The sequence below is a fragment of the Rattus rattus genome, chromosome 15 (assembly GCF_011064425.1).
Source record: "Rattus rattus isolate New Zealand chromosome 15, Rrattus_CSIRO_v1, whole genome shotgun sequence".
Lineage (NCBI taxonomy): Eukaryota > Metazoa > Chordata > Mammalia > Rodentia > Muridae > Rattus > Rattus rattus.
The window spans coordinates 10,860,420-10,932,508 of record NC_046168.1 but is presented as its reverse complement, the minus strand read 5'-3'; the positions used below and the strand labels follow the sequence as shown (position 1 = coordinate 10,932,508).

Genomic DNA, 72,089 nt, shown 5'->3' with positions numbered 1-72,089 from the left:
ACTCTCTGGAACAAAAGAATGGCACTGGCGTAGGCAGCAAGCACTCCAACGAATAGATTCTCTTTAAAAATCATTTTTAATTTTTATTCGTTCTCTGAGAATTTCACGTTATGCGTTTTGATCCTATTTACTCCTTCCCTCAATGCCTCCCTGATCTCCACTCGGCTTTCTGCCCCCTTTGTTCTGATTCACCAAGTCCGATTGGTGCTGCCCATGTATCATACGTTCATGGACGAGTGATCACTTTGGAGTATGGCCAGCTTTCCAGGGGCAATGGTTTTTAAGAAGGTGACACCCCTTCTCGCAGCAGCTGTCAATTACTCATAGCTCATTAGCCAGGGGTGGGACCTCATGTCTACCTCCCATTTCATATCCATGCTGAGCTTCGGTCTGGCTTGAACATGGTTCATGGCTTTGTGCATGGTTTGTATGTACTGTCTTCATCACTGCAAGTTCTCCGTGTGCAGCTGCCTTGTTGGGTCTGGAGGGCATATTCTCTATATTTATCCGTTGCCTCCGGCTTTTACGAGTCTTTCTACCCCCTCGTCTTCAATAACCACTAGACCTTAGGACGGGGGATGTGTTTATAGATATCCTATTTAGGGTTAAGCTCTCTGTAGTCTCATTCTCTGCACCTTGGACAGTTGTGGGTCTCTGTGTGAGTTACCACTTACTATACACAAAAGCTTCTACAACACGGATTGAGGTGTAAAATGATCTGTGGGTGTGATAGTAAGTCCTTAAGAGTAGTTTTATTATTTTTCTATTTCTGACAAGTTTCTATTATTTTCATACAATCAATTTTGATTAAATTCTTTCTCCTTCAAGATCTTCTGCTCCCCCCCCCCATTTATCCAACTTCCTTCCTTTCTCTTAAAACAAAACCCAAACCAAGCAACAGAACCTTGTCTTGTGGAATGTATCCCTGACCTGTCCAGGGGTGGTAAGGAAATGAACTAAGGCCAGACACTCATACAGTGAAGCTTGGATCAAGTGGGGCTTTCTAATGATAGTGCCACAGCCTAAAACGCACATGTGCTTACTTGGTACAGCACTCAGGAAGGAGTTACCCACATAGAACGGGTCTATCAACAGCAGTTTCAGACTATGAACATCTAGGAGAAGAAAACTGGTCTTTGTAGACATTGATTCAGTGTCCATAAACACGCATACTGGGACTCCCAAGGAAACTTTGGCCTATCCTCCTGATTCTGGGTCACAGGAGAAATAGCCTTGCCAATTACCCACGGAGTCCATGATAAGCCATGTATATGTCAAAATATATATATTTGCTCAGGAATTAAGTTACTCTGGACTTTATCTACTCCCTACAAAAGTCAACCCACAAAAACAAAAATGGAGTCAGGTTTTTGGTAGCTAACTGCTACCGAGAGTGAAGCCTGCTGTAGAGTATGATGTCATCATTTCAAAACCCATTAAAGACATGTGTTCCTGCAGTAGATAGTGATCAACACAGACACCTACAAGTGGAAAATGGGCAAAAGGAAGAAGACCTTGGAGCCCTTAGCTCTAAATGAGATGCCTTTGTCAAACACCTCTCCTCAAGAATCAGGGATCCATGCAGAAGAGGCGAAAAGATTTTAAGAGCCAAAGAATCTCTCCGAGGAAACAGTGTCTTCCAGAGATTTATTGACCAGCCTACCTCTATCTTGGCCTTGAAAGCCATCTTATAGTAAAGTCAAACAAAATCCACTACTGCTATGATTAAACCTCCATTTCTCAAGGATTGGGATATGCCCCACCTGTAACCTTAACTACACGTGGGTCTGTAGTGCCTATTCCAGGAAGTGGTATCAATCTCTTTCAGAGTTTTTATACATTATCTTATGTTATACAACACAAGATAAGATGCAGAGCAAAAATAATGACAGGGACATTGACAACAACAATTGGGCTCATTCAGAGATTTACAAGTTTGACTAAAGAAGTTTGTTTGTTTGTTTTATTTTGTTTTTTACAAAGTAGGAGGCTTTTTTCACCGCCTCCCTGCACAATCCAGTGTAGGGAACTTACTAGAGTCTTCCCAAGCGTCAGGTTCTCCCTGGTTCATTAGGCTGGGTTCATTGATTTCTAGCTCAGCTCCCAATGACGCTTGATGTCATGCAGTAGGCCTACCCCATAACATGAGATTACACAGTTAACAGTGTTATTATGACCAACATGGTATGCTACTGTTCCGCTTCTGTAACCCCATCTATTTGCTTTCCACATCCCTCTACTCCTGAACTATAAAAAATCTTTATCTTATGCATGTCCAATGCTGATTTCTTAAACCCTGGCTTTCGGGAGAGACAGTCTGTGTAGCAAGAACTTTTAAAAAGCTTTCCTTAATTAATTGCTTGCTTTAATTAATTTGATCATAATGATTTGGCTTGGTGGTCTCTCTCCTTACATCCATGGGAATAACTCATGGGAGGCCCCAGCGAGATCAAGACCCTAACACAACTTCAGAAGCCAGACCCTTCCCTCCAGTTCTCCAGGACTGAAGAGCTGTTCCCTAGGCATACATGTCTTAGAGACATTCCGCAGCTCTGGGGTACGCCTTCAGTTTTAAGGACTGCCTAAGCGAATACTACATCAAAAGAAACTAGCAAACACCCATTTGCAGAGACCTTGATAAGTCATAGATACTTTCTGTAACATCTGCTTCTGGAAGATCTTGATCTGGCGGCATGGGATAGGTATTTGATGAAATCCAGTCTCTCCCTTCTCCCCAGGATAACAAGTGAGATATCAAATAGCCCATATGGTTACTTAGGGGTTCGGTCGGGGAAACCAGTTCCTTTACTAACCTTTACTAACCAGTTCCTTTACTATGCTGGGACCTTGGGGATTTCCTGGTAAGACTGGGAACTGACATCTGAGAGGCTTGGCATCTGAATGCTCACTGGAAGGATTTCAATGTCTAGAGTATACTACAGAGGAACCATAGGGATAGCCCATGATACCTGGAGCTAAGAGATTGGATAGGCCTACTGCAGGACAGCAAGCATTACCAGGAGCTGAGCCAGAAACCAGAATGACCTAGCCTAACTGAACCAGAGAAAACCTGACACTTAGGAAGACTCTGGTAAGTTCTTTGGACCTGGGTTGTGCGGGGAAGCAGTTGAGGAAAAGACTCCTTATTTTGTTAAACAAACAAACAAATAAGATAAAACTTCTTTAGTCAGACTTGTAAGTCTCTGAATGACCCCAGTGGTTGTTGTCCCTGTCCCTGTTATTGTTTTTGCTGTGTCTTATGGTTTGCCTGTATCTGTGTGTTTCAATTCAGAGAGACTGAAACAGATGAACAGCATGAGTAGTAAGACTGGTAAGCTAGACAGTCTCTGTCCTATGTTCTGTGCTTGGTTTCGTTTTAGCGATCTCTGTCTGTGTTCTGTGCTTCTGGGCCCCCATTAATCTTCTCCCGTTATAGACAGACTTGGGAGCTGGATCAAGCTGTAGCTGACCCCACTCCTGTGCTGCCAGGCTGGGTGGAGGCACACTCCTCCTAACTCCAGCAAGCTACCTCGGTGGCTTTGTGAATACTCCCACTGCCACTTGGTAGCCAGGGGGCAAACTTTCTTTCCAGTCTCTGGATTCGGTTTAATGGGGATTCAAATAATGTTTAGAAGGGATAATGTTGAAATGTTGTTTTATGCTGATCTGTATTGAAAAGGTGGCTCTGGGGTTGGAAGGTTTCTGTCCCATGTCAGGGGATTCACCTGATTTGTGGCAGAAAAAAAGAATAAGGCCGGGTTTATTTTTTTAAAATTAGATTATCAGTTTTATCTAGCTGCCTAAAACTGTTACTAAGATATAAAACATCTCAAGATTCCTACAACTATTACATAAACTTTCTGTACCTCAGGATTTATAAGTTTGATGAATATGAAAAACTGTAAAATCTATAACAAAAAAATGACTTTAAACTTACGACATAGGGTCAAAATTAGAAATGTATACATAGGTATTTTCACCATTCAGGCTGTAAAAGTCAGCAGATACGCAGCACCACCACCCAAAAAGCAAAGACCTACACCATCAGAGTCCATAGTTCTGAGAAAGTCTACAGATATGCTAGCCCTGTTTGTTAACCCCTGTAGTTCGCTTCAGACTAAGTGATCTTGTTAATTGAAATATGTCAACCCAAAACATGCTTTTTATGCTTAAAGGCTCGCCCTGAGAAAGTCTTAAGGCTACACCAGAAACCCAATATAATCACTTGCTGACTAAGTTAGGACCACCAATTTCTAAACACCAGGCCCTGGGGTATTCCTGTCTTATGGTGCAGCAAGACAAAGACTAAGCAGACCTCTGATTTGTTGACAGCCAACTGGAGCTTTATCAGGTTAGCAGCCTGGTCTGCATTTTCTATGTGAAAGCCAGGCCTGACCATAGACTCCTAATTTCACCAGGAAGTAATTCTATAAGAGAATACATCATCCCTCATCCTCAATAAAAGGCTAACATATTAGATCAAAAGGAAACTCCCTGGCAAGAGGGACAAAATGGCTACAGTACCTGTTGACATGCCAAGATTGTATGACCTTAATGTTTTTTGTCCTCTTTGTGGTAACCAAACACATATATGATTGGGCTGTGCATTTCTAGATACATTAAAAGTTTTGATTTCCCCCCAGATAACGAATACTAAGACACTATCAAGTATTTGACAGGGACACATAATAGAGTGAGGCAATGAATGAATGAGTGAACCATCCTGCTTCCTTCCTAGATTTGAAAGCCATCATATAGCAAAGTCAAACTAGATCCATTTCTGTGTATAATTAAATCTCTGTTTCTTGGAGATTGGGCTATGTCCCACCTGCAACCTTGACTACAAAGGGTCTGTATTACCTGATGGCATCAATCTCTGTGTTTTAAGGGTTATCATGACCACCTTGTTATGACCATGTTGCTATGACTACCTTGTAGATGAATTTTAATCCAGCATCATGGCTGCTTTGGCTGGAATATAGACATGCCTTTAGCACACACCTTTAATCCCAAACACTAACATTTAATTGAGGGTGAGACAAAGTGACGAATGAGAAAGATTTGAATCAGAGATAGGGTATGCCTGGCTGTCATGAGAACAAACTGGAAAGAGAGGAAAGAGAGGCTACTTAGACAGGAGTAAGGGAGACAGAATGAGTTCAGAGGGAGAGTGCAGTTGGAGTTCAGTTCAGTTCAATTCAGTTTAGTTCAGTGTGTTAAGTTTGGGGCAGTTCAGTGCAGTTCAGTTGAGTTCATCTGATCTCAGTTCAGAGCAGAACAGTTGAGTTTGGTGCAGTTTATTTCGTGGAGTTCAGAGACAGTCTTTCCAAACAGAGCAATTCAGTTGGAAGCCAAGAGAAGTCAATTTGAATCAGTCAGCTTAGAGTGGAGCTTGAGGCAGAACAGCTGAGTTGAACCGGTCAGTCAGAGTTCAGAAAGAGATAGAAAAAGTGACTTTATCCAATAGAATAAAGTCTCAGAAGCTGAAACATTCTAGGCCTAGGTTAGCAGATGAAGGTTGGAAGCTAAAGCATTCAAAGTCTGGGCTTCCAGAAGATCAGATTTTATGGAGCCTAGAAGCTTTCAGGACTAGGCTTAGGGATAGTTAGAACAAAAACAGAAAGACTCTGAGCTCAGCACATGCCATGTATTCTCACAGCTTGGGTACAGCTCTCATTTTATCCCTTCATCTGAGAAAACAAAAGTAGCATTTACATTTACCCTCCCTATTGTTATGAGTGCCTTGCTATGCCACTTTGTTGTGACGACCTTGTGCTCATGCTCTGCTCATTCAACCCTGCCTATTTGCCTGCCAAATCCTCCATTTGAACCCCCTACCCCTGAACTAGAAAAACCTTTATCTTACCCATGTCCAATGTTCCTCTCTTGAACTCCACCTTTAGGGAGAGACAGCCTACATAAACAAGTTAACAAAATGCTTGCTTTTATTATATGCTTTTCTTGATTAATTTGTTTGTGATGATTTTGGTCAATGCTATCTCTCCCCTCACCTGTGGGGTTAACAAACAATAGAAATGATGTTCTTATGAATGCACAGAGACTGTGACATAATGCACTATATCTACACAGGTTCAAATTAGACAAAATACCAGCATAGAAAAAGGGATGTAGGCAAGAACTCCCACCTATAACCAAGAAGCTATGTGCAATTAATATCTTCTAGAAGAGGGAAGATCAGTTTTCACTTGGCAGAATCATAGTCGTAGGTTCAAGTTATACCGCAGAGCTCTAGTAATAAAACCAGAGTGATTCTGGTATAAAAATATCTTTCGATCAATGAATTTGAGTTGAAGACCCACACATAAGTCTATATTATAGCCACTGATTTCACAGTGAAGTGATTCCCAACATTAATACTAAGCGAGTTCTGGACTTTTACGTCAAAACCACTATCTATTTAGCAAGTAAAAGACAGTGACCATGTATTAGAAATTTTACTTGACATAGATGTATTCGTTTAATGTGATAATTTCCCAATATTAACCACTAAGATTGATAATGAACATTTTTCCCTTGAGCTATTTCCCAAACTTCATTTCTTATACAGCAACATTCCCCATCATCGCCTGGTTGCTCCACGGTCTCCTTAACAGAAGAGGACTCCTGTGGAATTTGGTTCATCAATAGGCAGGACCACAAGACTTCGGCTAAGAGACTGGGGAGGGGAGTCGTTCAGTAAAGTGCTTATTGTACAAACGCGTGAACCTGAGTTTGATTCCCTAGCATTCAGGTTGAGACTGGGCAAAGCAGTTCATGTTTGAAACGCTATTATTACTCAGGATTCAGAGAAAACAGGGTCCCTGCAGCTCTCTAGAGAGTCAGCCTAGCTGGCTCTGAGAGATCCATGTTCATGGAGAGACCCTGTCTAAAAAAAAAAAAAAAAAGATGAAGATACTGATTGAAAAGACACAGCATTAACCTCTAGCTCTGTATTCCACGGCCATATACACAAAAGTGAGCATGTGCACACACATGCCTGTGCACGCACATGTGCATACACTCGCGTGCGCACACACACACACACACACACACACACACACACAAATAAAAAAAAAACAAGAGTGATAGGAAGACAACCACAGAAAGAAAAAGGATAATTTCATTAAATCTAGGAAGGTTCAAAGCAAAACTGCCTTGGGAAAGATTCGTGAGGATGGGAAGGAAGGGTCTGTTGTTGTTGTTGTTGTTGTTGTTGTTATTGTTGTTGTTGTTTTGTGACCCATCTGAAGAAAGCTTTTCCTGTACCAAAATCCATCTCCCACCGGAGCTTCAACTTGATTTAACTCTAAGTCCTACCCAATTCCCTGTCTCATCCCCAGTGTGTCAACATTTTCTAAGAAAATACACAAACCGAGCTCTCAGCAGTAACCTTGAGTCACCCTTGAAATATTTATATCCAGGGTTAGTCATGACCACATTTGAAGAGCACTTAGTCTATGGCTAGCACAAAAATTTCTGCTTGACATTTATTAGTAGAGGTCATAAATGGAGATGTCTGGGGTGATTCCTGGGCAGATTTTGTTTCTGTCATTTCAGTTATGTTTGAGGCCCAATTACTTTTCTATTCATGTGTGGGAAATTTAAGTGACTGCTAAATTTCTTTGTTATTTATCATTTCACTGTGTGTCTACGTGGGTGCCCTGACACATTTTGCTGTATGCCTCTCTTTCTATGATCTCGGCTTCTTTTTTCTTTCTGTTTCTAAGTCTTCAGCAAAACCTACATCCTAAAACACCCTTTTGCCACCTGGCTACCTAGCACTGGCATCAGCTAATGCTGGCTCTGGCCTCTCAGCTGGTCTGTGGATGTCTGCTTGCTTATCTGCTATTTGCCAAGAAACTAAAGCCTGTGGTCACGGAAGGATGAGTGACTGGGGAAAGAATTGGGCCTGTAAGACCCAGCCAGTGTGAAAATGTTTCCAGAATGCCCCAGAACTATATTCCCATCACTTAAAAAAAAAAGAGCCTTATCTCAGTAAGGGAAGAGACTGAGAAACATAGACGGTTTATTCAAGCTCATGTCCCTCAATTCAGGAAAGTGTGTAAGGTGGGCCCCTGGCTTCCAGGCAGCCTTGTGTTATGTCATACTCTGCTGATCTCAGTGCTGTTCTGATGTTCACATAGCCCATAGTGCTACCCACCTCAAAACCTTACAAGTCAGCTTTATGCAAACCAATAACAATTATGGGCCCATGTAAATGGGCTTATACACTCAACAAAGGTAATCCATCTTCTCTATGTCAAAAATGATTTTACTCCTCTGCTAGCCCCTGAAGCAGGTAAACAGCAGTCTACAGAGGGACACATTAAACTGCCTTACTGGTCTCTATGAACTCCTCCTGTTTGCTCTGGAAGTTCAGCACTGTCCCTCAGTACTGCTTTCATTGCTGACACCCTGATCGTTCTCCATTGTGCACTCCTTTGCTCTCGGACAGCACTCCCTCCCCTCTCTGCTTCACTCAGCTCTGGTTGAATCAGTTGGAGCAAAGCCTGTTCCTTGGCTTTGCTGGTCGGTGATCTCCTTGGCTTTCACTCTGAAGCCATCTCTAGTCGGTGTGTGGTTAAGGTCGGGTTTTGGACTTTATGCCTCTGCTTTCTGGGATGGTCCTTTTCTAAAGGCTGCCGTGCTTTCTAAACTGCTGCACCATGTCTCTCCTTCATCTATGCTTTAGTTCTCGCTTCGCTGTTGCCTGCAAGCCCATTGTGCGTGTCTACCTATGGAATCCTGCAAATGTGTCAAGCAAAGCTCGCCTAAAATCCATTCCATAAAGTGTTTCTAGTACTCTTTATTTGGTTGCTGCTATAAGAAATCGTTTGGTAATCGTATAATGGTTTAAAAAGCTATTTCTTAGCCTATAATTGTGGAAGAAAATGTTCACAAAAATATCATTGCCAGTCACATATGTGACAGAGGAGTAATATCTAGGACCCACGAAGAACTCAAAAAACTAATTAACAAGGAATCAAACACCCAATAAACAAATAGATTTAAGCATACAGGTCTCCAAATGTACAGTATAGTAAGTAAAAATATTTTTTAATAAAAATCATAGACCTTCTTAGCGATCACAGAAAAGCAGATTAAAAACTATATTGATGCAGGCTGGTGAACATCTTTAATCTCAACACTCGGGAAGCAGAGGCTGGCTGGTTTATTGAGTCTGAGGGTATCCTGTTATACGGAAGGAGTTCCCGGGCAGCCAGGGCTACACAGAGAAACCCTGTCTTGAGAAACCAAAAGAATCAAGCAAACAAACAAAAAAACCCAAAACGATAGCAAGATTCCACATCATTCATATCAGAACAGCAACAAGGAAACGAATAACAAGAGATGCTGGTGGGGAATGAATACAAAAAGAGAACTGTACACATTGCTGGTGAGGATGCAAATAAATCCAGCCACTGTGGAGGTTAGAATGGATTACCTCAAAGTAGATGGACCATATGGCCCACCCATACCACTTCTTAGCACCTATTCCCAAAGGCTCCAAGCCAACATCTCTCACAGATTCTTGCACATTGGTGTGTATTATACCAATATTCACTACGGCTACAGTATGGGATCAACCTAGGTGTCTATTCACAGAAGACTGGATGAGGACAACTTCATACACTATGAGGATATTTCCAGCCAGAAAGGAGGGTGAAGATATGTCATCAGGTGCAGGAAAATGGATGTAATTGTTAAGTCTATCCCGGGAAGGCAACTACTGTGTGTTTCCTTCTCTGCGGGCCCTCGACGTTATAGATACAGAGTGATGCATATGGCTTGATAACGTGCAAGCAGAAATAAAGCTGTAGAGGGGATGAGAGTTGTGAAGGGAAAATGTGGCAAAGTATGGGGAGAATATGCTCCAGGCTCATAGGAATACATAACCTGAATAACAGAAATAAAAATACGAAATGGCCCTTAGTGGTTTAACACCAAAGTGCCAGCATATCCGTGTCTCTTCTGAAGGTTTTCTCGTCTCCATTCTTTGCCTGATGTCACCCTTTCCAACTTCAAACTTAGCAGGATCGTGTCTTTAAATGTGATTCTTTCCATTGTCTGTCCTTCTCCATTCTTCCTATTTCCCTAGTTCAAGGACTGTGGCCATCACACTGGACCCCGTCAGACAGTCCAAGGACTCTCCCTCTTTCAAAATCTTTAATGACACCTAAACGTCTCTTTTACATTTAAATGACATGACCACAGGCTCCAGGGGTGAGACCACAAACATTTTAGGGGATCGTATTCTATCACATCACATAGTTGAGAATTTATCTTTTTTTTCAGCTTTATTTGCTCATGGCATCGTTCCCGCATCTGTAGTTCAGGGGTCACCAGGGAGTGCCTTGGGCCTGTCTGCTTCCCTGCAGCAGGACAAGCTCTGTGAGGGCGGAAACTGACCTCTTTGTCTTTCTTTTCACACAACAGTCCGGACAGTTCAGACATGGCAGGTTCCTATGTTGAACAACTAGCAGTAGTTTCTCTGCTTCGTGGCGTCTGTCTTCAGAGATGACCACTGGAGAGAAAACGTTCTTAGTGTCTATGGAAAGGAGGCGAAGGGAGGAGAGAATGATGCTGTACAATTCACACGATTGACTGCCGTTCAAAATGAGCTTTAAAAGTCAGTTTAACGCACCGGTTCACCTCTCTCACTTTCTTAGCACAGTGTCTGGCACATAACAGCCTAGTGAATGCTGGATGTGTGTGAATAGTGAAGGAGGCCATTTGTGTGTGTGCCTCAGAGAATTTGGAATGTGGGAATTAACTGTTACATAACCCAGGGAGGCTCAGGAACCAACGAAACAATGCACAGACCTTCAGTTTCCGGTTTGCGTGTAGATAACACCACACTCCACCATGCCCTCCTCCGTCTGAGAAATATCGTCCTCCTGAGATGCCACGTTTGGTAACTCACCACTAATGTCAACTAGGCCCAAAGACTCTGAGCCAAAGCCCAGGGTTAGCCAATGAAGTACCGTGACTGAAGTACCCTTTCCTGCTATCTGGCTTATTGCCGTGATGGAATAATGGCAGAACGCATTGAGGAGAGGAGAGACTGTTTGGTTCCGTCTAAGAGGATACAGTCCCCAGTGATGGCGAAGGCACAGTAGCAATAGTGTAAGCAGTGTAAGACTGCTCACCCCCATCTGAGTAGATCAAGAAGCCGAGAGAGCTCAATGCTGCCATTTGAATGCCCCCCACCCCATTTTGCACTGTCTAGAGCACCCACATTCATGGCGGGTCTGCTGTCTTTCGTTAAACCTCTCTGGAAATGCCCTTGAAGACACACCCAGAGCTATGTTAGTGATCCAAAATCTGGTCCAGTTAGCAATGAAGATTAACCATCACAATATCATGGGCCTCTGTTGACTTGAAAGCCTTATCAGAGAAATATTTTTCACCTCCTTCCCCCATGCCCCTTTTAGCTGACTGCCCTGCGTTCAGCTGGTATGCATATGGGGCCTAGTAGCTCTGTGAGCAAAGGTTTAACTTCAAGTGTCACACTGTATGGATTCTATACCATCAGAGCTGCAACAGCCCATCAAGTCACATGTGAGATGCACAAGAAAATGCACCCAGGCTCCGTGCTCGCCGGTGCAAGGATATATACTTTTCAGTCTTCCTGGGAGACAGTTCGATGAAAGACTTGAAAATTTTGACTTTGTCCTTTTCTAAATCATTTCATTTTTACAAACACTCTAACCTTCCTCCCGTCACATCGCAAGGAACGTTTACACAAATATGTCCATTATAAAATTATTCATAATACTTAGTGATTAGAAATAATGTAGAGGTCTATCAATGAGGTACTAAAAGTCAGATTGTGGCATAGTAAAAAATCAGAATGCTGAACATGAAAGGGATTTATAACCTCCCGTGAGGAAATGCTCTCGATGGGTTGCAAACTTAAAAACAACAACAAAATCAAGCTGCATTTCAGACATCTGAGGTGAGCCAGTTTTTCAAAATTAAGCCCATGAGATAAAATGTGCCATCAAGGAGGTTTGCAAGCTAAAGAGATCGTCCTTCCTTTGGCTGTGTGATTTGGGGGACATTTTCTTCTTCTTCTTTGAACGTTCAAAATTTTTTTTCAGTCGCATCTTATTTTTCTAGCTGGAAAAAGAAAGAGGAAAACCCTACTTTTAAAAAAATATAGCAACAGTTGCTACGTGGATTCTGGAAACGAGGAAGGTCGGTGGGAGCATCTGGCAGGAGACCAGAAGGCAAAGCATTTTTCTCTTAGAGGAAATTGCAAGCGGAGAAGGAGGCAGCCACCCTTGATGATTCACTGAAGTTAACTCCTTCATGTTACATGCGCACAAAGTAAGAGCAGTCACAGAAAAATCAGTGACCTTGACGTCCTCAATGCCAAGATTCTCCCAATGCTTGCATCTGACTGCTCTTGGCTGCCTCTCCAGACTTTCTATTGTAGCAATGAAGACAGGAGTATGATTATCGAACAAAAGGAAGGCTCACAAATGGATTTTACTAGTCTGCTTAGCGTGAACACTTCTTCTCAAAGGGTCCCCACCATGAACGTAGCAAGGTTTGATAAAGGCTTCTCCATTTTCCTTTAGTCCGTATACCACCCACAACATGTGTTTCTGTACTAATCAACTGAGAACTCTACAAACACCAATTCTTTGAATTGAGTTTGGCCTCCCACTTAGTAGGAGGCAAGCAAATTTATTTTTGGATAGATGACTCCATATGTTTAAAAGTCAACATGCAAATATATGTAAAAATTTTAGACATTTTTCTTTCAAATGATTAAAATTATCCCCGTGAACTTAAAACCGTTGGGTGATTCCAGGTGTTACTAAGGGAGGGAGCTCATGTGGCTGCCTGGGGGACAGATGGCAGACACAAGCCTCATTCTTTCTCGGCTGCTAAAAGTCAAGTACTCCAGGAGACCAACAGAGTGCAGCGAGGATGCATTCTCAATGAGCTTCGTGTTGACAATGAACTCCGTAGATGATCAGCCAGCCGCTCTAGTTCAGTCTACGTTGGCCAACGACACTCCCACTGTTACCACTGGCTTGGCAACCCCAAAAATTACGGCTCGAGACGTTATCCTGCAGCGCAATGTCTCTACTGCCGGATAGTAAAGCCTGGTTATCTGTTTAGTCAGAAATGTAACATTCAGAAATATTGATGAATTTGTTCCAAGTCTCATTTCATCACATGGCAATCGTCTCTGCATAGGGCATCTTCAGCAATGGTAAGATTAGGACTTTAAAACCTGGAAACTGTGTTTGGTTCTAGAATAAAAGAAAATGTACGAAAATCCTGGTGTTACCGTAGAACTCTTACCCGTGCACTATGCAAATTCTCCAAGTTGGAGGGAGAAAGGATTTGGGGGGTTGGACAATCAAAGAGTTTTTATAGGAGATGTTTGGAATGGTCCATTTCCTAGACCCAGCCTCCCACAGGGCATACCCTGTCTCCTCATATCCTTCCCTCACATGCTGTGCCTCCTCGACTCCTCCTGATGCACCCTTTAACTGTCTCTGCATCTGTGTGTGATGTGAGCTGATCGTGTATGCGAGAGGGTAAGAATTAACTGCCTAGGCGGCAAAAGTCTCAGTTCGTTCTTCACTTACCGACACATTCTAAAATCTAAAGCAAACGCTCCCAGGAGGAACTCGATGATTTCTTGTTCATCTTGGGCAGTGGGTGGAATGGTTGTTTTAATGGGGACCAAGAACTCACGTTAGGGAAGCAGAGCCAGGGCTTCTGAGGCTGAATATTTGGATCCATGTTAACAGTCTCTTAGTGATTGGTCGTTCAAGTCTATTCCCAAGGGAATTTACAAAACAAAACCCAAAACCCTGAGCTTCTGATGCATCCTATGTTGGAGAGGCCTGCAAAGGCTGGGAAGAAGATGATGGGGAAAGGTGGGGGGGTGACATGAGACCCCCAAGGGAGAGGACAAGAATGCTCTACTAGGAGCCATCAAAGGGACACCAACTGAGTGACTGAGTGACCAGGAAAGTGCCATTGCTTTTTATAGTTGTTTGTCTTTGCAGTTGTGTGTGTGTGTGTGTGTGTGTGTGTGTGTGTGTGTGTGTGTGTGTGTGTGTGTGTGTGTGTGTGTGTCTGTGTGGTGTGGTGTGTGTGTGTGTCTGTGTGGTGTGTGGTGTGTGTGTTTATGTGGTGTGTGTGTGTGTCTGTGTGGTGTGTGTGTGTCGTTGTTGTGTGTGGTGTGTGTGTGTAGTTGGGTGTGTGTGTGTGTGTGTGTGTGTGTGTGTGTGTGGGTGTGTTTGTGTTTGTTTTTTTTGTGTGTGCGTGCATGTGTGTGTGTGTGTGTATGTGTGTGGTGTGGTGTGTGTGTGTGTGGTATGTGGGGTGTGTGTGTATGTATGTGTGTGTATGTGTATGTGCATGTGCGTGCATGTGTGTGTGTGTGTGTGTGCATGCACAAGTGAACTTTGAATATACACCATTGAGGTGCCAGTTAACACACCTCAATTAGTAATCTAATTAAAAACTCATAAGACCAATAGTCCCTAACGTCCTTGTCTAAACACACACCCGAGCTTTTAGTTAGTATAAGGTATATTAATGTTTTCTCCCTCTGCTGGAATTGGAGGTTTGGGAGCTAAGCAGCCGAGCAGGGTGATTTAGACAGATACCCTTGTCCTGCAGGCTTTAGGTGAGGTGGGTCTGGTAGCACAGCCTGCTTGCAGATGGAACCTTTGATGGAGAATGTTACCTGATCCTGTGTCCTTGGACACTTAAATGAATGCACCATCATGGCTCTCTCCAGAGTTAGTGGCTAGGAGCATGTGTTGCACTTGCTTCAGCACAACCCAATCCCATAAAGTTTGTGTTAAATGGCAGAAAAAAAATAATTTTCTTTTCGGCAAGTTTACAGAATAACTATTTTTGGTAGTTCTTTGCTTATAAGAAGTTTGGTGACACTGAGTCTGAGACTATAGTCCACATAATACATGCTTATACTTTTAATTTATTACCAATTGCTAATAAACCGAGAGGGCTTTCAGATAAAGGCATTGAACACTGGGAAAGGCCAGATTGGCGTGCATAAGTTTTCAAGGTGGGGCAGTAGCTGAAGAGTGGAGAAGCAACATTAAAGCAGAACCCTTGTTTGCCAACTACAAAGCCAATGTTAGTGGGACCCCTTTTAAAAACGGAGTTTGAATTGAATTAGAATTGTGTAACTTTCTCTCTCCCTTTCCTACCTCCACCCCTCCCAGCTATTCTCCCTCCAACCTCTCCCATATCCCTACCTCAGGCCTCTTTGAGTATTATTGTTACACACACTCTCTATTGTTATATACACACTCACAGATACCCACAGTGTGTTGTGAAAGAGAGCCTGTGTAAACAGACACACAAATAAAGCCTGCTGAGTCCGTTTGGTTGGTAGCATGTATGTGGTCTCAGGGATGACCAGTCTCTATTGGACAACCAAAACTGTGCTCACCCTGAGGAGAGGTTAATTCTCCTTTTCCCAGTAGTCGGTTGTTGTCTTTAGTTCTTTGTCTAGGTGGAAGATCCTGCTATAATTTCCTCCCACAACATCAGCATGTCCACTGATACCGTCATTGTTTCAATCTCGTTAATGTAGCCATTTCTAGGAGATACAATGTCTGGCCAAATCCTGGTTTCCTGGCCCTTACGTTCTTTATACTCCCTCTTCCTAGATGTTCCCTGAGCCACAGCTGCAGGAGTTGGGTCAGCAGTTGGGGCTTATCTCCAGCCCCCAAGGCTAAACTAATAGTCTATATTATCTTGGGAGTGCCTGGAACTATTGCGACCAACCGTTTAAAGGAGGCTTCTTGGACCTGGAGCTGGGTTTTTGTTCGTCTATGATTCTTATGGGGGCCATTATCAACTCAAGTGTCATAGCATATCCTTTATATATCTCTCTTATATTTGTGTATATATACTGTGTGAAGTTAAGTTTTAGGAACATGTAAAATAACACTATCGTCAAAGTGATTTTGAACAACCTTGGTATTATTTGTCCCACCTTACATTGCCAGTGTGCACTGGGCAAACACAGGCCAAGGCACATGGACGTCCCAACTGAGTCTGAGGAAAGCTATAGGACTCCTCCCTATTCTTCTCTCTACTGGCCCTGAGTGCCCAGATGGAAAAGGCCTGGGATGTTCACAGCCTCTTCCCTCTTCTGTTCTTCCTGCTATAACAAAAAGCTTAGGAGCCTGAAAACTGCAGACTGTGTCTCTTATAGATCTAAAGGTAGGGGAATCGAGATCCAGGTTCTGGTAGATTCTATATCGGTCCTTCATGGAGGACACCATCCTGCCCCTCTTTCACATAGCAGGAGGGTGGAGGGGATGAATGCTCTGTCTTTATACAGAGGGATTGACAAAGCAGCTCCCTGATAGCCCCGTTACAAGGGTGGCACCCCCATTGCTTGGGCCGGCGCTGCCTGGAAGGCCTCAATTTAAAGGCCTCAGTTTGAACATAGAATTTGGGGCACAGCAGCAGGCAAACCTTAGCCATGCCCAACCGATTTGCATTAAACACTTACAGCTTGTGGGTGCTTAATGAAGCTTCAGAAGGAAGTCCTCTCTCTCCTCCAGGTCCACATCTAAGAAGGGACCATAAAGCCAAGCATCTGAGAGTGGTCAGTTACGGATGACTGCTCAGTTAAGTGGGGATTTAGAAAAAGTATTCACATGAGAGGTAAAGTCCCAGGGCCAATATTTTCTCAGAGGTAAAGCGCATTCTTGCAATGGATTAGAGCAGTCGGAAGGGGAGGGGGGCAAGTCAGCAGCGTTGAAGGAGAAACCGAGGTGAGCCAGGTCTGCAGGAACACTGGGCAATCAGCTACAGGAAGCACAGCAGAAGCTGTGTGACCGGTAGCCACAAGTGAGAAATGGTCTCATCAAGCTGCTGCCCAGATAAGATTAGGCCGGGTACTCGGCAAGTGCCCAAGACAAAAAGAGCAATTAATAAACTGTGTCTGTATATTTTTAAACAGATTCTATTTTGTATGCTTGTTTGTCTGTTTCGTTTTGAGTTTGGGGTGAGGGGTTGTTTTATAAGAAAATGTTCCTATTTTTTCAGGCGTGGGAAACATACATTCTTTGTGGCGTAAATGATTTACAACTGAAAATAACTTGTTTGATTCCCAACAAATAATTGCTAAACACCAGCCGTTCTGGTGAGGCTAAAGAGTCAACTGTGGAGAAGGGGCATGAATAGAAGGAAATGACCTAAAACTTTTAGAGGAGGAAATAGGAAGGCACTGGACAACACAGGAGAATCTAAGTCAATCTCCAGGGAGTTCCCTGAGCTCAGGAGACGACAGGAGATGGTCTCTCGGGGTCCACCTGCTTTACAAGGAGAAGTCTTGCCTTTGAGGCAAGACACAGTGTAGGCCCAGAGCCTAAAGACCTAGTCAATTAGGACCTTGTAAGACACTTGACACTCTAGCTCTGTCCTTCCAGATGAGACAAAAATAGAAACAGCTGTTGTAGAAGCCGAATTCCAGTGGAGGAGCCTCTGTGGGCCAGGGATCCTGTGGCTGAACTTGAGGTTTCACGGTAAAGTGCAGAGGTCAAACCCTGGAAAATGCCCCCACCTCAAGCTGATTTACATACCAAAGAGAAACTGTGGAGAGACTCCCCAGAATGCCCTGTAGGGTCCTATTCCAGTCAAGACTTCTTTCACTACCTTGAATCAAGAGAAGGCTAGCACTGAACGTGGAGGAAGAGAATAAAGTTAACACTCAAATGGTCTGATAAGCCATCTAACCACAAAATGATCAGAGTAGGTTTAGACAGAGTAGGTTTAGACATGCGCGGCCATGCATGCACATGCACACGCACACAAGCACACACAGACACACACACAGGAGAGAGAGAGAGAGAGAGAGAGAGAGAGAGAGACAGAGACAGACAGAGACAGAGAGACAGAGAGAGAGAGAGACAGAGAGAGACAGAGACAGAGAGACAGAGAGAGAGAGACAGAGAGAGACAGAGAGAGAGAGAGAGAGACAGAGAGAGACAGAGACAGAGAGAGAGACAGAGAGAGAGGAAGAAGAGGAGGAGGAGGAGAAGAGAAAGGAAGAGGAAGAGGAAGAAGAAGAAGAGAAGAGAGAGGAAGAGGAAGAGGAAGAAGAGAAATTTTTTCATCACCAACTTTGGCTTTGAGACATCCACAGTTTATTCTAATATCTGTAGAGAAGCTCAACAGGCTACTTAGATGCAGTGCATAAAAGTCATTCACAGTCAAGTCTGAAGGTGGGCAGTGTGACATTCCCATGTCTTGAGAGGCAAAGAACTAAACAGCCATCTTCTTGGCAAGAATGAGGGCGTTGTCTATTTCCGTGCATACACTTAAATGAGAGATGATGGGTATGATTTAATGCCCACATGCAGGCAGGTGGCAATGCTTTCCTTGTATTACAGAGAGAATAAGGTGGCTACAGACCCTCAGGTAAGATATTTGGCCACATAACTATAATTATAGTTCAATGTCAATTTAAAACATCTAATCAAGTAATTAATTTATATTTAGAGTTTACAATGCAATTTTTATTAACTTTATAACACTCCAAGAACATAGGGATCCAAACATTTATATGTTTTATTTGTTAGATTTATGTGAATTACTTTAGAAGGTTTGCCAGTCAAGCAATCAGATTACTCTAGAGGGAAATAAAATACATTAAAATTGAAAGGGCATTTCAAGATCTGTGAAAGTGTTGAATTCACTGGACTTTGAAAAGAGTCAAATATGATTCTGGTTTAGACCGTTCCTAAGTAACCCGTTAAGCTTCACACCTTTGGTCTCTGTATGGTCTCCGACTCTCACACAAGCCACTGAGAATGCTTTGTAAGAGCGAGAGATTCACAAAGGACGTGAGCTCAAGCTGAATGAGCTTATGAAGAACTGATGAGATGGGTAAATCACAGCAACTTTTAAGAATGAAAGAAATGTCCAAAGAGTCTCTTCCATATACGAAAGCCATCTTTGTATGAAATAACACCTCACAGCACTTTGCCCAGAAAGCAGCTGGACCTGCAGAAGGTGTGAAAATGGCTGGGTGGTGGTTACAGAAGGTAGAGCCTTCTATAGACACTGACACCCCTATGTTCCCCTGAAGAGGAAGCTGATGCCCTCTCCCTTCTGAACTGATCTGTCGCTTGGCTAATTACACTCCTTCCTGCAAGCATATCTTAAGGCCATTACTGTTAGCTGCCCTGAGCTAGTGTTCCTCCCTCTCTCTCCCTTGCCCTTCCTCTCTTTCTTCCTCCCTCTCTTCCTTTCTCCCTTTATTTATTTCTTTTCGTGGATAATGGTAGAACATAGCTAGTAGTGGGCTGGTGTTTCTCTCTTTCCCTGCAAAGTCTCTCCTGAGTTATAACAAAATCAGCTCTTTCCATTCTGCCGATGTTGAATAAGCAAAAATTATTATCTCTAGATTCCTACCAGATGTCTTCAAGGCAATTTCCATCAATAATCCGACTCTAAAACACTTTATGTGCTCTGAACCCCAGTTCTCTGTCTTAGAAAGTGAAATGACCCTGCTCTCAAGAAGACGTCTCTAGTGGCAGGTGTGACTGTGTTTTAGCGGCAGAAATCTATAACTCTGACAGAACAGTTTGCTTCCAAAACTAAGAGAACTCTCAAAAGGACAGCAGCTTAGATGAGTAAGGTGGATTAGCAGAATCTTGCAAAATGCAAAGGAAAACAAGAAAAAGAAAAAAAGCCCGAGAAAGGATAGAGAGTCTGGAGTTGCCCACTGGCTTGGAGAAGTCGTTACACAATCCCTATGGCCTTTCACGTCCGAAGGCCAGGGTAATAAAAGCTACCTACTGAGAGGGCTGTAGTGAGAGTGGAAGTCAAGGAAATGATGAAACGCGTTCAGTGCCACAGAGCAAAGCACAGTAACTGCTGTTTGTGTGGTTCTAAAGGAGAGGGATGAGGATCAGGGCTAGGAGAAGGCGCGTTCAGAGACAACGCAAGAACTCCCAGGTCCTTGGAACATTCCAGAGGAGATGGGAAATGTCCCTTTGTGCCACCAGACTCTTGTGCAGTCTTTTCATGTTTCCCTCTTTCCAGCTCAATTCCTTCTAGCAGGAGGGCCATGCCCTGCTCAGTACTTTCCAGGTCGCACCATTGTGGGTCCTCATCTTGACGGGGACCTGCTCTGGATCAGAGAGTCTCCCTATCTCTACCTCCAGCACTCCATGACACCTGTGGAAATTGCCCTGTGCCTTCTGCCTCCATCTCTGTATGAATTTATAGGAAATGATAGATGCAGCCAAACCTTCCCTCTCTGCATGCCCTCCTCTCATCTCCCCAGGGTCCCACTCCAGGACACATACAATATAGATCGAGGCCTTTTTATTATTTATACACACACACACACACACACACACACACACACACACACACACCTATCTTACAGAAGATGCGAGTTTCACTGTTAAAGCATTTCTTCACAATATACAAGGTAGATATGAGTCTTTTCACACAACAAATGACAAAAGCTAAGCCATCTGGTTAAGGGCAGGAATGGGGTCCGAAAGCAAGATGTAATTTGATTTGCACCTGAGTCATGAGGGCAGAAAGAGGGAAAACCGTTTCTTCTTGCTAATCATGTCTGTGCTCTTATAATAACTCCTGTCTTATGTAATCAAATATGTCTTACTTGACCTTCAGCTGTGGCCCACTTGTCATTAGGACGCTTTCTAACATCTGTGATCACCTGGACAGAGCAGAACTAGTTGTTCTCAGGATGGCTTGGAGAAGTGTAGAGAGACAAAATACCTAGGCTCTGCCCGGAGAAAGAAGGAGGAGTTACCTTCTTCTGGGGGTGAAGTGCGCCACAGAAGTTCTCTCAAGTTTTCCCAAGCAACCCTGATATGCAGCCAAGGTGGGAAGTTACTAGATGACAATCATTCTTAATGCCACACTTAGCCCCATATTTCTTAAGTCTGGGCCACAAACCAAGCTCTGGACTCACCCTGAGTACCTTGAACCTGTCAAAGCTGTGTGATCATTTCCTGGTTTTGAATCCTAGGGTTAGATCAAGTTTACAAAGGTGGGTAAGATTCAAGATGGGATACAAACAGCTCATGAGAAGCACCCAGAGCACAGGCGCTCACCCGCAAGCATGATGCAGGCTGACTAGGAAGGCTGTAGCCCCAGATAAGAGTGCTGGGGATGGAGTCAGCTGTGAGGTCGGATAACAGCATCTCCATCACCCCTGGCATTCTGGGTAATAGTTATGGGATGTCGCCAAACAAGATTGTTTCCAGCATCTCCATCCTCCTGAAAGTAAAACGTTTGGTAAAATCCACTATCAGTTTTAATTTTTAGATCAATCAGGCCATAGCAGTGCATCTATGTGTTCCTAGTAGGAGTCCCTAACCAGAGGAGGTTCTTCTGTCTACCACACGGCTCTCTGTGGAATAGAAAGAGAAGAAGGGGGCAGCTACCCAGATAGCCAGGCCAGCTGAGTCTGGCCTGGGGATCAGCATTCTGACAGATGTCTCAAACAGATGGTGTGCCCCAGAAACATGGAATCCAGGGTAAAAATGCAAAATATTTCTGTGCTAGGCTCCTGTCCAAATAGGATGACACGATGTCAGTCTGCTGAAAGCCAGGTTTATAGGAAAGGGTCTTTACCAGGGATGGGTAAAAGGCCACTCGATCTCCCTCACCTCCCATTTCTGTTTTCTGACATCTGTCCATGAGCACACCATGCTTTCATGGAAGAATTTCTACTACGTTAAGAGGCACAGACCCTCGTGAAAACCAGGGCAACTACTTGAGTCATTTTATTTTCTCTTTGAGAATTTCTCACCTGCATATAATGTACTTTGATTACATATATGCCCCCATTTCATGCTTCCAACTCCTCCTGGACTTCCATAATTCCCTCCCAATCCTAAATCCTCTTATTTATCTCATTTTCTTTTTGTTTTTAACCTACTGAGTCCAACTGGTACCACCCACATGAGCATGGACGCTGGACCATCCACTGGAATATAGGCAACATACAAGAGGCCATATCCCTAAAGAAAGCTGACCTTCCATCTCCTAGTAGCCACCATCTGCCAAGAGCTCCTCAGCTAGGGGTGTGGCCTCATGCACCCCTCGTCCATTGGTGTTGGACTATTGGCTCACTTGATTTTGTGCAGGTAACTACAACCACTTTGAGTTCCGGACAGCAGTAACTCTGTTCTGTACAGAAAACAGTTTCCTGGCAGTGTGACCTAACCTCTGGCTATTACCCTCTCTCTGTCCCCTCTTCCATAGGTTTCCTGAACCTCAGAGGAGGGAGGCAGTGGTGAGATATACATCCCTATGGTTGAGTATTCCATGGTCACCCGTTTTCTGTCATCTGATTAAGTGAAAAGTACTTCAGACCTTGTGAGAGCATGTTTCAAACAAGTAAAATATGGCGTACGATTTTAATTTGTCAGCTTGACTGGTTTATGGCATGCTTGGGTGGCTGACTAAATGCTGTTATGTGCCTTCCTGGAAGATCTTAGCATTTGAATTGGTGAACAAAATCAAGCAAGTGGACCTTCCCATACAAGGGTCTTCCCAACCACCGAAGGCCTGGATATAATGGAAAAGCAAAGGAAGCCGAATTTGCCTTTTCTCAGCCCAACTCCTGTCACTAGAAGATTAACCCGTCCTAAGTTGGATGTGGTGGCACATGCTTACACTCCCACCTCTCAGGAGGTTGAGGCAGGAGAATTACTTTGAGTTCATGACCAGCTTGGACAACACAGTAAAATTCTCTATCAAATAAAACAATTAACATTTTGGCCTTGACATTTCTGGTTCTCAGGAGTGCAGATGAGAATCTCAGGCTTTTGGGTCAGGTCTCTAGGTTGGCAGTGACAACGGGATGTTTCATGAGTCCCAAGCTTACAATATACACCTTCAAAACCAGATATGAATATTACCTTCTCTGGGGACAACCCCCAGTGTTTCTTCTTAATTCATACGGGAAATGAGAAAGACCATGAATTTAGAGGAAGTTATGAATAGCAGCCTTAGGTTTCTATGATGCCACCGTGGAGGAGGTAAAGAGTAGCCCTGTGAAGTAGCACAGACACCTCACAGAGTGACTTATCCCTCAGCTGACACACTGCTGCTGACTTCATGGTGTTGCGGAGGGGCCATATGCACAATGCTATCAGTGACAATGTCCCACACACTCAATGAGCAAGTGGCTATTTTCCACACTCTTCCCGCCACCACACTTTTTTTTTAAAAGTCCCTCTGAGCTAATCTTCCTCCAGAACTCACATGCAATGCCCCCTCATTATCACACGTGACAAAGCAGATCGCAGCTGTCAGTGACAAGTAGGAGCTCCCATTACCCTTGTCCTAGAAGGCAGTGCCCCTGAGCTCTCCCGGGAATATCTGCTTTTCAGAAATGAGTCATGTGATTGTCAGGAACGAGCCAGGGAGACAGACCTCCCAGAGGAAGCTTGGGGACACCTCTGCCTTGTTTCTCCTCTCCCAAAAATCCAGCAGCTTTTCAACAAAACTCAAGGAAGGAGACCATCAGAAGGATTTTGGACCCTTCATGCAGGGCAGTGACTGTCTCACCTTATAGGGTGTCATGAGGAGAGCAGGGCACTTGCCCAAGGCATAAGATTGAGAAGAGCACGTGAAGGCCAGGTCTATAGAAGATGCTTAGGGCACAGACACCCATCCCTCCTTCCACTTCACTGTACCACAGAACACTCTGATGGCCCCGCCATTGATTCCTTCCAGACCTCGGCCATCATTTAAAAAAAGAATCTGGGTTGGCCTCAGACAAAGGTTCCTATAAGAGGTTGAAAAGGCTGTTAAAAGTCCCCGGGTGGGGGTGGGGGTGCGGACAGGTACAGAAAGACTGGTTAAAGGATCTGAGGCTTTTCATTCCTGAAGAGGAAAAAAAAAGAAAAGCAAGGGGAACAAGACGGGAAAGGTGGAGGCATGGGAGGGAGACAGCTCTGTCTGCAAATCCTCCGAGCTCATCTAGGGCCAAAGTGTTGAAGAGAATTAATAGGAGCCTTGGGCTCAGAGAGACCCCAACTAATTATTAAAGCTGCTCAACTTGAAGGACTCAGCAAATTAAAGCATTCTTAAAATTCTCTTTCTGCAAGGCTTTCACACAGAGCCACGTGGGCCTGACCGAAACAGCTAAGCACAGGCAACCTTCTCTAGAGCTTTGATCATTTTCTCCCCGGATACCGTCGTGCTTTCTTATAACATCTTCATTACATCTCTAGTGAAGTCCAAGGGTCTGGAGGTGTGATCATCCTCTTGGAAGGAGGAAAAGACAAGGGGAGAAAGGAGACAAGCATTAGTTACGTTCCAGTCTTCATTCCTGAGACCCTGGCACTCCTAAGGAAAAGCCAGTGGGGAAAGCAACTCATGAATCTGGGCTCGAAAGGAGGGCTAGCTTTCCCTTTATTATATATGTCTAGTAGACTCGAGTCAGAACAGTAGGTTTATAACCGAAGATAATGCACCCCACTGAGATCTACCCCCACCACTCCTTGCGGCTTACTGCCCCATCCAGTAAGCATTAACAAGTATTCTGGATAACATTTTTCTTTCTTCGTCAAAAGAGCACTGGTCCCAGGTCCCCTTGGTGTCTTTCCCTCTCCACCGCTGCAGATAGTGCCACGGAAACAGACAAGGCTTAATTTAAAAGGGGGTGGGGCGGGGTATGCTCAAGCTTCGTGACTAGCTACCAAGTATTTCTGACCAAGAATACATTCCTCCAGGCACTAGGCTGGGTGTGGTGGTGCATGCCACCCCTTCCAGCACCCAGAAGGCACAAGTAGGCGAATCTCTGCTTGAGGCCAGCCTGGTCTACATGATAACTTCTAGGCCAGTCAGTGCTACACGGTGAGACAGACATCGAGATGCTGTCTGAAAAAAAAAACAACAAATAAAACAGTAAATAAAATAACACAGAGCTTAGATTGTCGTATAGCCAAAAGTTTTCAAAAGACGTTGCTCTTTTTACATGTATACATACATGTACAGTATGCATATACATGTGAGGGCACGGGGGAAGGGCACGTATGTATCATGGAATGCAGGGGGAGGTCAGGAAACAACTCGGAGTGTCAGACTGCATCTTCCACCTTGTCTGAGGGCCTTCGTTTGCTCACAGCTCTGTACGTCAGGCTAGCTGGCTCCCAAGACTTTGGGCTCTCCTGATCTGCCATCTTGGAGCTCACAGACCTGCACAATGGCTGGAATCACTTGGGTGCTGTGGACCTGGACTTCATTCCTCGCACCGGCACAGCAAGGGCTTGAAGATCCACCGAGCTCTCTCACCCAGCCCCAAATATCCTTGTTAGAGAAATCTGAAGAAAGCACGTGCTTTTGTGCAATTTTTCATCGCACGGTTAAGTTTACATATTTTCAAATGCTGTAGTTTAAAGAACATTATAAGTGCTTCTATTTTTAAATGAATGTTATAATTCCTTGCACAAATGTATAGAATGGAATCAAAACGTCACGCTACTTATCAGGTAAGGTACTATCATTCTGTTTGCAGAAGCAAATACTTCTCTACCCTTCAGAAGTCGAATGTTTTCCCCCTCTTGAACCAATTTATTTTTTTTAACTTTTACCCAATATCTTTATCTTAATGTCATGTTATTTTGGTCAAAAATACTTTATCACTTTATTGCACCCACCTGGTATTAAAATGCGCCTAAACTTCTACTTTTATTTCCTTTGACCAGAAATACTTAAGTATTAAAAGAAATCTTTGCAAAGTGAATAATTTTCGAAAGCAGTGCACTGCAAATGAAAACACGCACACATCCCACTCAGTAAGAGGAAATGCAAAACCACACCCCAGTGCAAGAATTAATGAGATGGCGAATCTTAGTCACTAATTCATGTGTCCGCCAATGAGAACAGGTCAAATAAATTCTATTTCTTTTGTATGTGTGTGTGTATATACATATACATACACACATACATACATACACAAAAACACACATATATATATGCCATATACATTGAAAATGTTTTTACTGCTGCACCAAAATCCAGTTCCTTGAATTTCTGGTGCTATGTAGTAAAATTCATGTAATGATCTGTAATCGAAAATACTTTTGCTTTTCTGTCGCCTGACAACTTGGTAACGTTCTGCATTTTTAAAGTAATGCCCTGGAAAGTCTGAGTAGCAGAGCCTTCCTCTCCAGTTATTTTGAATAATTTACTTCCCCGGTTTCTGGGAAGCACACCAAAACAGATTCACTCTGACTTCTCAAATGATTCTTAATTATGCTGTAACACATGCATTTAGGGCCACCTTTAAAAAAAAAAACTATCTCTTTAGAAATGGCAGAATAAAACCACATTTTTTAAAAAACTGATTAAACATTTGATAAAACAATGCTTTCTGATGAAATACTCCAATCTTAATTTTTGCTTTAAGTGTATTTTTTTCTACTTTAGAGCTGTAGATTTTACTCAATTACGGAAAATGTCTGACAAAAACACACATCAATGGGGGCAACATTCACGATCCCAATGGCTGAATCAGGTACGAGTTCCGTGAGGTAATAGTTGTCTTTATTTTTCTACTCAAATAGCTATTTTCAATTCTACAAAACATTGTAAAACTGATCACTAAAAACACAAATCAAGGTGAGACAGGGAAAGCTGTTGCATATTTAAATAGGTTACAGAGCAAGACGATCAACGTGCTCTGACGGAAGCAGAGCTGTGCCCGGCGAGTTTATGTCAACTTGACATTCACTAGCCTCATTGCGGAAGTGGGTACCTCAGTGGAGAAAATGTCCGCAGCAGATTGGCCTGTAGGCAAGCTTGTGGGACGTTTTCTTGGTTGATGATTAGGGTGGGGGCCCAGTTCACTGTAGGTGGTGCCACCCCTGGACTGGCTGAGCCCCATGGACAGTAGACCAGGAAGCAGCATCCCTCCGCGTCCTCTGCGTGCGTTCCTCCCCCCAGCTTCCTGCTGTCCGATCCTGCTCCGACTTCCCTCAGTGATGTTACCAGAAAGTGTTAAGTGAAATAAACTCTTTCCTTCTCGAGTCACATTTGGTCGTGGTGTTTCACCATAGCAAAACCCCAAGGAAGACAAAAGTGCTATGATTTGAATATGCAATGTCCTTCAATGGCTCGATTTCAGAGGTCGCTAAACCTGTTGGGCGTGGGGCCTGCCTGGAAGAGGTAGGGCCCTAGATCTGTATAGGTTGTAGCAGGGCCCTGGTTTGGGTCTAGCATTTTGCTCCCAGCCACGTGCACCTGTCACCATGGGCTCCAACATGTCTTCTTCACACCATGAGTCAGAATATGTCATTCCTCTAAGTATTTGCTTGCCAGGTTTATGGCACACAAGGCAGGTCGTTTCACCAGCACACTTGTACGCAGCTTTTGAATATTGTTGACTGGTTTTGAAGAATAATCATGTAAGAACTCATGAGAAAATCAAGAATACCACTAAGAATGACAATGTTCTTTCCGGCTGCTTATTGGTCTAATAGCACAGAGGTTTTTGTTCCCATTATGAAGCGATATTAAACACTTTATATGATAATATGTGAGGGGAAATGATTATAATCAAATAAACATTTCATGTCATAATTTGGGCAGTGGTTCTGACAATTTTATCAAACAATATGCATCAGGTCTGAAAGAGTCCTCATGAAAGTGTCCTTATCTTTGGATTTATCTACTTGATATCTCCAGAAAGCATTATAATCCCACTTAAAGTAGCCAGCAAAAGAGACAAGGCGACGTCCTATTGCCGTTTCAGCCACTTAGGAGGCTGAGACAGGATTATTGCTCGAGGCCAGGAGTTCAAGGTCAGCGTAGGCATCAGAGCGAGATCTGGTCTCAGAATGCATGCATGAATGAATGAGAAAACACACAAACAGAAACCAGCGTGGCCAGTCCGTGGTGTTCTACCTGTTTCTTGTTACTTTTTCCCTAGCCAAGTATTCAAAATCTATTCTGTGTGTTAATCTCTATGCAGGAACGGTAGAAAATGATTACATGCAATCCCTTGCAGAAACCGTTTCTCCCCTACTTGATGTCTCCTACCATTGTTGTTGTCCCGACTGCTGCTGCACCCTTCCCACAGTCTCCCCGGATAGCAAGGCAATCCTTGCTCAGAACCCCGAGGGGGAAGAGGAAGCAGTCTGGAGTAAACATGGTTTCTATTGCTCTCATCCCACTTTCCATACTTCTAAAATCAGGAAGTCCCTATGAGCCCAAAGGCCCAATTTCTCGCTCATTAACACTATAATCATCCTTAACACGAACAGGAGAAGGAAGAGCCTAGGCCTCTGTTCTTGACTAATGAGAAGGAGCCTTCTGTTTGCTCCATCTGGACTTCAGTGTCAGGTTAGGGGCCATGTGTTGTATTAAGATCTAAGATAGATAAAACCTCTCTCTTTAAAAGAAATTGCGTGTAAAAAACAAAAAGCTCCTTATGAGCCCAGAGTCGTCTTCTGACGACTGATTTTAATGAAAGAAGACAGAAGACTTTAAAACAAATTTCCTTAAAGCCAGCCATACGTACCGATGGGAAGCTGCCACTTACCCCAGTCTGAACTTCAGGAATCTCTTTTGCTCACCTATAGCCTCACCCAAATCAACCCAATACTTTTTCTTCTTTAAACCATAGCATTCAGTGCTTGGAGGGGGATGACTGAACATTTCCAGTGAAGGCCGGAGGAGGTGTAGATGGTCCAGCAGGCGGGCTGTGGGGTCAGCACGGAGGAGCTGGTTTCCAGGCTGAAGTGACTGCTGCTGTGAGTAGTTCCCCTGTCAAACACAAAAGCGCCTGGCCCTTTGTTAGTAAAACAGGTTCATGGCTACTCCCGGTGCCCACAGGATTATCAGTGCAAACTATCTTTCCTGAACAAAGCAGGCAACAAGAGCAGAGGTGGTGAGGGTCATCAGAGGGAGGAGGCATCCCTCATCTGACGGTAGAGGCTGCTATTCGACTCCACTCTCCTATTGTTACAGCTTCCATTTTTCCGCCTAGACATTTATGTGGAGTATCTCCATCTTGGTAAGCACCGGTAACCAACCAACACCCTTAAAAACGCATTGTAAACTAAGAGGTCAACAGGGTCTATCTGGTCTTCAGTTGTTGGTTGCCCATGTGCATCCCAATGCAGTGTGGTAATACTTTTTGGCCTCTGGTGAGAGAACAAAGTCTTTAATAAAAAAAAAAACCTGGGTCTCCTGTTTGACTCCAACTAGCCTTCCAATTCATCCGACCTTAAAATGCTTAACTTTGCCACAGCGGGTATTAACCATTAACAGGTCCCTGGCTACTCCTGGCATGATTCCCGTGAGTTTACAGTGAAGTGCAGGGTCAGCCACCCATCATTTTTAACTTCGTGGAAACTGACTGAGCCGTCCTCAGTGACCCCTGTGGAACACCACCGATTTTTCTCAGAACGGTAAATCTCCCGTATTCCAGCCTCTGTTTTTTACAACTGCCAGTAACTTGAGGGGCTAAGAGCATTCTGGTTAGTGTGGCTACTCCCTACAGCCCTGCTGTTTCGGGTTTGTTCTAGAACCCTCCTCAGAACCATGATATATGGGGCTCCAGGGACTTTCACCTTAGAGCATCTGCTATTCCAGGTTTCGGTTTTTCTTATAATTCACCCCTTAGCCTACAATAAACCCTGAGTTCTTTTACTAGATAGAGGTGGTTATGTTGTTTCAAAATCATGTCCTCAAATTCTTTAGTTTTCCCCACTTCTCAACTAAAACTTGGTTTTCTACCGTGTAGAATATGTCATAATGCTATATTTAGTAGCTAGTTTACCTCAACAGAGTATGACAGGGATTGGTTTGGGGAGTTTTCTTTGTTTGTTTGCTTTCTAGTTCCCTTCCTTCTCTTTTCTGGTCTCACACTATAGACCAGGGTGGCCTAGAACTCACTATGCAAACAGGCTGGCCTCAAACTGATGGCAACCCTTTTTACCTTAGACTCCTTACTTCTGGGATTATAGGTGGGAGCCACCATTCCAGCACAATGGTAAGGCTTGAGACTAGATCATAGGTACCTGGGCTTGTTCCTAGTTCTGTGTGTGTGTGTGTGTGTGTGTGTGTGTATGTGTGTGTGTGTGTGTGTGTATTCCTGCATGTAAGCATACGTGTGTGCGCACGCACACACACACACACACACACACACACACACACACACACACCACACACACGTGCGAATGAGCATATTGCTGTAAATGGAACCCAAGGTTTGGTGGATTTGAGGCAAGCTGTCCTATCAACTGAATTATATTCCCAAACTTCTCTTGATATATTCTTTAGGAAAGAAGAAGCTTTGGGGACGTGTCAGTTCTAAGAAGAATAGAGGGACTGAGGTGCCCAGCCAACAGCCAAGGAGGTGGACACGGCTCTCCAGTCACAGCCAATCAGATGACTCTAGGCTAGTCTGACATCTTGGTCGCAAGAGCACACTAATAACCCCCAGCTACACTACTCCAGAACTCCTGACCCATAGAACCTGTGGGAGAAGAAAGAATATGGTTTCCATGTGCAAAATGTGGTTTCAATCCCTTTAGGAACAATCAGTAATTAAGATGGATGGAAATAACAGAGAAATGCCACCCATTGTCCCATCTCATCACCTTCTCATAGTCTAAGCAAGGCAATGAGGCAGAGTGTATCCCTCATAGCTGTGATGTCCCTCCAGGCAGAGTGTATCCCCTCATAGCTGTGATGCCCCTCCAGGCAGAGTGTATCCCTCATAGCTGTGATGTCCCTCCAGGCAGAGTGTATCCCCTCATAGTTGTGATGTCCCTCCAGGCAGAGTGTATCCCCTCATAGCTGCGACGCCCCTCCAGGCAGAGAGCTTGTTGAGTAAGGAAAATTAGGATTGTTTATAAGTAAAAAGATAACCAAATAATGGGAGACCTCCCCTTATATGCAGAGGCTTTAACCTCTGGGAATGTATACAGGTGCCAGTATCTCACCTGGAAGGTGCATTAATTTAAAATTAAACTCAATACCTCCCAATTTATGAGAGATACCTCTTGACATATACAATCAGGAACCAGGATCTTCCAGAAAGCATCTTCCGTCCCCCATACTGACGACACACTCCCAGAGTAGGGACGGTAAGATCCTCTGTTCTCCCCACCCCCACCTCTCTTCTCTGACTTTTATTTCAGAATTATGTTCTTTACCCTTTGGTGAGGTGTCCTGGTGTCTACACCCCACCAGCCAACTTTGAAACTCTTGCCTAAGTCAAGGTGATGCCCCAGCTCCGTGATGGATGAGTGGAAGCCAAGAGGTCAAATACTCAGTGCGGCTGAGGCTGTGGCTGCAGAGCCATGCCCACGCCCTCAGCTGTTGGCTGAGGACCTCAGTCCCTCTCTTCAGAACTGAGATGTCCCCATTCTTCTGCCCTTCCTAAAGAATAAGCAAAGGGGGTTAACAATAAAGTTCAGTGGTAGAGTGGCTTGCCTTGTATGAACCGACCTTAGATTCTATCTAGAGCAGAACATGGATCATGAATCCCCAATTTCCAGTTTTCAGAGTGACTCCAGACTTCCAAAGGCTCTGAGGATGGCGTCTCATCACCCACAGGGGTCCGGGTGACTGCATGCTTCACGTTAATGGCTTAAACACTTATTTCAGAATTGCATCCTTTACAAATGTAAGTCTATTGCCTGTGTGGAGGTGCCAAGCCTTCACAGAGTGGGTTTTACTGGTAAGGGAGTGTGAGAATGTGCATTTTGAGGTGTATGGGAATGCCTTAACGCGAGAGGACATGACTGAAAGGGAAAAGATTTGCATTTAATTCTACTTTGTGACCAGGACGATACTCCTAATACCATCCTAACGAGCCCCGACCTCGCCTCTAATCTCATAAAGCCCTCAAGAGAGAACATTTTGGAAAGGAAAATCTTTCTCCCTTTTGACACTTGGCCTGACTTGAGGGGTCCTGGGAACACAAAACGTAGCATGAATCCACAGAGGCGTGAAAATGACTGGCCGGCCCTACAATAACGAGCCAAAAGCACAGTTACCTTATAGCTTGCATATTTATTGAACAAATACGACTAAAATAGCTAAAATACATTGGGTACTTATGGGAGGACCACATGTTACAAAAGCCTGCGTTTTCAGCAGCGTACAACTGCAACTCTACGTAAATGCCACAAATGCACAATACCGTTTCCTTGCTCTATTTACATAGCTGATATATCTACCCTAACAGAGGTGGGGGTAGGGAGGATGCACAAGAAACTCAGGCCAGAGGGGAAGCGAGAGAGAATGAGAGGGACAGTGCATGCGTCATTGGTGTCTAACAGTCAGAAGCGCAAACAGTTCAGAACAAGGCCTGCCCTGTCAAAGGAAGAGCTAAAGACGTTATATAAAAATTAAGGTGGGCTTTCAGTCCGGCTAACACAACAACATTCCGTGAAGAGACGGCATTGTCGGATTTTATTTTGTTTATCCATTTCATTGGGAGCAAGGACAAAAATGTAAAATCTATACCTTGCTTATCAAAAAGGTCGTTTTGCTTTTCATCTTCATCACCACCACCACCATCACCATCACCACCACCACCACCACCACCACCACCACCACCACTATCATCATCATCACTATTTTATAAAGACACTTTTCCAATTTCAACTTTGAGAAAGGGATAATTTTCAAATTCCTACTCAAATGCCAGTACTTTGGATTTTTCCACGGGCACTTATTAAAAAAAAAAAAAAAAAAGGACCTTTTACCTCCCCCCACACCCCCACCCCCAGGATATCTAATCAAACAAAAAGATTCCAAAGAAACAACCTCGAAACGCCTGGAAAAAAAATTATTGCTTTTCTTTTTCTAAGTCAGGCGGGTGAGGCTGCAAAAAGGAAGAGTTCTGGTAGGTCAATTACAGTTTTGTGATTGCTCCCGCTACCGTGACTGCACATCCACCCAGGGCCAGTCACGAGAGGACAGCCTCTCACACTCTTGGTAGCATCCGCTCAGCCTACAACACTGAAGAAGAAAGCCACACTCAAGACACAAGGAAAACAAGTCAGTCCAGTCTAGAGAAGAACATTCCGGGAAACAGAGTACCAACACCTTCTTAGAACATGGAAATTAAAAACAACTCCGTCAGAGCTACCTCGCCAAGGAGCATGTTGAAAGTCCAAAATAGCACCATTCATCAGTGTCTCAGGCCCTGTGGCAGCGTCTCAGTCACTTACCACAAGGAAACAATGAGTTTCAAACTACTTCTATACAGCAAAAGAGTACATGGGTAAAATATAGAGGTATACAGACAATCGATGAACATAAACTACTAGGCTTGTTACATCTAAATGAAAAAAAAAGTGGGGGGGACTCTCAGCCTCTGCAAGAAGCAGTCGGGAGCTGTGACGAAAGGCAGGAGTGGACCGGTCGTGTGAGCGCAGTAGGAGTTTTGAGTTGTGGAAGACATTGTTGTAGCGAACCAGGCCTGAAGGCCCACCTGTAGGGGTTGTAAACGTGGATTCACAGTGTGAAAATTCTGAGTGTTTTCACTTGAGTCAGAATGATTAAAAACTGGTTTGATGAAACCTATTTGTCCACTGTAAATTCTCTAAAGCCAGGCTTAGAGTCCCATAGTTTCTTCTTATATTTGATGATTTACACAGAAAAAAAAAATCCCATATATGATACCAAGACCTCATCAAAACCCCATACACCGTATGCAATACAAATGGAGGTGTGACGATTAAAAAGGGTGGAGGTAACCGATAGCTGGGGAGCCGGGTTCATGGTTGCCCGGCGGAATCAGCGAGGCAGCGATGGGCTCGTCCATCTTCTTGCGGTTCACTTCCTTAGGCACAGGAAGTCTTCCCTGCAGGGAGAAGGCAGACAGAGAGACACACACATACACAAAGACAGACTTAGTCACACTTTTAAAACCATCTTTAACAGTTTTTGCTTCTCTGCCTTTTTCTTGTCCAGGAACTTTTGCTATTGTGCAAACCGTTTATATATTAACAGTATTCTTTCGGGCGTCAGTATCAGGCCAGTGGGGGATGAAGCAATTGAAGACCAGTTTTTCTTTGCTCAAGTAGAGTGAACTGTTTCTCTCATGGTGGTGTCATTCTTCAGTGTCAGGTCTCTGGGGACAGTGGCTAGCATTAGGCAGGACCCAGGATCAAGCTGGGTTAGGGGTATCCATAGAAGTGCTAATACATTTTCAAAGATTTATTTTATGTGTATGAGTGTCTGCCTGCATGCATATGTGTGTACATTTGGCCTGGTGTTCATGGAGGGCAGAAGAGGGCATTGGATTCCTGAAACTGTACCTACGAATGGTTGTGAAGCACCACGTGGGGGCTAGGAGCTGAACCCAGGTCCTCTGCAAGGACAGAAAGTGTTCTTAACCTTATCTGCCGGGTCATCTCTCTAGACATATATATATGTGTGTGTGTGTGTGTGTGTGTGTGTGTGTGTGTGTGTGCCTGTGTGTGTATGTGTCTGTGCGTGTCTGTGTGTGTGTATATGTGTATGTATGTGCGTGTGTCTGTGTGTGTGTATGTGTGTGTGTCTCTCTCTGTGTGCGCGTGTGTATGTGTGTGTGTATATGTGTGTGTGTATGTATGTGTGTCTATGTGCATGTGTGTGTGTCTCTGCGTGTATGTGTGTGTGTCTCTGTGTGTGTGTATATGTGTGTGTCTGTGTGTGTATGTATGTGCATGTGTGTGTCGTCTCTGCGTGTATGTGTGTGTGTCTCTGTGTGTGTGTATATATGTGTGTGTGTGTGTGTGTACGTGTGTGTGTGTGCCTGTGTATGTGTCTGTGCATGTCTGTGTGTATGTATGTGCGTGTGTGTCTGTGTGTGTATATGTGTGTGTCTCTCTCTGTGTGCGCGTGTGTATGTGTGTGTATATGTGTGTGTCTGTGTGTGTATGTATGTGTGTGTGTCTCATCTCTGCATGTATGTGTGTGTGTCTCTGTGTGTGTGTGTGTGTGTGTACCTGTGTGTGTATGTGTATGTGTCTGTGCATGTCTGTGTATATGTATGTGCGTGTGTGTGTCTCGTCTCTGCGTGTATGTGTGTGTGTCTCTGTGTGTGTGTGTATATGTGTGTGTGTCTCTGTGTGTGTGTATATATGTGTGTGTATGTGCGTGTCTGTGTGTGTATGTATGTGCGTGTGTGTGTCTCGTCTCTGCGTGTATGTGTGTATGTGTGTGTGTCTGTGTGTGTGTGTCTGTGTGTGTGTGTGTGTGTGTGTGTAAGTACATGGGTGATGTAATGGAGGGCTGACAGTAGCCTATTTTCCATTATACTATTTAAAATAGATCATAATACAGAAATCATTTCTATGTAAGCGTTAGTCTATAAGCAGCTGGCATGTTTCATACAAATGCTAATGGTCAGGACTAAAATGGTACCCAATGGTGGAGTGAGAGATACAATGTAAAAGGAGCCCAGATAGCAGCTAGCTACAGGAAAGAGGAGGAGCGCTCCAGACCACACCCAGAGGCTCCTGAGACTTGGTAACTAAGTTCCTCCTTACTCAGCTGATAGCTATGCTGATGAGCCCCACAGGTGATGACCACACCGTGCTGCTTCTGCTGATCCACAGGAGGGCGGCCTCGAGGTGCAGCCTCCCTCAGTGGGGCCCACTGACCAACTGACATAAGAGTCTTAATTCATTAAAAAGGAAAAATGATTGCATATCCCATTTACCCACACACACTCAGTGAAGACAAAGCTCTCTCTAAATCAAACCGTTAATTTTTGGCATTTTCTTAAGGACGATATTAGCCTTTCTGGTCTTTTAAGTATTTGTGTTCCAGTCAAAGGAACTGTCTACACAGAAGTACTGTGCAGTTGTGAAAACCATTTCGATCTTGAAATTTTAGTATCCAGTACACAAAATAAAGATAAAAAAATCCACTGGTATTTTCCAAGTAATGCCACCCCCCAATCTGACCAGTTAGGGTGGCCTTGAAATTGTTCCAAAGCTAGCACACTGCTGTGTGTTGGTGTTTGAGACTCAGTCCCACTAACCGTTGACCTCCAGGAAGAAAAACACACACTGCAAAATGAAATTTGAGAGCTAGGAAAGAGTTATCTCCTGAAAAACAAAGTGGGGTATTTCATTCAGATCTGAATTCAGCTCTTCTGTTTCTATTTAATTTCATTGTCTTCCTTCTGTAGTACTGAACACTCATTGAACACTGAACACTGAACAACCGTCTTGCTGTTCTGAATGCTTGCACACATTGCTGGAGTTTAAGTCTACAGAGGGAAACAAAGGAAAATAGTCCCTATGCAATCTGCTCTTAACGATGTGCCGATGTAACTGGACAACAGACCATGCCCGTAGGTCATGCAGAGACATGGTCTGAAAGACCCCAAGGGCCAACAAATGGAACCACCTTCAAGGGGACAAGCTCCCAGAGATGTGGCTCTCTGCACCTCCTTTTTGGAGCCTGGATTTACTACATCACAGTCCTCGCCTCCAGTGCTTACTGTTTTGTTTAAAAGAACTGTCTGTCTCTAATACACTTTCTGTCCTCAGAAGTCAGGTTTACAATAGCTGAGGTGACATGGTCACCATTCTGCATCACCCACAGGTGACGATCCTTGTGAGACAGAGATTGGAGTAATCTAGAAGCCTGAGGCTAGATGGCAAGCAGGTCTATGCATGGCCACAACAAGCCTGCTCTGTCAGAAGTCACATTCGGACAACAGTCCTTCTGATGACTGCTAGTCCAGCCCCAGTTACTAAAGAGTGTGCTTTGGACCAAGTAAACTGAGCTTATCTTTCATGCAGGTACGCAAAGTTACGCTTTTCCAGAAGTTTCCTTCTGGAAAAAGGATACGTATTCAATGTTTAAAATACAAGTTCACATTTAGAGAAGGTATAGCAAGACAGCTGAACACCTGCCCCTCCTATCTACCGTGCCTGCCATGGAGCAAGCCGTAGGGTAGGCGAGAAATGCCAGGAAGGAGTGCTGACCTCACACCTCACTGAGGAACCTCACTTGGTCTTGCTTACTTGCTCAATACTGCCAGTATGGAGGAGGGCTTCGTGGAGGCCTGACTGAGGTATGAATTAACTATGCTTTCTTTTCACCCTCAGCTGCCACTGGGGAATTAGGCCCTAGTTTAGCCCAGAAAAGATTATCTAGGGACAAAAATACATATGTATGTGTATAAATAATTGTAAGGGGTGAGGCACGTAGCCCAGTGCAGAATATGTGCCTAGCATGCATTTTATCTCCAGAACCATCCCAGTACTAATGCAACAATAAATAGTAATCGTAATAATAACAGTAATGACAATAATGAAGAGGAGGAGGGGTGGGTTGGTGGTAAAGGGCTCCGCTGCTCTCGGCTGGGTGCTGGGCTGTGGTTGAGTTTCTATCCACCCCAGCTCTTCCACCCCAGCTCTGTCCGACCAGCAAGGCTTAGTACTGTCAGGTCCCACAAAATCTCGTTCATCCGCATCTCTGCCGAAAGTTTCAACCTGACCTTCAGAAATTCTCTGAAACACTAAAAAGCGGCTTGGGCTTCTTCTCTTCCCATACCAACTGCGAGGGGACAGGACTGCAACTTCTGAAGATTCTGTCAAGAGTGAATTCTGTCGTTTGGTGTAAATAAGGTCTTCTCCCACAGGAAAGTGGCAGCCGTGTCATATCTGGGCGGTGCCACTGTTCAATGGCACAAGACTTTGGGTTTTTGAAAAAAAATATTATTTTATGTGCATGGGTGGTTTGATCGCATGTGTGTAGTTGAACCACAAGCATGCAGTGCGCCGGAGGCCAGAAGAGGATGTTGGATCTCCTGGAACTGTAGTAACCAACATTTGTGAGCCATCATGTGGGTGCTGGGAATCCACCCCGACCCTCTGGAAGAGCAGCAGGATTCGAAACCGCAGCCACCTCTCCGGCCCCATGAAATTGCTAAATGGAAATTTTATTTTCAGTGGATTCTGTCTTTATTGTGAACCCCGAAGGTCAGTGCTAAGAAGCACAACCAAACTACTTAGGTCGAGTTGATATCTAATGAAGTCAAGTGTCTACAGGAAACACTGGCAATTCGTCTTGTTTTCCGTGTGTTTCAGGAAAAGGACTAATTTAAAAAAATTTTTTTTCTCAAGACAGAGAATTTTGGCTCACCAAGATGTCACACCAAAACCATTTTGATAGAGAATGTTTCCCAGGCCTATAAAAACCAGAAGGGACACAATCTAACCGTTTTTAATGATTTCCCACTTTGTTTTGTGGGTCGTCTCTGGTGAGCCGGCACCACCAACAAGCTATCCCTTCGGACTCCGAAGACCTCATCAGCCACTCTTAACCTACCTTCCTGAGTTTGTTTTTGGATTTATCAGTGATAATTAAATTTAAATTCACCCAACCAGGATTGAAACAAACTTAAAATCTGTAAAACACACATTTGACACACTGATTCGATGATGCTTAAGTGAACATTTGCATCTGAGTCCACGTCACAAAAAGGTAACAGGGAGGTTAACGAATTTATGGCTCCGCAAGGGATTTGCTTGGTGTTTTGGGATAGGCAGTCACTATGTAGTCCAGGCTAGCATCAAGTTCTCAGTAGCCCTCCTGCCTCAGCTTTTTGGGGTGCTGGGATTATACATGTGTACCACCAAGCCCAGCTCCAGGTTATGTTTTTAAAGATACATGACTTCCAATATCAGCACAGTTTCCTATTAGTGGATTATTATGGGATAGACAATGAACGTTAAGATGAAAATGGAGTAAGCCCAATTTCCTTCCTTATGTGTGTTTATGCTTCAAACCTGAAAACAGAGTTTACAAACAGAGCTCAGGTTCTCACCTTAGTAAGACCTCCCTCCATTTCATTGTATGGAAATGGCTCCTGGCTGACCCAGACCAAGAGTTCTGGGTAGTAAACCTGTGGAGACACAAAAGCACACACATTCAAATCACAAACCAGATCCACCCTGAAGCCACAGAGCCTCACCTGTCAAAGCTCCGTTCTCAATTCTCTGAGGTCTTAACTCTCAGTTCTCTAAGCTCTCTTCTGACCCCGCCCCCCCAAGCCCCGCCTTCTGCCCAGAGCACCAGGAAACTCATTAGACTCTTTCCAAACACGCTCTGCACTCAGGAGAACTTCAGCTAACGTCGGTCGCTCTTCCAAGATGGAGTCCAACAGAGCAGAGATATCAATCAATGTTATCTTTAGCAGGCAAATTGGCAGCTTAATGGCAGGTCTGGCAGGGTGCACTAAGTCACCGTGGAGAGCTTTGAAAGCATCCTACATTCCATGAGCGCCCTTGCACACATCCATGTTTATGACATAGAGGTTCAGGTAGTCATCAACGCTGTTAGGAATTAGCCTCCTATGATCAGCCGGTTAAAGAACAGACACAAAGCAAAGAAGGGGGGTGGAAACGGCCTGTATCCTCCCCAGCGCCATGCAGCCCCTCTCGCCATGCAGCCCCTCGCGCCATGCTGCATTTAGCTCCCTAGAGCAGCCCAGTAGCTGGCTGAGAGGGGGGCAGGGAGCTGGGCAGCTGGGCAATGAATGATTCAGATAATATAATACGAGTTGATGAATTCTGAGGGTGGGAGGAGGTAGAAGGAGGGAAGCAAGCTGAGTAAGTCTTCTTTAAATATACAAAGGGTTATTAGCATAAGGTTGTTGACCAGCTGTTTCTCTATTTCCAGAAAGCAAGATGGGGAGGGGAGGCTTAAAATTACAAATCACAGATTTAGGTCAGCTATAAGGAAGATCTTGGCAGGGGAATTGTTAAATTACTAAAAGAATTTAGAGTGGAAAAACTGTGAAGTCTTCTTTTTAAAAATCGAGAAACAGAATGGAACAGCCATCTGTCAGAGATAATTCACATTTGATCCAGCTCAGCCTGAGGAGAGGGAAGGAGACTCCTTCCAGATCTGAGTTTTTGAAAGAAGCCTCCTCTACGGCGACAATTAAGAAACGCCTCTCGTGAACAGATTAACAAATGAGACTCACGTGTGGCCTTCAGCGTCGGAAGCACTCGCTGTTGAATTAATGGCTAATATGTTGTATGACTCCACCGGTCTAGTCGGTTAGGGGGCCTGAAGCAGGGAGTGTGGATGGCTCACGGGTTCACTCCGTGGGCTAACATAGTGTTTTGGCTGGTCTGTCAGTTAAGCTTAGAGCACATCGCAGCCCACTGAATAACTGCATGCTCTATTTAATCTGTTTCGGCAGGTGGCCTATGAACAGGAATATTTTAGTTACACAGATGAGAGACACAAAACTCAGAAAGGTCAGGATGTTCTGCCCAAAGGGACACATCACAGGTCAGGACTATAACTCAAATTAGGTTCCTCGATCTGAACTCTTCTTCCCAGTGTGCCGCTGGCCTTAGATTCTCCCCTAAAGCAAGGTATCTATTCTCTCGCCTCTCTCTCTCAAAACAAGACTGGTCCAGCTACCACCCACATGGGGCTCTTAAATGCTTGAGTGTTCATCCTGTAAGAAGTGGGACCATTTCCTCTCCTTGGAGTGCGGCGAGCCTGTGCTTTCGTCAAGTCCACTCCTCCTTCCTTTAACGGATTTCCCCTTCTCTGCCCAGCTCCTTCTTAAAGAATGACCCCATCTGCCTTGTTTGGGACAGGCAGCCAATCCTGTCATTCTTTTCGTCCAGAAAAGAGGAGATGAAAGTACAATCTAAAATAAATAAGATTTTTCTTTGTTTGTTTGTTTCAAGGCATATTACAAAACCATAGCACATAAAAATCTCAGTTTGGCCTCACATCCTCAATTTGATCCAAATAGAGGTCAGGAATGAGTTCACTTAATATAAATTGACCTTCAGTGATTGATCACGTTTCAACATTATCACCACAATTTTTCAAAAAGCAAATAGGGAAAAATGGTATCCCAAGGAGCCAAAGGCAAAGTGAGGAAATGACGTTTGTGAGTTGTGTGCTTCTCTGGGGGTGTTCTGTTTAAATAAAGTTACACCACTTCAGCACTTAGCATAGCAAAGCTACCAGAGCATGTGTCAAGGACAGCATTTAGTGCAATGTTCAGAAGTGCGGGCTGTTGGCAGTAAGTCAGGGAGGGAAGACGGCTACTGTTAGATGCAAATCCAGGAACAGAGAGTGATAGGCAAGTTCAAAGGTGATATGCTCCAAGGGGCAGATGCCCCTGTGCCCACTGTGGCTCCCAGGGCCCCAACAGCAGTGTCACAGGCTGCTGTACTCTTGGTTTACTAACCAGCAATGACCCATGATTGTGATTAAGGCCTGCAGACACTGCTGCTGAGAACCAGACAACGGGAATGTGCTATGAATTCACCCAGAGTCCCCGTATGCATGCTGACTGCAGTTTCTCTCTGCCCTTGGGACCAATTGGTTTGTGCTGCACAATTCGACACATGGCTCTCACCACACTCATCATCCTGGATTAAAGTTCCTATTTTTTCACAAAAACTAAAGTAATACTCTTTTTCACACTTTATTGAGTTCTTACTTTGGGTGACGGTGGTGGTTCCTATCTCACAAACTCAAACGTTCTGGGTAACGTCCATGAAAACACCCTAAAACCATTTTATTCTTTCAAAACTGTCTTTCGTGTAGAAAAATAAACAAAAATCTCAGTCAAATACTCCTAGAATACTACTCTCTTAGACTCCAAATAGTCATGTGGGGATGAGGACACAAGCTATATTTCCACAACTGTGAGTGCTTTTCCAAAACTATAAAGGAAAGATTTAGCATTTTTGATTTGGTTTTGCCTGACAGTGTGTTCATTTCTCATTAATCTACCTTTTCCCACAAAGCTACAATGACTTCTCTGATGATTCATTAGGAACAGGACTGTATGAGGGACTCAATCAATATATGTGCATCTATAATATACATTCAAATATGCCAATTAAATAGTGTGTGACCACATATGTACATGTTCTATTATGCCTAATTAGCCAGGAAGTTGTGAAACCCAGTCCTGTAACTCGAAGAGAATGTATGCGCATGTACATACACTTAATTTTGGTAAATATTCCCTGAAGTATCACAATTATGAATCTTCCTCAGAAATCACTGAGCGCCAACCGTAGCTGGTCGCCTGAGAGAAGATTGTGAGCTGAAACTACAAACGAGGAACGAAGACCATTTTTCTCTAAGCAGCACTGTACCAAAGACCAGATGGTACAAAAAGATGGTGTCCTGTGCTGGCCCCCTAGAGCCCTCGTGCCAGAGGCCTGCAGAACCCAGACAAAGCTTCTTCAAGGGAAAGCACATGGGGAGAAATGCATTGTATTGGAAGAGAAGAAGGAAACCAGGAAGAACACAGAGCCACCGGAACGACGGATATAGTCCTTTCGAATTTCAGAACGCAGAATAAAGGTGTTACTACCTAAGTTGGCAAACATGTTATGCTGCGCGCACACACACACACACACACACACACACACACACACACACACACGCTATTAGAACAATGAGTAATTTGAGAGAATACATTATGAGTCTTCCTGCCAAGAAGGAATGGATGGCCTCTATATCTCGGAGTCTCCATAGTCTTGACAAGTAAGTCCCTACCATGAAGAGACAGTGAGGTGGGGGAAGGTACTTGTGCCTCACAAGAAAGAAGACAGGGATAGCTCCCAACTTGATCAGACCCAATGGTATCAGCTCGACCTTAGGTGTGTGTCCCTCTGATGGACACAGACAATGTTCACATCTGACTCATCTTCTGTAGCTGATTCTGTGACCTTCTGACGTGTGTCGGACGATACAAAGACTGGCAATTCTCTGCTGGAGCAGTCGGAGTGCCTGAAACAAGCCGTGTGGACTTTCATAGTGGAATCCTCTGAACTCTTTCTGCTCGTTCTAAAGCCGCCATGAGAGCCCGCTGGTGACTGCGTGGGAACCTGACAGCTGTGGAATTTTAATTCTAGACTTCAACTAGGCAGAGAAAGGAAATGAAAATCTCCTTGCTGGCAACGAAACGAAAAGTGTTTACATGTGAAATTAATCGTCAGCACGAAGAGCCTCCACAGCCACGGTTCCTCGGTGTAATAGTCTGTCTGTTTCGCTGCCGACTCTTTTAGATTCCGTTTTTTCTAAGAATAACAGCAAAGACTTTCAAAGGTAGCAACGAGCCACAGGCTAACAACCGAGTCGGCTTTTTCTTTCTCACCACCGTTAAAACCCACTCATTCCGTGGATTTCCTAGGCTTTGGTGGCGCATGGTTCAAGTCTAGGTGCAGCAGCTCCCGGCTTAATAGAGCAGAGCGGACCTGACACCCTGATGTCACTTGCAAACACTCCTTATGTTTGCAAACTCCCCTTCCCATCCCAGCCACATCCTTCCCAATAGGAAGAAGCTTAACACAAGACACCATACCTAAATACTTCGGAAACCCAAAACAGAGGGCAGGTATGGAGAGATCACCACATCTCTGCCAAGGCACCTCCCCGGGACCGAGGTTAGTCTGGTACAGGGATCAGAGCCAAGTGCGGTCTAATCTCAAAGAAGTAAGCTCAGTGCTGCAAGTCTGGACTTTAATGGGTGACTTTTCGGTAATGAAGACAAAACAAAGTCTAAACAGCTGATAACAGCTTAAAGCAAACCACGAGGAAAAGCACAAGACCGAAGCTTTGGAACAGCTCACGGTGTCTGAGGAGAGACTTTCCAAACGAAGAGCCAAAGGCTTTTTTAAATTCTGAGATTATGTAGTTGCTACTGAACGATGAGAAGTAAGGGGGGGGGTGAGACACCGCGGAGGCCCATGGGGCCTGCTCTCCGCCCTGCACGACTGCCCTACAGTACGTGTGTATGCATCCGTGCACGTGCGCACATGTGCACAGGTAAATTAATTAATCGATTAATTAATTAAACAAAAATAAAATCGTTTTAAATCAGAGGCTACAGTGCATACTGCCATTTCAGTAAGAAGGAAATGAATGAGAAAGAGCATAAAAAGAAGAAAATGGAGCCCTGGTGAAGCTGCAGCCAGAAAGCCTTTGAGGCCTGACAGCAAGGCCTAAGCTTCTCTTCACCCCCATGACTCCGACAAACGTGTTAATAAAACCCTTTACCTCCCTGGAGTAGACGCAGAATAAATATTTATTTGACACCTCTGAGTTCTAAGTCTGGACTACCTGGTCCCTCTAGATGAATTTGTTTTCATTTGTAAGCAAGAAAGGAGAAGCATTACACCCTGTGATGCAACCTGGAAGGCCCGTCAGAAGGAAAACGGGAAAGAACGCTGTGGTATTCGCTCTGTATTACACCCAGTGTGCCAAACTGCAACTGAACCTTAGGGCGGCACTGTCTACCACAGAAAAGGCAACGCTGCTTCTCCTCCCCGAGACCTGCACACCCAGCAGCTGGTCCCAAGGCTAGCGGGAACCTCCAGACTTAACTTTTCTTAATATTTTAATTTGTATAAATTATTTAAAAAATGCCAAAAAAGAAAAACACCAGGCAGCAAAGTGAACCAACCCCAGTCTCCCGACTTGACGACATCATGTCGATCACTCTGGGAGTGTCAATCACCAGGTGTCAGGCTTCCACTGTTAGAATCTGGCTTCTCGTCACCAAGGATGCTAGTTCCCCTCGTCTTTGTACCAAAACATTACTGCGCTACCCATTAATAACAAAAAAAAACCTCTACCAAATGGAAAAATAATAGCTTATAACTATATTTCTTTTGCCACAGCCTTCAGTCAAACGCTAATAAAACACTTAATCTAGACGGGGAATTTGGACTTTCCCTGGTCTGGGTGGACAGAGAGATCGATTGTTGACCGCTGCCCTGAAGGACTGAAGGCATTCTGGAGCATTTATCTAGGTGACTTGTATGAAAGACCTAAGAGGAAAGCTTTGCAGAAAACCTGCATCTCCACCAGTGTTCATTCCGAAAGGAACAGTTCGCTCTCCCGCTCAGTGGATGCGCTTCTGCGAGCAGTCTCATACACCTCGGCACTCCACAAAAGCCATCCCGTGGGTCAGTGCTGAGGAGCTCCGTCCTGTGTAGACTGAGGTGTCCTCACAGCATCATAACAGACCTCCAGGTTCGGAAGGAAAACGCTTTCTCCATCAGAAGACACAGCATATAAAGTCTGGTCTTCGCACATAAAGGAACAGTATCTACAGATCTGTAGGTACCGCCTACGGGTGCCCAGGCTGAGAGAGGCCACTAAGCAGATTCTGATAGCCTGTCCTCCAGACAAACTAGCACAAGTCTAAAAGGGTGCAGGAGAGGGAACGGGCTCAAAATAGATGGGCTGCAGCTCTGAATGAACACTGCCTGCATTTCAGCGAGGTCTGAAGGGAAGACACCGTTCTGTTGAGGAGTCCTGGGAAACAGAGGACCAGAAGAGTGTTCCAGAACAAGGTATCAAGAAAGAAACAATGCTTCAAGAGTCGTGAAGATGGCCATGAAAGGAACTTCAAGCTAGAAGGTTAAGTACCCAGCAGGGATCCCACCCGTATTGTAACCACCACGTAAACCCCATTTTAAAATCACACCACCATCATTCGAAACCCGGACTTTATTCACCAGCCCTCTATTTTATTCCCCACCCCGAGTCTTTATCCCACTGTAAACCAAACATCCAACTCTACTTTTCCACGAGAAGGGCACGAAGGACAGGTGGATGTTGTGGGAACCCTTGCAGACAGAACATATAAATCCAGGGGTCCCCAGTGACATGTAGAAAGGCACCATGGTATCAAAGGCATCTCTGGTATATTTATTTGCCTCCCTTTCTCCTTACTGAAGATGAGCCCAGGGTCTTGTGGGTGCTAAACATTCATTCTACCATTGAGCTACACGCAGCCCAATCTGCATGCATGTTTTTTCAAAAAGCTCAAGACAAGTTTACTTATTTATCTGTTTAGTGGTGCTGGGGAGGGGACCCAGCACCCTATGCATGCCTGACCAGCATTCCGCCAGTTCCACTCCAGTCCCAGGCACTAATCAATAATTCACACCTCATCATTTCATTGTAAGGATGTGACAAACTGACACACAGTAAGTGTTTGCACCAGGGCCAAGCACAAAGGTGGGATGCCCCTGGACCACCCTCCTTCCACTTAACTCATGTAGATGCAAACACTGAGGGAAAGTCTGGATCTGTTCCAGGGCCACACAGCCAAGACATGGAGAAAGCAGAGTGCTCCGACTTCACAGTCCCACCCATCAGTGCTGACACTGTGCTTCTCTCTGGAACCGCCTGGAGTGTCTCCCCCAAAGCCCTTTTGAGAGCTGAGGCCCACTTTCAACCCCAAGGGTGCTGGCACCTGCTCTGAGTGCCCTGAATATGAATTTTAGATTCCTGATATCCACTGTCAAAGTAATTTTCTCAAATTATCTGTTATTCTAAAACCTATTTCCAGTAATAGCCACTCCTTCAAATAGAACTTACCTTAAAGGGGGAGGGGGAAGCAGTCTTTGAGGATATAGGATTTGTTCCACGGTGCCCAAGTGTTACTACTGTTGCTGTGGAAATCTATTGTATGAGCAGAATCTTCAACATGGCTAACTTAAAACTTTGAATGTTTCTGAACCTAACCTAAAAAACACTGGCAGTCTCGGTTTTCTTCTCTCGCTATCTCTGTCTCTCTGTCTCTGACTATCTCTGTCTGTGTCTTTCTGTCCCTGTCTCTCTCACTCTCTCTCTCTCACACACTCTCTCTCATTCTTACTCTTACTCTCACTCTCATTGTCTGTCCCCCTCGCCACGCCACGTGTCTCAAAATTTCTCTGGAAGGAAACATTCAACACAACATAAATGTATCAGCAATCGCTACAGGAAACTCCCAGATCATTTGCTGAGAAACCACATTGTTTCAATATGACAACTAAATGAATTCTCTAACACCTCCTCCTCCGAGAGCCTGCGAAAGCTGTTCTACTCCTGCACTTCCGTCTCTCTCATGGAAGGCATTTGGAATCTCCTTCACCATAGCTTTGCTTTTCAAATTTCTAGTCAACTTTACAACAAACTGCTAAGTTAAGAGAATTAGAATCTTGTCTTTAGCAATGACGTATGCAGATGAACCATGCATTGCATAAAATATAACATGACCGTGACTACAAAGAAAGAAAATAACACCAATTAGAGCAGAGAGGCAGTGAGCAAGCTAGTAGAGATCAGAAATTCTGAAGGAAAATAGATTTAGCATGACTTAATTTGGAAACTTTGAATTAATGTGGTGGAGATCCATGCAGTTCTAAAGACAGGCTGACGGAAAGGTGGAGAAGTTCGCAGGCCAATTACGAGGTCTTCGTGGCAGAAAGACACCAACCAGCATGAAATGAAGTGTGTCCTAGTTCATCTTCAGATCACACAGAAGACGCTATTCAACCAACGTCAACGTTCTAGGAGAGGAACAGTCAGTGACTTTAGCACAAATGTGCACTGTCAAGTAAGTTGCTTCCATGAGGCCAAAGAATGAACTTAATTGAACCTCTGATTGGATCGATTGTGACAGGTAGACAACCAAACCTCATAAAACATAATTAAAGTTTAAAAACATAGTCCTCAGGAAAGAGGGGTTTAGCAAGAGACTTAGTAACGTTGAATGGAAAGATGTGGAGACCTGGCTCCCAGGCCATAGTAACGAGATTGGAATACTTTAAGATTCTACCGTGAAGAACTGAGCAAACTGTCAGGCCAAGGCCCTGGACAACGTGTCGTTAAATCCAACTCTACGAGAGAGCAGAGCTCAAGAGTCGGTGTGGTTCTGACCATTTGGGCTTTGGAAAAATCAAATCCAGACAATCAAGAACTAAAAATGTAAGACTAGAAGGGCTTAGAGGAGGTACAAGGAGACAGTTTGATTCTGTATTGACTAGCTGATTAAGTTCAATTGTCTAATCAATTCGTGAAAAGATATGCACAAAGTCCTTACTTTCTGTGAGGTAGTGGGCACTCGGTAATCTTTGTAGAACGAGGAAGCACACTTTCATCAATAAGTAATGTCCCATTGATTTGGACTAAGATCATCAAAGAAGCAAACACAATTTTCCAAAATGCTTTAAGGGGTGCAGGTGCTGAGGAAATGTTTCCGTGGGAAAAGCGCTTCGACCAGTTTGTATTCCCAGTGCTCACATAAGAGCTGGGTGTGGCAGCTCACGTCTGTCACCTCAGTGCTGGACGGGGACAGGTGGATCCAAGGGCTGCTCAGGCTCTCGGAAATACTAAGTGCCAGTTTTAACAAGGGATCTTGACATGCAAAAGAAGATGTGAGAGCAATGGAGGAAGACAGTGGGCATCAATCTGCAGCCTCTAAGTATGCACTCAAGAGTGAGTGTGCGTGCGTGCGCGTGTGAGCGCGCTCTCTCTCTCTCTCTCTCTCTCTCTCTCTCTCTCTCCTCTCTCTCCCTCTATCTCTGTCTCTCTCTGTCTCCCCCTCTCTCTCTTTCTCTCTCTTTCTCTCTCTCTCTCTCTCTCTCTCTCTCTCTCTCTCTCTCTCTCTCGTCACAAGCTAATCAAAGAAAGTCTCCTCAGGAAAGCGGTGATCTGGTTAATAGCATTCATCTGTTCAAGTTCTCACTATCTTAATCATGAACACCCGAGACCCTCTGATGCCGCAGGACCGTGAGGCATGGCTGGATACCTTGTACAGTGTTCACTTTTTCAGCTGGTTTAACCATGTCCCTACAAGGCACTGGAGTGACGTCCCACCATTGTGCTGCCAACTGCTGATATGCTACACTTCGCAGTGCCTGGCAAATCTTCAGACTATGGTCCCAGTGAGCTTAGGGTAACTTTTAAGAGGATGACCTTAGTAGAGGATATGAAACTCTCCTGTGGAGGGAGTACATAGTACTTAGTACTTATAGGGCCGTGTATGCAGCTACCTTAATATGTCTTATCCATCTAACTACGGTGGTTTTTCCTTCATGGCTAGAATGTCCAAGAAGAAGTGTCTTTGCTTCCTAACCCCTTTCCTGTCCAAAGATGGTTTCCTGTGTTAAGACACCAACTTCATCCAATAAGACTGTCCTCAAAATGCCTGGGCCTGTATTGAACAAAACAACTTTTGTAAAATTCTCCCCGCTTGGCCTGTGGTATTTTTCCCTGCTGGAACTGAATCAAACCTAGCTCCACCAGGAAGGCTGTTACCTGCCCCAGTAATCAAAGGACGGCTGTGTGTGATGGAGATCTGAGTGCGGGAGCTGAAGGGCTGGTCAGGCACAGCAGCCCCTCTGTGCACATTCTGAAACTCCTCTGTTTTAACTCCCTATCGGTGCGGCTGATTCCGTAAGTCCACAGCACCACCTACTTGGCTCTTGTCCCCCACCCCTTTTTCCAGAGTCTCGAACTCCCAATTTCAGCCAAAAAGGACCAAACAGAGCTTCCTTTCTTCAGCCATACTCCCTTATATTGTTTGCATTATCTTGAGTTCAAGTTATTCTTACTTTGTCCTCCGTGAAAGGAGGGACGGACACCAAGCCACTGAGCACTCTGAAATCAGGGCTCCTGAATGCTTCTGTCTGTATGCTCCTAACACCCGAGGGCAAACTGGCAGCCATGACTCTGTTCTGGGAGATTTCAGCACCTTGTGAAGCCAGCACATCATCTGCTCCACCATAAGTACCTCCATTAGAGTACTGAGAGGCGATCCCTGCTGGCTGCTGGAGACACACCACTACTAACTGAGTGCATAATGGTACTCCACAGCCAGAACCCCAGATGAGGCCTGGGACTCTCCCTGAAAATGGCAAATCATACAAACCGAGCATCCTGAGCTAATGTGTGAGCACTTCTGCTTAAAGCGATGTAAAAGAGGAGAGCACAGAATTTAAGAGCTGTGCTCCTAGGATGGTTAGATCTGACTGAACTGTTCCCTTCGCCTCCCTAACACTGCGAAATGTTCGTGCTAGAGGCCTTGCATCGATGAGCACATCATCTGTCTAGACCCATCTACTTCCTGGACCACAGGATTGATAATCTGAGATACTGGAGCTCCGCACAGGGACAGGCTGTTCAAGGTTATAAATTCTGAAGTAGGCCACCTGGCTGTGGCCAGAAATGACAGGCTGTCGTGTATCTATGACCACTCACTTATTTATTCCACAAACATTGGAGCACTTATTGATCACTGGGGATGTGCCAGACCCTAGTTAGACACGAGCAGGGAGAGCATCCTGGCTTATATATGGACACAGGCTCTATTCCAAGGTCCCATTAGAACATGTTAACGAAGGTTGGGGGTTGTTTCTATGCTGTGTAATGGGAACGCCAAATTAGTTTGCTACCTATTCAAAAGTTCTGAGTGATGAAACTTTCCCATCTCTGAGTTCACCACCCTACCCACGGAGGAAAGGGAGTGGGGCAAGACATCACAGCCTTACTGCTACCAAGAAACGCAGGCTTCTATGGTCAGTCAGTATTTTAAGGTTGCAAGCCTAGCGGGTCAGGAAAACGTTCACTGGTATGTATGGTAATGGCTGGTGCTAGTCAGATACATTACAAGGTTCTTGAGGTTATTCCCGCCAGGCTGGGGGTTTTATGGATTCCTTCACAGGGATCATTCTCAGTGTGAGAACACCTTTATTGTGTCAGGAGTGCATTCCTCACGGACCATGCAAGCAAAGACACAGAAGGAAGCCTGGGACACATCGAGAATAACAAGTGACCTAGGCTAACCACTTTCATTGCTACAGATAAAGGATTGTGGTTCCAGGCAAGCTGGTTTCACCTCAGAAATTAAATTTAAGAAGATCTAAAACCATGAGCTGAAAAAAGAAACATATTTGTAAAAAAAAAAAAAAAAGACAGAGGGCGGATAAACTGTTCCAGGCCAATGCTTACCTGTGTTGTCCTTGCTGAAAAGCTCAGAAAGGGGCTCAAGTCACATGAGAGGACTACAGTGTTGACCTATGTCTCCCTCCCTGAAAAGCTCAGGGATGGGCCAAACTCACCTATGGAGGCTATGGGTGCAGATCCTGACACTTCGCATGGAGATCTTGAAGCTAACACCTCCCAGAGTGAGACCCAAAAAGTCCCCCTTGGGCAGACTTGTCTTTCCTCAACTTTTGTGAATCACATGAGAAGATTTCCCTCAGATACTCACAACTATTAATACATGAACATTATTGAGATGCTACTCGGGAACCCATTTGAAGTACGTCCAGTTAGTCAGGAAGACCTGACAGAGACGAGTAGCTGAATCCCTAACACATGTGGTCAGCACGAACCTGCACCCAGTCTGCCTAAGGAGACGGAACGCGGCGTCCCATTTCAGGCATCAGGCACAGCAGGAGGCTCCTGTCTCAGTGGACAGTACTGCCACAAAGAAGGGCTGACACCACCTTGAGAAGTGTGACAGGCAGCCTCCCTTTCCCTTCCGGGCCTGGGCAGGGCCTCCCTTTCCCCGCTGTGTAACCCTCAGTCCAAGGGCAGTAGGGGAGCAGTCAAGACAGCTGTGCCTTTAACCAGAGACTACAGTGAGTAGGAAACCCGCTCTGCTCAATCAGAAGGGCAAAGAACCTGAGATAGTTTGGTAACCTGAGCTAGAACACTCGGCCATCTGGAAGACGTCTGCTCTGTGGCTTCTTATTGCTTAGCAAATCAAGCCCTTGACTTCCAGGTCTGACTTTTGAAGTTCACTCTTGTTAGCACGGAGCCCCGTGACAGGAACCAAGCACCATTGAAAGCATAAATTTCTGATATATTATTTCCATCTGGAATTCTCTTCTGCCTTCTCTAAGTATTCTTAATTCTTCATGCACCCAATGCTTATTAAAGATTAGTTTCAAGACTCGGGGATAGAGAAGGTAATAAGGCATATTACTCCCGATCAAGGAGAAAAGAGTTCACTTGCAAGGTTTGGGCTTTGTGCTAATGCCAGTCAATTGTGCAAGTCTTCCTGAAATGCTATGCTGGGGCTCTTACACTACACTCAGGATGACTGGTGCAGTCAGCCATGGGTAGTTAGAGGAGGCATGCATGCTGCAGACCTGCTATTTCTAGCTCTAGATTACTTTTTATTTCTTTAACGAGAAAGGCTTCCAGCATTACCAACCACCCCCTTCCTTTGCGTCCCCTTTCTGGATCTTACATAGAGCCCTGGAATATGGAGGAGAGCGGTGTTTGTTTCCTTCCTTCTACAACTAAAATACGCATGCGCTGAGGTCAGGGGCCCGGTGCGTGCCTTCTGCACTGTAAAGAACTATGCTGAGTTGAAAATGATGTTCCGTTCGCAGTCGAAGGATGCATATTCCCGCTGCTAACTCTTCTTATTCCTGTGTGTTCAAGCATGCTGTCTTTGTGTCCTTGGGACCAGCGACTCAGATTATACTAAAAAGAAGTGAGCGTTAAAGTCGAGGGGCTGGTAGGGAAGCGCCTCTGGATTCAGGAGGGGTTTTGATGGCTGTAGGACCAGCTGCTGTGAGCTTTGGGTACCATGGATGGATCAAACCCGGAGTGCAGGCTCCTCCTTGCCTACTCAGGATATGGCTCTGAGCCCTGGGTACCCCAGCAGTCTAGGCTACTCTAATGGGCGAGTGCCACACTTTATGGTTTAACCTGTTTCTTGCCCTTTTAATAAATAATGGCAAGTAATGTCATTGTGTGTCATTGTATGTCATTGTGTGAACGTTACATTCATTTCAGGGTCAAGGCACTTGAGGAGAGGTTAATGATACAGATTACATCTACGTCACCAAAACTAATTGTGGCAACAGATTAGTGCTAAATTTTAAAAAAAAAAGCCAACTTAATAGACATTAGTGTGTACACACAAAATATTTACTATATAGTATTTTCTAAGCATGATATATGAAGTAGATAAATCCTTTGTAGGCCTATAACCAGCAGGGCAATAGGAAAAAGGTTATGAACTACTAACAAATTATGTCATCGGGCTGGTTTGTGTCATATCACGGCAAGTAACAAGCTGACTGATACTGGGAACTTGGTGAAGAGAAATATAAATGCTTAAGTCCCAAACTAACAGGGCTGACAATATTTACCATGTGCTGGTCAGAAGCACTGTAGTTTTTTTTTTTTTTTAAGCTAGTGAAATGAAATATTATTAAAACTTTCCCAAAGATAAAAATGTCCCTAAATAACTACTTTGGATAAATGTAACCCCAGATGCTGACCTGTTTTGTAGTTCAAGCCAGAAGAGCAGTTTGGAGTTGGAATCTTGCCGCCTATCGTCTGACAAGATAACACAGTCCAAAGGTGCTTGAAGTCTTCTCCCCTTTGTATATTTGGATTGAATTGCTAATAAGATTGCTTTATCCCTGGCTTTTTCTTGCACAGCACAAGAATGATACAGATAAAGCAAACAAATCCACTCCTACGTTACGGCAGCAACATTTGAATTACCAAGATGAATCAGATGAAATCAAGGGTTTTTTTTTCTTTAAGCATAATTATTCAGATAATTGTGTCGGTCTTCCATTTCACTGAAGCTCTGAGGATCAGGTCTTAAATGGCTTCCCAGCCATCAACACTAATGAGACAGCACGGGGTCGAGGACCCGGCCGGCCCTGCAGCATCACTAGCGCCACCTCCAGGCCACCCAAGGCACTAAAGGCATTAGCATTCACGCTGGGGCTTTTAGTGACCAGGTAAATAAATATTTAAATGTTCAAAATTCTTATCTGGGAATTACTCATTCAGTTTTGCAAAGTATTTCTAATTCTGGAGGAATTTATTTTAAGATTTCAAATGATGTGAATCCCCTTTGTATATTTATGATAATCTAACCTATACCTAATTTTTTAAGAAGTGCACAGTGGTAAAATGGAACACACTTTGAATAGCTATTTATTCCAATATTTTTCTCCTCAGGTACCATCTCCGACCTGACTCTCTACACAGCTCAAGAGGAAGCTGGACTGGGGCTAAATCCAGATAGATTGATTATCTCTTCTGTCCTAATTCCCCAAACAATCCCCAATTCTCTCCTTCAAAGGCACAGGAAGGCTTGGTGAAACACAAGATGGCACCATATAAAATTACCCTCCAAGGCAGCACCGAAGGTCACCTCAACAACTAGTCAATTTACAATCCAAACCCATTGACAAGGGCCGCCAGTAAAAATCAACCCTTCCCAGCCCTCACATTTCCTTAAACCAGGGACGTTTATGTTAATTAATGTGGGGAGTATTAAAGGGGATTGCTCCTAACCCCACAGCATGCACAGAAAGCACAGTGCTTTGAAAGGTACCATAGAGTCAACTGGTCTTTTTTAACGTATCAACCATAAAGAATTAAAATTGCCCCAGTGCCCAGACCCCCATTAAAACATTCCAAGTCTGTGCTTATACCTCTGAGAGTTATGACATACACACACTGGGAGACAAGCCTACTACCTGGAGGGTAAAAACAGGGCATTAACTTTGGCAATGGATTAAAAATCTGGTTTTTCAAAGTAGTTTCAATAGGATCACCTATATGTTCTGAACCGCTTTCTCCTCGTTGTCATGTACAGGTCAAGTACTTATAAAATAAAATGACAAGTTGACAGCACATCTTAAAATAGGGATCTGGAGATCGAAACCCAGCAAAGAGCTAAATGAAAAGAAAAAAATTCAAAGACCCCTTATAGACTTGCGGTAATTACAAAGCTATGCAAACTCTACAAACTGCAAACGGTAAAGGGAAGGGTATGTTTGCTAGAAAACTGGAAAAACGGGAGAACAAGTCATTGATAAAAACAGTGCTTAATAAAGGTGCAGAAAACTATGCTTAGAACTAAGAACTTAGCACTCTGAACAGTACTCGCCTCCAACAGCAAAATCATGCGATTGGTACTCCCTGCGATTATGCCCATAGGCCACGAAACTGAAGATAGTCATATATATCATGTTATTTTCTATCTATTTATTTTAACAATGCAAATGGCACTCTATGACCCTTCCATGTCTTCAAATTACTACTGTGAAACCCTATGTTCTAGTTTGGTTTCTGACCCCGTGATAAACACTACATCCTAAGCATCCTGGGGATGAAAGGGTTCACTTGGCGGAGAAGGTAGAGTCCATCCCTAGGGGAGCCAGGGCAGAGGCTCAGAACGGAACCTGAAGGCAGGAATTAAAGCAGAGACCATGGAAGAACACTGCTTACAGATTGCTCCTCACCACTCGCTCGCTCGCCTGCCTTGCTATTTTGTACAACCCAGGACCACCTGCCTGGGCTGGCTCCGCCCACAGTGGACTGAGCCCTCCCACATCAATCATTGAGCCACAGACAGGTCCGTAGGCCAATAAGATTGAGGCGATTCCTCAGTCGGGTCCCATCTTCCCAGCTTACTCTAGTTTGAGTTAAGTTGAAAAAGGCTAACCAGGACGCCCTACAAACTTAGGGTATGTACATGGTCAAAAGAGATTTAATCATAACCTGTAGAATTCGAGAGCTTACTGGCGAATCTCTTACATTGGACTGAATCGATGGTAAATTTGTATTTGAAATGAACCTTTTTAGAATATGGAAATTAGATTCTCCGTAGTATTTTTACATTATGTAGATGAAAACGAGTGTTTAAAGGGAAAGCAAGGCTCGTGTATATTCCAGAGATGGTCAGTATTTAAACACCCTGCTCCCCGTAAGTAATTGCTACTGGATGTGAGTCAAATCTTTCAGTAAACTAGATAAAGAGTTCTACAGAGTAGTTCCAGTTTTAGTCAAAGAAACTAACTTCATTTTGCTTAAAAGAAAGAGGTTTAAGACATCTTTAGTATCAGGCTTTAAAACTATCTATTTGAACCTTTTTCTCTTTTACATTATTATACACAAGGATTTTTAAGAACTGGGGCTTTCCAGATACGAGAATTGCTAGAAAGTGACTTGGAATCGCCCTCAGACAATAACTGCTGGTGGTTTTATTTCAGGCAATGGGCTGGTGCCAGGGAGGCCTCTCGTCTTGATGAAAGGAGCCCGAAAACTTGTGAGAATTTCTGGTTTCCCAAGTAAAAAAAAAAAATCCTCCCAAGAGAAACAAACTGTGTTCATCTATTCTGCCACCACATACCATGGACTACAGAAGGAAATTAGCATTTAATATTAATTTGTCTTTGCCTTTCAGCCTCTGAGTGATTCCAGCTTTCACTCTCAGCTTGGCGGGCACGCCTCTCATCCACAAAGCACGCTCCGCCCCCCGGAGTACAGAAACCTGGTATTTTGCCTTGACCTTGATGTATACGACCAGGTTTGGCAGGGTTCAACTGTCCTATTTATGTTTAACTAAAACTGTCACTTGATACATTGCAACATACAGCCTTTGTGGTGTGGCTAGAGTGATACAAAGTGAGCAGGGCTCTAGGAGAGAGACAAAGTGAGTGCCCACTCCAGTGAAAAGAACTAAATAAAGTACACTCCGCCACCACCTTATTGCTCTACACAAACGTTTAACTGGGGAGGTGATATGGAGGCAGCTGTTTGCAAAGAGCCCGTTGATTGGTTTGATTTTATGCTCGCCTCTTTTGTCTTTCTGCCCCGATTCTTTAATTCATTAGCAAGCCGGCCCAAGCAAAACCTACTTTGCTTGGTGCCTTGACACCCACTTGTTGAAATGACAGGCAAGGCATATGTTAAAAAAAAAATTACAAAGCTCACTCTTAATGAAAGCCAATCTGAACTCATTTAATTGCCTCTGATTCATCTTTCTCCTTGGAAGCTAATTCTCAGTTGTTCTCACAGAAAACATCAAGTATATCAGATCCAATTTTAATTCACTAAATTCCACCCTCATTTAGAAGACAAATGAAAAAGAGAAAATAAGAAGTGAATTAGGGATTCAGACATGTCAAGTAAGACTCGGGTGCTCTGAGGGCCATCAGCCTCTTCAGGAGGGTGTGCTGCACTGCGAGGGGCTTCAGAACTACTCGTCCTTTCCTTCCCACAGAAGTTGAAGACATGCACTTAGCTGCTTTCAATGTATATTTTCTATGTTGCTTTATTTAATCAGAAATTTAACTCCCCTCTCTGTATACTCCTTGGGAGAAATAGCTACCTCTTAATTTAGAGGTTACTAGGCCTGCCCTCTGAAACTGAATTTTCTCTTTTTAAAGAAAGTTATTAGTCAGCAAAAAAAAAAAAAAGCACATATATTTGAATAGCAATGCATAATGTCTTCATTAAAAAATCTGACATCTACTGATACTAAGGAGAGCATCTTATAGCTTGTGACTTGGGCACAGACTCGCAGTTTTTTGGTTAAGTTTTAGCAGCCTGCAATATAAAAGCCATTGCTTTGTTCCAGCCCTCCTGCCCGTCTCCCTCCATGCGTGTCACAACATGTCAATCTTCCTAAAGAACAGAATAGGTCCTGTTGTTTGAGTTAAATACAGCCTTTCTCTGAGACAAGAATTTTAGCTTTATATTCAAAATGACTGCAAGTCAATAGCTCTAAGTCACCACAAGCAACTCACACAGACGGCTCTACTGCAAAGCCCTTACATGCTGGAGACAGAAAGAACCTTCCAAAGGTCAGACGGGGTGGAAACAATAAAGTGTCCCTGTGAAGGTGAGAGGCTAACACCTCTGTGTAATAATTGAAAAGCTAGCTGACAATTTCCCTCTGTTGACCGTTCCTTACCATTTTGAGAATCTTAATAGTCCTGGGCTTCTATTCTCCCCTTCTTCAGTCCAGGGAGACCAACCTGCAAAATACGTTTAAATACAGTAGACACATTGCTTCACCACAGGTCAGCAAATGCAAAATGCCTCCTCAGAGGTCACAGACAAATACCCACTCTGTGTGCAGAAGATAAGTCCCACGCAAATTATTCTAAACATTTCCCTGAAGGGGCTTTCCAAGTGGTCTCCAGGTTTACATAGGGGACAAAGGAATGCCTGGCACCGGGCTCTGCACTCCCGGGCTATTCTTAGTGTCTGGTTCATCTTTAAATTGCAGTTCAAAAGGCTGAGCAACTTAAAAGTAGACCCAAGTGATAAAAATAGATTGTTTGCTGGCCGCTCTTTGTTCTCAGACATACTACTGGCAGTATATTTGCAATCAAGACAGCAGAACGAGAATCAGACTTCCACGGTAGTGTAATGCCTCAGAGTGGATATTTTTGGAAATGGCACTGCATTACATAACCTTCCGTGTTTAAAAAAAAAAAAAAAAAAACTACACAAGGGAGAAAGTCAGGAATATACACCATCATGCCCTCTCCCCAAAGCAAATAAACATTAATGTACACGCAGCACTGGTTTCCGCTCCACCTCTATTCCATTGGAACACAACTCTTTTGTTAATGTAAGTTACGGAAAAATTAAGATGAATGGAAAAACTAAAAGTTCTCCAGACGGGTATCAGAGGCATTTAAGAGTTTTCCTATAATGTTGTTATAGAAACACAAATGCAAATCAGGTTATTAGCGGCATCGAGAAAAAAAAAAGTAGTCATTTATCTTTAATGCGCCCGCACCCCAAGTTCAACTGCTTTATAAGAAAATGCAGGGGGGAAAAAAAGTGTTACAAGAGCTCAAACAGGAAAAGACCCACGGCCGCTGCTGCAGCGGCAACACTGAAAGAGTAATCAAGTGTAAGGATTTTATAAAGGGAGGGGAAGCTTGCATGCACCAAAGTGCATTTAATGCAAAGGAACAAAACAGCTCTCAACAATGAGCAAGAACATTAACCACACCAGCAGGCAAAACCCCACCCCTTCACAAAAGAATTCATTTCTTTCAACTTGTGCATTAAACAAAGGAGAGGGGGTTGTTAAATCCCAGCATTAATGCAGCGGGAGCAAAATGACATAATTTCTCCAAGGTGTCAGCTTTAGCTCTAAAATTTAGAGGGAGAAAGCATGTACTCTGCAAGGTTGAAGGGTCCAGCTAAGAGCAAAGGCAAGGAATCTACACAAAAGAGAAAGCAGCGCTCTCGGCTGGGGATGAGAATGGCATATACTTACAGACAAAAGCCCCGCTCCCTGTTCACTCTCTCTGCTCTCTACACCTGAAACACAAATGTGGATGAAAAAGGGCATCATGCTAGAAAGACAGCTGAGGGGGGAGGGGGAGGGGAAAGGGGTGGAGGAAGAGGAGGGCGGAGGGGGGGGAGGGAAACAAAACCCCAGCCCACTTCACTTCCAAGAAGTGCAGCCTCTGAAAAGGAGGGGAAGGGTTCCCTGCCTTGCGCGCTCTCTCCAAGAGTGTGTGTGTGTCTTGTGTCTCTTTCTCTCTTTAAATCAGTCTCTCAATCTCAACTCCTCTCTCTCTCTCTCTCTCTCTCTCTCTCTCTCTCTCTCTCTCTCTCTCTCCCCCTCCCCCATCTCCTCCCACCTCCTCCCCTCTCTTCTGCTAGTGTACTAGTGAACAATGAGCTAATTCTGATGGAGCTGGCGCGCGGCCAGCGCCCCAGCCTTGCTGCCACCGCGGAGCCAGACTGCTTACTCGGCAGGAATCGGCGGCTCGCGGCCCCGTGGGCGCGCGGCCAACACGCGCGCGCTCCCCGGCCCCCGCACCCGCGCCGTCGCCGCCGTAGGGCACCGGGCCCTGGGGGTTGTGGGGGATGGGAACGCGCCGAGCCCCGGGAGCTCTGCGCGCACTCTGGCGGGATCTCCGCCTCGCCGCGCGGCGGCTTTGCAGACAAATAAGGAGGCGGAGGCGGTGGTTTGGGGGCGTGCCAGGCGCGGAGGCGGCCCGCCAAGGAGAGGCGGCGCAGCCCTACTGTAATAATAAACCTGCGGCCGGGGCATCTGAGGGAACCGGGACAGCCACGGCCCTGCCGCCTTCCCTTTTATGTGCCTGTCCTGAGCACAGCAGAAAATGGTGCCCACGGCAGCATCGGGGCGCGCACGGGGGCCCCCATCCTAACTGGTCCGGGCTCCCCGAGGCGACCGCCCCAGCGCGGGGAAAGCCCGAGGTTGGAGCCCAGGAGGCTGGCGCAGCGGGGTCAGGGGCTGCGGGCAAGAGGACGCACACGCGCACGGTCGCGTGCACAATCACACGCGCGCACTCGGACACTTTCAGTCACGCGCGCGCACAGACTGCAAGAGGAGGGCTGCCTGGTGGATGCAACCGGAGATGCTCGTCCTTAGAGCTTTTCTTCTCCCCAAGGATTTCAAAGTTCTCATGATCAGCCCCTGTAGAGCAACTTTCCTTAAGTTGTGGGTTTCGTACGGGAGGAAAAAAATCTGTTTTGTTTTTTAAATTCATGTAAGAAAAATCGATCTTTTCCTAGCAATGTAATAGCTAAAAATGTTGCAACTAGTGGTGTTGCCAGGACAGCAGGGTATCATACTATGGTAACTGTCAGATGTTTCATAGTGAAGATTAGTTCCTAATTAAATTGCCTTGCCAAGTGTGAGACAGGGAGAGAAATATGGGGGAGATGGGGGTGGGGAGAGATAAAGGTCCCCAGTGTCTGCTAAATTTGCTATGTACATTTTAGCCCTAGTCATTAAAAGCAATGTTATCCATTTTAACAAAGAGAAGGCACATTTACAAAAGTCAATTTTAAGCCATGTATTTATAGAATGTTAATTTTTTGAGTCAAGCACTGGGTACAGAAATAGCAAACCTTGAAAAGTAATCGTTTACAAGCACTATTCTAAAATAACTACGAGCTTATTGGAAGACTGGAGTGCTTTTCAAACTACAAAAGCAACTCCAGCAACAAGTACCTTTCATAAAGACATGAGTAGGATGCTTGGGAAGCCCAGAAGTTCAACTCCACTGAAAATTTCGACTGTCGTTTTTCCCTCAGGAGCATTTGGGAGGAGAGAGTGGGAAATACGTGGTGGAAAGGGTAGGTGGCTTAGAACAAAAAGAAGAAAAGCAATTCAGCAAATTTCCCTGATGTATTCATGGTCAGTGTTTTCCTGTCAGAAAATACTGGAAAGCAAGTGTGGACCACAATAGTCTGGTGATGGAGAGGAGGCCCTGGGGAAAGCAGGGGTGTCTGGTTCAAACCCCTGAAAGGCTGGTCAAAGGGATTTCACAGGAGATCTTTACCATCGGGTCCCCAGTCACTACCAAGCCAAAGATGACCAAAAATTCATCCCAGCAACTTGTCAGAAGTTCAATCTTGAGTTCAAGCCTGAGGACCTGAGTTCATCCTTAAAACAAGTGAAAAAGGGGGGAAAAAAGGAAAGAAAAAATATGAACCCCAGCGAATTCTCCATGGACCTCTGTGGTGGCTCCAGTCTTCACAGCCCTTGCTGTACACACATGAAGACCTGAGTTCAGATCCTTAGAACCCCTGAAAAGGACAGGAGAGCCTGTGAATGCAGCCCCAATGCTGGGGTACAGAGACAAGCAAGTTTTCCCAGAGCTCTCTGGTCAGGCACTCTAGCTAAATAAGGGAGCACCAGGCTCCGAGAGAGTTTTCTCTCAAAATTAAATAAACAGAAAGGAAGATCCCCCACGCCTGCCTCAAGGGTCTCACGGAACAAGGTGGCTTGTAACACTTTGATGAACTATGTGATGGAGAGGTGAGACAGAAGAACAGAACCCTGTGCACAGGCTATGGAGAGAGGCCAAACTGGAGACACAGTGGTGACAGATGGTGAGAGAGGGCTGAGGTCGACACGCCGTCTTTGCCAAGTAGGATCTGTGGGATGGTGTTCAACAGTCTGGAACTTACGGAGACGCAGGCTCAACCCCAGAGCATTACATGTGACTGTGGGATCCCCCAGGCTCTGGGCAGTAAGAGGCCAGAGATGAGGAAAGGTTTCACCTTCTGGATTGGACCCCGTCAAAGTAGGACCATGTTCTGTGATGCAACCGGAGGCCACGTTGAAGTCTGTGGTTCATGCTGCTGCTCCAGGCCGCATGAAGCCTGAGATCCATGTGGATATATGTGCTGTTGATGTCCTTGGGCTTTTGGTCTCATGTAGTCATGCTGTTGTTGTGAGTGGCCTGTATAGCCACCTTAGGACCATTCAGCCACTGAGGGCCATGAGTTGTTGGTGCTAATATGTCCAGAGGCCATGTTGACATCGGAAGCCAGTATCACCACTGAAGCGCATGTGGATGTCGATGTCTGGGCTGCTGCCTGAAGCCATGTTGATATCCATGAGCATAGGAGAGTTGGCCCACCATCTATGGTTGAGGAAGGGGCCCAGTGGGTATGGGCAATAGAGAACTGCCCCAACCCTCCCCCATGCTAGCTGGCTATGGTGTGGTGGTGTGGGTGCTAAAGGGCTGGCCCTGCTCCTCTCTGGCCACGGCAGAGCTGTCCTCAGTTGATGGCTTCTGGTGTGGATGTAGAAAGACTCATCCTCCCTTGTGAAGCTGGCCACTAGGAATGTGACCAGGCTCCATTGGAATACGAACGACACAAAATGTACTGATTTTTTTCTTCCCCCACTTTGTCTTTTTTTTGGCGGGGAGGGGTTGGGTGGGTCCCAGAGGAGGGGTGTCAGGAGGAATGGGAGGTAAGTATGATCAGGTACATGATATCAAATAATCAATAAATAAAAATATTTCTTCAGCCAAATAAATAAATAAATAAATAAATAAATAAATAAATGGATTGATACATGATAAATAAATAGATGATAGATAGATAGGATATAAGGCTTCTCACATAGCCAATCCCTCTGAATTAGAACATTTACATTAGAGGTGGAGGTGGGGGTTCATAAAACTGAAGAGGTAAATGACTTGTACGCCTCCCTCTAAGAGAAGGGGAAGCTTTGAGACCTCCATTCCCTCCCCAGCTTGATAGCACCATTAAACAAAGGCTGGGGGAAGAGACTCTGTCCTACCAAGCCGTGGGGAAGAAGGTTCTTAGAGACATCAAGCTGCTTCCCCTGTGTGCAGAGACTTCCATGGATTAGCCTTCCTGAATTGGGAGATATATATTTTCTGCAATATAGCTGCTTTGAAATATCCCTGCTCCTGTTAGTCACCCCCAAAATAACTCATTAATCCACCAGATTGGATCAGTCCAATCATTACTTCAATGTCCTGAGTTGCCTTTCGGGGTAAATGAACATGTGTATCTTGTGTTTTCCCAAGAAAAGTTATTCATGATTTCTGGCCCATACATAGACCTGTGTGTGTGTGTGTGTGTGTGTGTGTGTGTGTGTGTGTGTGTGTATGTGTGTCTAAAATATAAATAAATATCTAAACACACACACACCACAGGACAGGCACATGTACACATACACATACTGCCTCTACATGGACACAATTACCCTAAGGTGTCTTTTGAAAACCAGGACAATTTTGGATTAATTAAATATTAATTTTTCATCATTGCAACCAGAGACATCAGGTGACAGGTATTTAAGAACCCTGGCTCAAAACCATAGCTCAGTCATCTTTCATGTTTCAGAGAACAGTTATGACATAACCATTCAGGAAGCATCCTTGAATCCCTTCTAGGTTCGAAGGGATGGAATTAACTACTCAAGGGTAAGCGAGGACTTCACACCAGGTCACCTCACACAAGAGCTTTAGCAATAGCTACTTCATGGTGGCCTGACTGTCGTCTCCTATTCACTACTGTCCGGCCTGCAGAATGTGCAGTTGGCCTGCTTTCCTTTTGAATCATGACATGACTCTTTTACACACTAAAGGCCATTTGTAGCCTCAAAGTGACCACAGTCCAACTTTCCAACTTCAACATGTGTTTCTCTCCTAATCATGGAGTGTAACTGATCAGACCAAAGTCCCTGCTGGTCCTTTCCCAGTCAGAAAACAAAGTCTCTCAACGGTTGCTTTGTACAGGAAAGTCTCAAACCTCAAATGTGAACCCACTGAATCTTTACTGGAACAGTGAATGAATGGGGTACTGAGGAAACATTTGTCTACCATAAAACGCCAGGAGAAAACACATGGTGACAAGTTACTATGTGCCTGGATGCTGCCAAGTCCTCTGGTGAGGCAAGCTCACTCCTAGTTGAGAAAAACTGACTTACACTATCAGAAGAATCAGATCCTCTCCTTGAGATGGAAAGGGCTTTTCCTGAGTCCTGTGTACTGTGCAGGCCCCTGGATAGAATCAAGGTTTTCTTTAAAGGGAGAAACTCAATGAAGTAGACAATGTCTTTATCTTCACTGCATCTGCGAGCTTAGAGGACAGAGAAAGAATCAAAGTCGAAAATAAGGACAGTTCTAACGTTCTCCTCTGGACACACTGTGGAGAGCAAGCCTGGAATCAAACTAGGCTTCACTGACAGTTCCACGAGGAGCCAATGGCGAAGCTGAATTCATGAAAAAAGAAGGCTCAAGTAAACTGAGGAAGGAGGGGAGGCATATCAAGCAATGGTGGCAGGGCAGGGAGGATCACAAGCTTAGAAATTGTGCAGCCGGTGACAGCCAAGCATCATGAGAAAAGGAGAGCCCGAGGTTAGAGCTTGACTCCTGCACTCCATCCCTGGCTGCAAGTACACCGAGGAATATTCCATCACAGAGTCGACCAGAAAGGCTGCAGGACTGTCCCTCGTGGAAAGTTCATTCTCATGTACATCCTCATCCAGCCCCATGCTTCTCACATGTGTATTCCTGGGACCGTGTTTCAGGGAGTGTTTTGCTTGGAATCACAAATTCCAGGCAGAAGGCTATATAGAGAATGGTTAAAAACAGATCTATGGAACTTGGGATAATTATATAATCTTTTTGTCTGCATTTTAGCAGCTTTCCGTTGAGGTTTATCCCACAGAGTTACATATGTGACATTGTGGGCTGCGTCTGTCATATAGTTAGCATTGCGCACATGGTAACAATGAGCCTTGTAGATAAGTTTCCAGAATAAATCTTAGAGGACATATCACGCACGTCCTACCCTGGCCTTGGCTCCTGTCTTCTGCTGAGAAGGAGTGATGTGTTGCTCCCCAGAGTCTCACCCTGCACACGCTTTGCACCTTTCCCTGAGCCGCTTCCTCAGCGTGCTGCCTCTTGCTTTTTCAAACCTTTAGCTTAGGTGCCCGGTGGGGACAGTCGCTCCTGCAACCTTAGCACTATGGAGACTGAAGTAGATCTTGAGTTTGAGACCACCTTGCAAATATAGCAAAACCCTACCTCAAAAAACAAGACGAAAATGTTTGGGGAGATTCCACAGCTGGATGGGCACAAGGACCTGATTGTGGATCCACCACAGCTGTATAAAAAGCTAAGCGCTCTGCAGAGGGAGGCAGAAACAGGAAGCTGCCCAGGCTTCCCAGACAGCGAGCCAAACAGGTGAATTCCATGTTCAAGGAGAGACCTTGTTTCAAAATGTAAGGTGGAGAGCAATTGAGGAAGAGATTTGACTTTGTCCTCAGACCTCTCCTTGCACATACAGGTGCCCACACACACAGAAACATGTATGTGCACAATACATACAAAACAGAACAGAGATTTTAGCTTAAAGGCTGAGGGCCATCGCTTAGTCAAAGTGTTTACCGTGCACTCATGTCTAGATTCAATCTCGCAACTCACACACACACACACACACACACACACACACACACACACACACACACACACACCCCAGACGGTATCTTTTAGGATCTACCATCAAGCTCCTGGTCCAGTTTAGAAAGTTTCTGTGCTCCTACATGCAGAACTCTATGCTTGTCTTTATCACGTAACATAGTAACATTGACTTTACTTTCTGTCTCCTCCACAGGAAGCAGATGACGCCATTGTTGATTGTCTCCCTGATACCTCGAGCTCCTTTCCTCATCGTTAATGACACACTGACTTTTTCCCTGGTGTTTTTTACTCGTCATACAAACCACAGGTCCAGGTAAGAGAGTTTTGAGAAGTGGATCCTAATTATTTAGTCAACGGGAGTCAACATCCTCGGATTCGATAGTAGACTAGAGAGACTGAGAATGTTATGGGAACTCAACCAACCCAGCTGAAGGCGAAGAATCACACTGCATACTCAAGTTACAAAATTTAAATGCAATCCTTATCACAATATAAACCAACCAGAAATTTAACCAGAAAGTGACATGGACTGATTTCTTCCCCCCAAGAAACAGTATTTTCAAAGTATTTTTTTTCAAGTATGGATATGAATACCAAAGAGGGCGAGAATTGAAGGTGCGAACTCAATTAAAATATTATTTGGCTAATCCCAGTGAGGAATTATGAATGGCTGAAATTAAGCTGGACAGCCAGGGAAAGAAGGGAGTATTCTCGTTGATCATGCAGGTGGGCTTGCAGGCTTCCTTAGGGTCTTCCCACAACACAAGAGCCCAGCTGGAAGAGAGACTGAGGTGACAACGCCAGGATTCAGGCTTTGTTCCCACTGGGATGGTGGTGGCCTTTCCTAAACCTCAAAACACAGGAAGAAAGTGAATTTGGGCTGAGGAATTGGTAGTAATGGAGTTCATTCTGCACCTGTGAGTGTATAAGGTACAAGGCAAAGTTCTAACCTCCGGCCTAGAGTAAGGTTCTCACCAAAGTCTCCTTTATTCTCGTGCTTCCTTTCTGCTGATGGGTGAATGATGTCTCCTACAACTTTATATGCTGAATTTCAGATCCTAGTAACTCAGACTACGACTTCTCAGAGAGAAGGTCTTTACGGTGATAAGTAAGGTCCAATGAGGTCTTAGGGCTTAGTGACGTTCCCTTTCAACAAGAAACAACTAAAACACAGATATGGACACGGGCAGAGAGTAACACATGAAGGCAGAGGATGAAAAGAGCCATCTACAAGACAAAGAGCTTTCCAGAGAAGCCGAAGTAAGTATCGTGTTGACTTTATATTAGCAGAATTATAAGAACATATGTGTGTATTGTCTTAGCTATCTAGTCTGGTGTAGTTTGTTAAATCTTACCAGTTCTAACAAACTAATATACTTCCCTTGCTCCAAATATACATAAGAATAAAGGGCCTATAACACACGGTTGTTATGAGAACTGGGCTCTTGTACGGTAGAAATCATTGTCATTTTAACACATCAAGGACAAAGTTTTGCCCAACCCTCAAAGTCACTTAAACATGTGTGTGAAAGGTGCTGTTGTAGAGGTTCCAAGGAAATTCATGGCTCGTGGTTCTCAGGACAGCATTCCAAAACACAGAAGGGAAAGGAAAATAACTTACAACTGCCCCCTCCTCTCCCCACTCCACACACCCAGTCTGCTTGAGCTTCCCTACTGTGTTTATACAGCTGAAAGCAGCTCAGAGGAGAATCTCAGCTCCACCACCAAGAGACACGCTGAAAACTCACTCAGAAAGCGCCCTTCCTAGAGAGGGGGATTCCGTTTGTCTTGAAAAATGACACAAAACACCAAGTCACGGAGGACGATGGCGAAAGGAAGAACTTGATGAAATGTGAATATGGATGTAAAATTTTGCGAAAGGATAGCTCATAGCACTGCTGTTCCACAAAATTAATGGAAAAAAAACCCCCCAAGAACTTAAAAGAATAAACATAAGAGTTAAGAACTTTGGAAGATCCTAGTAGCATAGTCTCTTATGTTGCCCAACATCTGGAAATGGTTGAAATTCCCTGGAAAAGTCAAGCTCGTCCTGGAGGGGGGAAGGGGGAGGGGCTGCAGCAGAAGCAAAGCTGAGAGGAAGTGGGGAAAAGCAGTCTCAGAGGAAAGCTGTCCAGCTACCCCACAGAATCAAGCATTGAAAACATTACATTTTATCCTCTTCTTGCCTTAAAACTGATTTAAATTATGGTGTGAAAATTTAAAAATAATGCTAGTGCTTAATGGCATTCTAAAATAAGTAAAGGGAAGTTACTTTAAAATCCCAGCATCTGGTATGTGTGTCTCTGCGTGTGAGTGTGTGTAGAGGTGTATGTGTGTGTTTGACTATGAGTGAGTGTGTGTGTGTGTGTGTGTGTGTGTATACTAATGTGCCTTGACAAAGAATTTTCTACCTTGCTTAAAGTTGATTAAAATAGCGAATGAGTATTTCCCACAACACTGGGAAAATGCCAGAATACACCCAAAGATGCTGGGAAACGTATTCTGTAATAGTGGGGCACTGCCTGCTCTACCTATCAGGTAGATTAACCAAAAACAGAAAAGCCTGTCTATCTTTGCATGCCCTCCGGCATGGTTCTATAGTTAGAATAACAATACGTCTCTATGGAATCAAAATTTGAAATTAGTACAAGGACCGGGCAGTTAGGCCAGGTCCCCTCCTATTGGTACAGAATCCAGGGTTCACTACAGCTGAGGTATGGAGGGTTAGGGCTTAGGACCCTTTCCTTTAAGTGCTTCTTTATCTGCCCACTGAATGTAGTATTGTTTTACTTTGGAGGCAGAGATAGAAAGAGTTGTCCAAGAGATAAACAGCTGATTGGATGACAGATAGGATGAGAAGGTAGCTGATTATCCTCTTCCTCACCATCACCACCATCACCACCATCATCATCATGTTACTGCTCCTCTTCCTCCTCCTTCCCCAAATATTTAAGGTTACTACTCTCTTCTCTTGTGGAAAGACCCTTCTAAGATCTTAACACATCAGACAGTGTGATCCCCTGAGAATTTGTGGGAACACACATGTAAAGAATAGTAAAAGGTCCGTGTGTGTGTGTGTGTGTGTGTGTGTGTGTGTGTGTGTGTGTGTGTGAAAGAGAGAGAGAGAGAGAGAGAGAGAGAGAGAGAGAGAGAGAATGGTAGCATCACATGTTTGTTACACTTCCTTTTAAACTTTTTATCTTTTACTGTATGTCTTAGAACCTATAAAACCATATCTCTTCATTCCCATTTCAAGATGAGAAACAGAGATAAAAAAAAAAGAAAAAAAAAGAAAAGCTCTCTTAGGAATCACAGCTTTCTCCAGCAAAGCTGAGAGTCAGTCTAAATCCTGAGTAAGCTGCGTCACCTTTCACGAGAGCATGAATTGCCCCAGAAACCTGCTCTCAAACAAAGCGTCCTCCATGGACAGACACTTGAGGGCAGGGCCATGGACCCCTCATAGTGTTGCTTAACCTACTACTAACATGAGGGTCCATGTTTCACAGATTAATAAAACCTGGGCAGGGAGAGGGTAAGTCATCAGACCCTCAGTGTTCCTTTGGTATCCTGGGGTGGGGGGTAATTCCAGGATCCCTCTTTGCTTCCCAAACCCTTGGACATAAAGCCACTTCTGTAAATAAGTGGATGTTATGTTTGCTTAAACCAAAGTACACACTCATATCCTTAATACTTTAACTCATCTCCAGATGACGTATAGCATCTAATGTAATATAAATACTCTTCAAAATAGTTGCTACACTGCATCCCTTAGGGAATGATGACCAAGAAAGTCTATAAACATCCTATATGACTGAAATAGATTCCATCCAAGGTCGGTTAAATTCATGTGGATATATAACACAACACATAAAGGATCTGCCGTGCACACAGTGTAAATGAAGGGAAAGAGACTCGGACTCAGAAAACTTGGATCCAGAATCCAATTAACTAGCATGCTCCCACACTGCAAATGCTCTGTCTCAAAGCTTGCCTATGATCCACCGAACATGACCACACCACTGTGTGTTTGTTCCTTGGCCTTGCCCTCTGGCTGGTTCTCTGACAAATACTTTTCATTTACACCCCAGATTTCCTAACTTTAATTTCATCTTGAGTTTGGTATTGCACACAGGTTTCTTATTCCACATTAATCACTTTGCAGAAGTAAAAAAAAAAGTTTCCTAATCAATATTTTACTGTAAACATTTCTGCTTTTGTTTACTCTTTTTTTTTTATGGAAATAAGTGAAACAGTGTTTTTTCTAAGAAAATGATGCTTGGGTTGGGACAATGTATGAGACTTCACTTAGAATTCTAAGATTGGAAGTTGAGAATAGGACAGTTTGAAGAATAAAAGCCAAGTTTTCACTTGCATAGTTTTGCTTCACTTTGCACCAAAATGTCAGGGTCTTAAAACAACCGGTGGTTCTCCTAACTGCACTCTGAAAACTAGAGGCAACTTCCATTAGGAGAATGAATGACCTTGGCTTAACTGATCAAGAATTCAGCCTTCCTAGATGCTGCCTTAGCTTTCTGGACCCCCGATCTCTATTTTGGTTGTCTGCTCTGTGGAGCTGGTTTCTACCCATTTTCAGTGGCCCAAGATAGACATGGATACTTCCCATGAAGAGCTTGGCGAGAGCAGTCCTTTTCTCACCAGTTATTATGAGTGGCAAGTCTGTGTTGCTTCTATGATGGCTGCTCTCGGTTGGCAACAGGACTATAGTAGGAATGACTAAAATCCAAAAAACGAAGGGCACTCCATAAGGGATTTTTTGCTTAGTTTGAAGTAGGTACATTCACTAATCCAGATCTTTGATTGGGAAGACACACACCTTTAATCAGGATCTTCTAAATACACACCCCTACTCTGGGTCACACCTTCTGCTAGAAGCCTATACAAGGAGAGGGAAGAAGGAGGCGTTTGCTCTTTGACTACTTGCCAATTTCCTCACTAGCATTAGAACCTACATCTTCAGGATTCCAGTGTATATGGAAAGGCCAGCTGAGACATCCAGCTTCTTGAACTAAGCAAGTACTGGATTCTCAAACTTTCACAGCTAGTCGTTGTTAGATTAGCTAGACTGCAGCCTGTAAGTCTTTTAAATAAATAGCGTGTGTGTGTGTGTGTGTGTGTGTGTGTGTGTGTGAGAGAGAGAGAGAGAGAGAGAGAGAGAGAGAGAGAGAGATTCGTTCTGTAAGTCCAATTACTCCAGAGAATCCTGACTATAACAATACACTTGTTAAGTTCATAAATGAGTTAATTTCTTCTGTCAATACTTTTTTTTTTTACAGTTTTAAATGCCCCCAGCTCTTTTTCTCTTTTCCTCTTTAAGTTCAAGGACAATTTTATTAGTGGTTTAAAGAAAAACACCCAGGACAGACAACTGTAGGTCTCAGCAGCTTCCCAGAGGAAAATGGAGGACAGAAGGAAAAACAGCCGTGCTGTTTAAGCCAGTGTGGAAGTCAGACCCATGGTGGGCAAGCAGTCCTATGTCCCCCAATCTGGAGCTGATCTGAATGCCCACTCCCTGAGGACTGATTTCACGGTACCAAAAACACTTCCAAAGGGAAAAAACAAACAACAGTCCTAACCATCCCTGATACCCATCAACAACAGCGCAAAGCATGGCATAGTCACCTAGGGGTGCAGTGGTAGCATGCACACCTTGGCAGTAACCAACAGCTCTGTAATTGAACTCAAGATCCACTCAACAAGAGTGACGTCACGTCTGGTACTGGAAACCTAGCCAACTACCCAGGGCTGGCGACGTCATGAATATTGGAAGAGATCACTTTACTAAGCTGAGCCAACTTTTATCTCCTCTTCTAATTTCCCTCTCTCAATAGGTAACCCTAACTGTCATTATAGAGTTTGTTAAAGACCCTCAACTCTTTTCAAGCATGCCGTAAGTTTCAAGTTAATTTAATTCATTGGCTACTCCTGGGATTTAAGAACAGGTGAACAAGTGGTGAGATTGACCCATATCCTCAAGAGTTCAAATAGTCGAGTTCTAGTTCAACCTGAGTTAGGATGAACTGAGCTCAACTAGAGTGATATTTTCATACATGTTAAATGGATATCATAGGAGATTAATTCTTATAATAGTCAGGGTTTGAACTTATGAAAGTCTAAGTTTAAGGTACATTTTCATTTCAATAATTTTATACTCTTAACTGTTAAATTGATTCCCAAGGAGGCTAAGGGTAAGTATAGTTCACCAGCAATTCTTCTACGTAGCTTTACAATGTCTTGTTTTTTTCTAAGGCAGTGATATCTGGATAGACAGATTTCCCTTTGTCTAAGTATCCCCAGGACATCACCATCTGCAGTATTCATAGCATCATATGCTTGCTTTATCTAAAATTGAAGTTGTCATGTCCCTTGGAAAGTGGAGAGCACCGCTCTCTGTTTATGTCAGAGCTCACATTCACACATATTCTCTCAACCAAGGTGGAAAAGCTCCTCGAACTTTTCTTCCACTTAATCTTGAATTTTCATAAACTCTTCTATTAAGCAGGGTCCTTCAAGTGCTGGCTTAAGCATCACAGCAACACTTCTATGCTTCTTGACACCACTTATCACCGTCAATAAGCATTGAGCATTTGTTTACTATGAAAAGATGTGAGGCATCTCAGATAGAGCGATGGACAAGCTCCGCCCAGCTGCACCATCCTGGTAGAACGTAATGCTGCAAGTAATCATGAGGACAGAGAGAATTGGTAGGTACGGCATTTGTAAAGAAAATTAACAACAATAACAGGCGACTGGCAAAGG

The 72,089-nt window shown here is 44.3% G+C and overlaps 1 protein-coding gene across 3 annotated transcripts; it reads right to left on the bottom strand.

Moving 5' to 3' along the window:
- Nucleotides 1-32,038: 32,038 nt before the first annotated feature.
- Nucleotides 32,039-59,269, bottom strand: Nrep (neuronal regeneration related protein). 3 transcript variants are annotated; one of them, XM_032885564.1, is made up of 5 exons: nucleotides 59,226-59,269; nucleotides 58,856-58,899; nucleotides 57,530-57,593; nucleotides 38,831-38,908; nucleotides 32,039-33,859 (listed from the first exon to the last, which is right to left on the bottom strand). In XM_032885564.1, exons 3-5 carry the CDS (start codon nucleotides 57,530-57,532, stop codon nucleotides 33,734-33,736), a joined length of 207 nt encoding a protein of 68 aa, XP_032741455.1. In that variant the 5' UTR covers nucleotides 57,533-57,593; nucleotides 58,856-58,899; nucleotides 59,226-59,269; the 3' UTR covers nucleotides 32,039-33,733. The 3 variants fall into 3 exon arrangements, with proteins under 3 accessions (XP_032741455.1, XP_032741456.1, XP_032741454.1); XM_032885565.1 differs by lacking the exon at nucleotides 59,226-59,269 and adding an exon at nucleotides 59,026-59,044; XM_032885563.1 differs by lacking the exon at nucleotides 59,226-59,269 and having other exon boundaries at nucleotides 58,856-58,983.
- Between the last annotated feature and the right edge of the window lie 12,820 nt (nucleotides 59,270-72,089).

What these genes read in the sequence shown, in the direction of transcription:
- Nrep (XM_032885564.1), bottom strand. An exon ending in TGGAGGGAGGTCTTACTAAG is followed by an intron (nt 33,860 to 38,830) that starts GTGAGAACCTGA and finishes TTCTCCCTGCAG; the next exon opens with GGAAGACTTCCTGTGCCTAA.